At 43.4% G+C, this 70266-nt stretch overlaps 4 protein-coding genes across 6 annotated transcripts in view; 2 read left to right on the top strand and 2 right to left on the bottom strand.

Annotated features, from left to right (window-relative positions):
• Nucleotides 1-10710: 10710 nt before the first annotated feature.
• TATDN3 (TatD DNase domain containing 3) lies at nucleotides 10711-16179 on the bottom strand. Of its 2 annotated transcripts, none has more exons than XM_082756026.1 (10): nucleotides 16081-16179; nucleotides 15958-15990; nucleotides 15781-15854; nucleotides 15424-15508; nucleotides 14700-14762; nucleotides 14502-14611; nucleotides 14051-14106; nucleotides 13697-13809; nucleotides 12439-12519; nucleotides 10711-12121 (listed from the first exon to the last, which is right to left on the bottom strand). In XM_082756026.1, exons 1-10 carry the CDS (start codon nucleotides 16138-16140, stop codon nucleotides 11978-11980), a joined length of 819 nt encoding a protein of 272 aa, XP_082612152.1. In that variant the 5' UTR covers nucleotides 16141-16179; the 3' UTR covers nucleotides 10711-11977. The 2 variants fall into 2 exon arrangements, with proteins under 2 accessions (XP_082612152.1, XP_082612153.1); XM_082756027.1 differs by having other exon boundaries at nucleotides 12439-12516.
• On the top strand, nucleotides 16164-27612 carry NSL1 (NSL1 component of MIS12 kinetochore complex). Its single transcript, XM_082756028.1, has 6 exons — nucleotides 16164-16348; nucleotides 16561-16642; nucleotides 18676-18806; nucleotides 22540-22594; nucleotides 25439-25506; nucleotides 26083-27612. The coding sequence occupies exons 1-6, from the start codon at nucleotides 16199-16201 to the stop codon at nucleotides 26359-26361; spliced, it is 765 nt and encodes a 254-aa protein (XP_082612154.1). The 5' UTR covers nucleotides 16164-16198; the 3' UTR covers nucleotides 26362-27612.
• A 2726-nt stretch (nucleotides 27613-30338) lies between these two features.
• On the top strand, nucleotides 30339-33987 carry BATF3 (basic leucine zipper ATF-like transcription factor 3). 2 transcript variants are annotated; one of them, XM_082755945.1, is made up of 3 exons: nucleotides 30339-30553; nucleotides 31152-31256; nucleotides 33178-33987. In XM_082755945.1, the coding sequence occupies exons 1-3, from the start codon at nucleotides 30518-30520 to the stop codon at nucleotides 33361-33363; spliced, it is 327 nt and encodes a 108-aa protein (XP_082612071.1). In that variant the 5' UTR covers nucleotides 30339-30517; the 3' UTR covers nucleotides 33364-33987. The 2 variants fall into 2 exon arrangements, with proteins under 2 accessions (XP_082612071.1, XP_082612070.1); XM_082755944.1 differs by lacking the exon at nucleotides 30339-30553 and adding an exon at nucleotides 30809-30969 and having other exon boundaries at nucleotides 33178-33986.
• A 29305-nt stretch (nucleotides 33988-63292) lies between these two features.
• The window catches only part of ATF3 (activating transcription factor 3), a 7395-nt gene continuing 421 nt past the window's right edge, over nucleotides 63293-70266 (bottom strand). The window contains exons 2-4 of the mRNA XM_082757182.1: nucleotides 66006-66249; nucleotides 65352-65459; nucleotides 63293-64393 (exon numbers count right to left, since the gene is read on the bottom strand). Of these exons, the coding sequence (XP_082613308.1) occupies nucleotides 64196-64393; nucleotides 65352-65459; nucleotides 66006-66245 (546 nt within the window). The 5' untranslated portion in view covers nucleotides 66246-66249 and the 3' untranslated portion in view covers nucleotides 63293-64195. The remainder of the gene's footprint in view (nucleotides 64394-65351; nucleotides 65460-66005; nucleotides 66250-70266) is intronic.

Genomic DNA, 70266 nt, shown 5'->3' with positions numbered 1-70266 from the left:
AATTAATAGCTATTAGAGAATACATGGAAGATGTAAACATCCTCTTCCCCCTGTGCAGTCCTCATTCCAGCAATATTTGCCCACTCTCCCCGTGAGCTAAACCATAATATCTCCCAGTGAATGCTCATCTGCAATACAAAGCACTTAACTGAAGTTTGTCCATAACTCCAGGTGTTTGTCTCTCTTTTGGAACATGACTGCCCATAGTAGGGATGCTTATCAATGACCTCTATTCATATTTTTTTTTATGTACCAACAAGCGTATAAAGTATGCTTTTACTCAAGGATCAGGGAGTAGTTCTAAATAACAGATTAAAACATGGGTAATGCTAAGTGAGCAGGCTACTCTTCTGTAAATAATATTAGAAATTAGCACTTCTGGATGTCCCAATCCATATAAAAGATGCAGAAATGTACATCTGGCACTTCTGTAATGCTGCCATCTGGTTTTCCTTTTGTAGACAGCTGTCAATTTGATATACATAATGGAATCTTACTCCTGATTTTCCTAGCAAAGCAAGTGGAAAAAAAAAAAAAAAAAAAAAAAAAGTTACGTACACAAAATAACTTTTGTGTCCAAAAAAATAAGCATGTGAACAAACAGAGTAGGTAAAATTTATTGGAATTTTATTCACTGAGATTAATAGCATCTTCATATATTACAAAAAGTGTAACCTCCATCTGTATCCTTTATACACAGAGGAACAAACAAACAAAAAACCCTGCACATGTCCACATAAAAAATAATAAAATTCATGAAATGCAGAAGGGTTGTCTTTAATGAACATTCTGATTTTTGACAAAGATTCATTCCTTTGAACACTGGTAAACTTTTGGGAAAAGCTTCAAGGTATTCTTTGTTGTTACTTCACAGACTCTTCCCACTGATAGCCCATTCTCTGCAGCAGTGTACTGGCAGACAATCCTGATCCTCTCTGGTTCATTTCTTCCTATTTTGATTTTGATCAACAGAGCTCTTCTGTGAGAGAGATCAAGTGGCATCCACATGTCTTATCAAAGGACTGTGGGACAACAGTGATTAGAAAAGCCATGGTAACATTTGTTAAGAAAAAAAATACCAAGTGTCAGACCACTTGGGTGGGATGTTGAATCAACTGGCTGGTGAAACCACCACATAAAGCAATAAGGACAAAATGTCGTCTTCCCTTCTAGGATAACATGACCTAAATTTTCCTTTCACCAGCTGCTTCATTGCAACTTACCTGCCTGGCCCATGTGCACACATCCTTCATATACTGGATGGAACGGACATGTGGGTTTGGATCTAGTAAGAGCCTAGTACAGAAATGTGCTTGCATTTTAAAGACAGGTTGCCCACCCAAGCTTGAGAAACATTGCTACTTTTACCGTTGAGGAAACCCAAACGTTTAGTAACAGCTGGAAGTTCCCAATTTCTCTCTGAAAAAGTTATCAGCAGGAAGAAAGGTCCAAACCTATTTGATAGGGAAGACGCTGGCTGGCCTCCACTTAACTAAAGATCAGCGGGAATATTTTTTTGTTTAGACTGAATAACAATAAAAGGTGCCTGCCCAAGCCCCTGGCTGTGATAACACATTATGGAAAAATATATTAACATTCCAGCAGGGTTAATCACTTCAACAGGAACTCGGCCAGACAGACACCAAAAGGGGCTTTTTTCTGCTCCTTTGTTAGGAAAGCACTGCAAACATGCTCCAAAGACCCCTCCAGGCAGTTCTCTTTTGCAGCACACCTAGCACGGTTTAAACTAGTCCAGATTAGCTGCAAACCCAGCACCTCTCCGAGAGAATTCCCTCCCTTTTGGTGTTGGGGGAGACAAATCTAGTGCCCCTATCACCCATGCCAGCACTGCCACCGCCACCGGTCAGCAGGCAGCTCCTCCAGCAGGACCGTTCCAGAGCATCTAGCGCGTTTTGTGAGTTACAGCAGCCACTTCAGCCAGCTGCGATCCCCTCCACACGGTACCAGGAGGATGCTCAGCACCTCCAGCAGTCACTGAGCACACAGCAGTGTTCCCCGGGGTGTCGATGAATGCATTCATCGCTGTGTTTTAGTGGAGCAGCTGTCATATATGTACAATAGCAGCAGCCCAAGAGCTAACATGTTGACTTACATATTACTTCTTCATATTTGCAACTCCTCATGGCTCTTCTTTTATTAAATAATAAGACCAGGCCAGTAAGAAAAAAGAAAATACGTAAATGTTGCATGGCACTAAGGCTCTTAAAGTACATAAACTTTAGAACTTAGGAAAATCATTTCAAAGGGGCATTAATGTAGGGATTAATCTACATGTTTTTGACTACACTTCTTTGTTTGGACCAAGGCAAGGGGAATCAGTCTCCAAGCAAATGTTCTCCAGTGGAATCTGTTTAATTAACTTCTCCCTCTGGTGCAGCCAGGATAATAAAACAAGGCAGAATAGCATGTGACAGGGTCGCTTTCACCACAGCAATCAATACAGCAACATGCAAAATAAGAACCAGCTTTGCTAGAATGGCATTCAGACTGTTTAAGCCTCTGGAGATAATCCTATATTTCTGATGAACTGCAAATACAGGCTGAACGGAGTATTTATGTCCCTTAAGACCTCATACAGTACAAATGGCTTTTATAAACCCTAGGAGGGGAATGAAGAGGAAATAACTTAGGCCCCGAGAATAGCTGTTTTGGTTGCCTATTTCTCTCCACAGGCTGTACAACAAACTTGGGCTCTCATGTTAGCTTGGTTCTTCCCAAGATAAACATCTGGGTGCTGCAAGCAGCGATGTTTTGGTGGGTGAAGCAGCCAAGGTGAAGCTCCCACTGCTCCCTGACAAGGGGTTGGGCTGGGAGAGGCTGCATTTTTGAGGCAACACAGTTATTTACATGTTTGGGAAAATTTCTTTCATTTATAAATACCGAACCATTTCACCGTGAATTTGGTACTGATCTTCCACCAGTAAAGAAGTGTTGAACTGTTTGTTTCTGCCTGGGAAGGTTTTGAAAACATTTGGCCTCTTATTTCAAAACATTTAAAAACAGCTTGTGGGAGGCTCAGCTTCACGCTGCTACACGAGGTGTCTGTCACACGTTTGTTCCACCAACCACAAACATCCCAGCGTCTCATTTTCACTCTAAAGGAAAACAAGTTTGGGGGAGCACTGTTTTCCACAACATGGAAGTCACCCTTGGTCACCACAGCCAGTCCCCTCCCCACCAGCACTGCTTTTCCTTCTGCATTGGTTCAGATAGCTGGAAGAGAAGGTGAAAGGCCAAGCCTCATGCAATCCAATTATAGCTAAAACGGCTTCCAGGAACTCTGCAAGGACTAACCTGATCGTGCCTTGTAATGGCCGGAGGAAAAGAAAGATATCAGCCAGCTGGTACCTGTTGCAGGGTGACAGACACCCTCCCGGCACGGCTATGGAGCGGTACGTACTGAACACCCGCAGCACACGTGGGTCGAGCAACCCAAACACTGCCTATCAGGTTTCCTCGTAGCAGGACAAGATGCCAAGATCCCAGTCAGTAGTGCAACCGTCAAAAAATGCAAAACCTGAATTTGTTAACCCTGTCCTCCCTATGGCAAAACAGCTTCCAAGTCTGCCAAAAGCACTCCAGGGACTGCCTCCGTCCGCTGCTGCACCGAGTACCACGGAATTAACCTCTCCTCAGTCACCAGGGGACTGGGGATGGACACGTTTTTCAATTAGCACCTGCCTGGCCCATGCTGGGACTCGCAAATACAGGAAAAATCTTTGCTGTAATTGTTCAGCTTTCTTTCTTCCAGGTCCACAGCCCCCTTCTTCTGTCCTGCTGTCTTCTGCAGTGCTGATGTTATACAATATGCATAAATCTAATTGTTTTTAAATGAGTGGAAAGGATGAATACTTTTTTCCCCATTAGGTAAGTCAAATTTGGAATATACAGATCTGCTTAAAGTAGTCCACAAGGAGTTTAAAATATATATATATCATGAAATCAAGCTTTCTAACCCAATTCAAAAGAAAACATAGCGGATAATGCTGAGGCAGTAGCTATTTTGCTTCACTAGCTCCTGCCATTCCCCCAACAGTGACAGTGCTTTCCCTGGTCTCTGTTTCTCTAAGGTCTCCCTTTCTACAGACCCAAATCCCCATTTTTAATGCTGTCAGCAGCATAAGACACGTCAGAGGTAAGCTACCTTTACCTTACACGTGTAAAGGTAGTTTCAAGTCCCCGTTTACATCAGCTCACTCCTGGTGCTGTTCTGATTAGGCAGTTACAGCTGGATCACTTTTTTTTTTTTTTTTTTTTCCAGTCTCACCTTTGTATCTGTTATGCCAGGTACAAAGGGTATACATATAATTGCTGGCAGTCAGCTATCTGAGGACAACTGTGCCCTGAAGCACCCTCTCCCGATCACTCAGGCTGGCTTTATGGCCAGATTACATGGCCAGCACACAGTGAAGCAGCAGTGCTCCAGAAAATCTCATCTCTGATTTCCTCCAAATATTTGTTTTCTACTGATCACTGCTAGCCACGTTATTTCCTTCTTGCTCCTTTTTGCATCCATCTGAAGTTTAAGAGAATCTTTTGCAAGTGTTGGACTAGATTTAATTTGGTTTTATTCTGTCAGTGCCCTGGGTACCTACATACATACAGCTGTGACCCTTCCCATGTGTATAGACTGCACACATGCTTATTTAAAGAAATACAGTTTGTGCATAAAAAAGGGGAAGTTTGGTGCTCCTGAGGTCCATATTTATGTCATGAAACTAAAATTAATTTTTTGTTAACAATGTTTTTCTAAATACTGGGCAGAGAGGAAATGATATCTATAATGGAACAAGGGCTTTAAAACAGGCTCAGATCTTTCTTACAGCAATCTGACTCTGGTGTATTCTCAGGTCTACAGAAAAAGAAGGTAGCTAAGCTGTGGATGTTAATGCACCAAGAGGTCTGCATAAAAAGAAGATCAGTTCCTTTCTCGCATCATCTCTCCTCCATTGTAAGTCATGTCTATATCAAGGACTAATACCTAAACTTGAGACAAGATGTTTTTTTTTAAGAATAACTAGATGGGAGGCACATGTCTGTGGTGAACAGGCAAATCACTAACAAAGTTCTCTGGGGTGAAAGCAGCCCTCTATCTTTTCTCTCCCCTTGTTTCAATGGGAACCTTCTGATGTGCCATGTAGTTTAGGATAAAAAATGAAGCCTTACGACTATCACATGTCTAAATCCCGAGCAGTCCTATCAGGGAAGCATAGCCCAGTTATCACTGAAAGGACTAGCAGAAAAAGGTGAAGAAGAACTGTAAAATGAAATCTCCTCGGGGGAAAAGGCTGGGAATTGACCCATACTCTCAGCACCACACAGCTGGAGAGGAATACTTTTCAAGCTCTCATCTGGCGAAGACACCACCCTCCCAGATGTAAGTGCTCACAAATATTGTTTTCCGATCTCAAGCCATTGAACATTTGGATAAACTCAAACTTCAGAACAATCCCTGGAGTTCCTTAAGGGGTGCCTGTGGGGCTGTGGTGGAAGGAAACAGGTGGCCAGCTGAGTTAAAGCCTGGTGGATGAAGGAGACGTGGGTGAGAGGCTTTTGACTGATGCAGGCAAGCCTGCTTGTTCTGCTGCAGCCAGTTGCAGGACGAGGGCTCTGCCACTCCTTGCATTGTGGAGGTGTCTACATGAGGCATGGAGTGAAGTCCAGCCCAACCCACACACGGAACCGGTTAAGACTCTGCAAAATGTGATGACTTGCAAACTTTGCAGATTTAATGTCTACGTTAGCTTAATTTTTCCTAAGAGAGCAGCAGAAGCTTTTAGCAATGGAGAAACGGAGAAGAAAACAGCACCCTCCAAAAGGCAACTTGCCTGGAAACACAGCAACATACGAATAATAAAAGCAAAGAAAATATGGTGTCAGATACGAAAACTCTCCCAGTAAGGTTCTGAAGCATCTTCTCTAGCTTCCCTACAGAGGTTTCATTGCTGAAAGCCAGCATTTCAGGTATCTCCTATCAGCAGTCCCTCCCCCTGCCTTGCATGATTGTGCAGTTTTCATTTTACTCTTGCACAGACTTTAGCTAGGAAAATAAAGTTTTGGAATTTAAGTCCAACTCATTTCACGTCTATCAGATGAATGTACTTAGGAATGTCAGCAGCCAGAGGTTACAATGAGTTCCACGCACTTTAACACAGTTTGCATGCAGTCAGATCAAACTCTGATTACATGGAAATCAAAGCACGTTTTCTCTCCAGTAGCCACCAGCTTATCTCTGTGTTTCTGGGAGAGCGGGAGGACAGATTCCACATCCTGCAATAAACCAGCCACAGCTCTCATGCTTTGTAAAGACAAAGAGGGCAAGATGGGTTATGGCAAACAAAACCACACACATCCATGTTGTTGTGCACCTTGAAATGCTAGTCATGAAAAGAGTCCAGGGCAGGGGGGGATTGGTCTACTGCGTTCCTAGCAGTTTCTGAATGATCTAATCACTCATCACTCAGAAGAAAATGAAAAAAATAGATTCGAGTAGTGTTGGAGGGATGTTAACCCAGGTAACTCTGTTAATGAGCAGAGGAAGTCAGACCCCATTCTTCTACATGTCCCACTAATTTGGCTGAGCTGGGCCTCACCTTCCAAGAGGGCATCCTCAGGACTCTGAGAGGAAGCTCCAAGTGTCCTGGTACCTCAACAGCCTCCAAGTGTGGCTCAAGAAACAACCTTCAGCTTAGCTAACAAGGTGTTGGTGGTGACAGGGGTTATTGTACATCCAGGTTTCCCAAGACAAATCCTCTTTTCCCACCCCAAAATTCTGCTCTTGAAAAAAAAAAAAAAAAAAAAAAAAAAAAGAGAGAGAGAGATCTGTCATTTTTTTCTGTGAATTCCTGGTATTTAGGAGCTTCTTTGGATTGTCAGTGCACATGCTGCACTCTCTGGGAGTGCAGAGGGGATGATTTTGGGGGTGCTGACATCTGCACGTGTCCATTAGATGATGCTAGCCCACTGCACGTGCACTCGCCATGGCCTCAACTCAGCACTGAGCTCCCGTGTGGCGCAGAGCTGAGCTCCCACCCTGTTTCCCAGGCAGTGATAATGACCCCAAAATAGAAGGGAAGTCACCCAGTGATGCTTTGATTGGAGCTCCCCACATGGTGCTCCATTTAACTTCTTCCCACAGCGCTCCATTTGTTCGCTTCCTCCCCCTTTGTTGTGCGGCCAGAAATGCTCCAAGCACAAAAGTGCTCGCTCCATGTATTTATAGCAACAAGCCAGCGGCGGTCAGGACTTCAAAGCTGCCCTCTCCAGGCAGTGCACTTCACAAGGACAGACCTTCCTGCGAGATAATCCCGGGCCTTTCCATTTCATGGGGACGCCGGTGGCCATGTGCTGAGCAGACCAAGGAGGCCACAGCCAGCAGGCCCAATCCCACCCAAGAAACACAACATCTGCCACACACACACACAATTCCCGTGGAAATCGGTCAGCATCGTCCTGCTGTCTCCTGGTCCACATCCACAACTCACCAGTTTTGTCAACGCTCAACAAAATTTGGCAGATGGGCAGAGCTCTTGGAGAGAAAACTCCTTACAAGGTCTGTGAGAGCTGGTGGCCACCCAGATGGCACAGACCCTCTCCTCTCCAACTAGCACGGGGAGGTGACATGGAAGAGAGCTGGGGAACGACAGGGACGCCGCAGGAACATGGACCCCAGGGCTGAGATGGAAGCACCACAGGACATGCACTGGAGGCTGGGGTTGCTATAGGGAGGAGGCCCCAAATCCCTCCGAAAAATAAATAAATAAATAAATAAAGTCTTTATTGGTTGTGTTGCTTGCAAGGAATCTTCTGTTAACCCAGGGACAGCACTTGTCTGTGCTGAGGCTGGGCGTTGACAAGGAGCCAAGCATCTGCTTTCACTGCAGTGACAGAGCACACAGCCCTGACACAGGCAAAATAGTGGACCCAAGATCTGAATGTTCCTATTAAAGGAGTTGAAACTGGCCTCCATAGCCTGTAACAGAAATGCAGAATACACATGGGAAGGAGCTAGGTGCCTCACCTGAACGGCAGTGCTGTGCTGTCCATTTACTCTGCTCTGAACTGGATGAGGCCCCAAACTCCCCATGGCAGACTTGGGATGCCTTTGTGAGGCAGGAGGAGGCAGGGACATGCCAGCAGCCATTCCCTGGCAGCAGATATGACCCAGACACTCAAGTGCCAGCAGCTGGAGGGACCACACAGCAGGGAGACGACACCCATCATGGTGCCATGAGCTGCGGCTCTGTGAGAGACAGGGCTGCATGTCCCAGGGCCTCTTTGCTCTCTTTCAGGTGAGCTGAATCACCGTTTCCATCAAGCCTGGCCACCACTCTCCTGCGTTTTCAGGAAGCACACGTCTGGCAGCATCTCATGCACGCCATGGGTACAGGGAGAGCGGGCAGGCACTGGAGCACAGCGCCAAGCATCAGGGGAGATGGGTGTTGATTCCTACCCCAGCCACAGATTCATCAGGGCCATGAGCCCCATGATTCACGGCATCTCAAGGGCAGCACAAAGGATGGCCAGACCCTGACAGGAGTACTTTGTGCCCAATACACAAAGCCAAGCACCCAGGGCAGGGAGGGAGATTATCCCCACGCCCAAGCTCGTTCACACTGGAAATCAAACTGGCCCCAGCGCAGGACATGAAGGGATGGATAACCACCTGCTGGAGAGGAAAATGCTGAGACAACTAGGTGCTACGGCAGTTTGTATCCTTTCTTTGATCTCAGTTGTATCTTTGTACTCCATATAGAAAGCAAAGAGAAGAACAACAAACCTTCCTGCTAAGCCAATAACTTTCCCAATTCGTTTTCCTGCTCTGTAACGGAAACAAAGGGTCGAACCCCAGCCTGCATTAATGAAAAAACAAACAAAAGCAGAGGCCCATTAGTGATGAAAGTTGCATTTCCAGCCCATTATTTATTTGTTTCTGCTTCTAAAGAGCCTATCTATGCATTGCATAGGAGCCAGCTGGAAGTACCTCCAGCAAAAGCCTTTGGTCAATTTGTTTAAACTCTTTTCACAATAAGCAGCAGGATTAAACAGCGTGTCACCCACTTGGCCTCACCACCATCCCCTCACTTGTTCCCATGTTGAAATCTTGAAAAATTATTGATCTTGACATATTGCCCCTGCATTTGGCAGATGCAGACCCTGTTAGTCCATGACAAAAAGCAAGTTTCAGAAGGGCCCTGTGGGAATGCTGCCCCTGCAGCCCTCCAAAAATGATCTGAGTAATGACAGAGAGCCCTTATACAGAGCCTCAGCTGTGGTCCCTGAACTCAGAGCAGACTTCCAGGATCTCAGGATTTCAAGCGACTGATGCTGAACCTTTAGCTCTGTCCACTGGGGCTCTAACCTACCCCATCTTCACAAGTCACTTAGATCTCAAGCAGAACGACTTCAGTCTTGTTCCACATGAGTCCTACAAAGAGCTTGGCATGGGTGGTGAAAGCACAGTGACACCAGACAGCCAAAGAGTTGCAATTCCGACATCCTCCCAGCCTCTGCTGCTGACCCAAGGTGCTCGTTGAACAAGGAGAAGGTGCAGACTACCTCTGAGTGGTCTTGTAGCAATTGGCAGCACATGCTGATCCCTTGATTTGTCTCTCTGGACAAGACAAAGCCATCTGAAGGGTGTCTAGATCAGCAAGCTCAGCCTGTGGAAAGTACCTTCTCATTAGCACTGCCCTGCGCATGCCCCCATTAGGTGTTGAGCCATGCATTCACTTCAAGGCTTTGTGCATGTGGGAGTCCCTCCCTCATGCTCGCAGCACATCTGTGTGCTGTATTTTAAGCCTGGAAAGCACCTAGTGACGTGTGGGACTTTTCTTCTGGCAGCTGTACCCACCAGAGCTGCATCAATAACTGGGCATTGAGTAGCAAGTTAGGCACCCTGAAGGCACTAATTTTGTCAAAGAAATCACAAACTTTTATTATATCACATACAAACTGCAAGACAAACAGACCCTGACAGTCATGCAATCAGACCTGCTGCTGGGAGCATCCAAGAGGACGGTGAAATCTAGAGGTAGAACTCAGGCCTGGCCACTTTCGCTGTGGGCCTTCTGTGTCACTGGACAATTTATTTAACGTTTCTGTGCCCTATTTTTCCCAGAGACAAAACTGTGGACACCTAGACACCACCTTGCTCCTGGGGTGCTGCAAGACAGAAATCACAGGGGCTGTTACTAGCCCTGGAAGCTGATGGCATGACTGAGAATGAAAGCCCTAGCTTCACTACCTCTATGTTTTCCCCCTCATTTCCCCTCAGGTTTCCTGAAAGCTGAACTTGGCATCCAGCTGAACTTGAACTGGTTCTGTCCACCAGTCCATCCCTTACCACTCCAGTGCCCCATGCTACAAGTAGGGGACACGGCTCATCCAGACAGTGCTGGTGGCTGCAGCGGGGTTCAAAATACATGTGCACATCAGGGCTACCACATGTCCGAAGAGGGAGTTCAACTCTTTAAATGTGTTCACTTGGGAGCATAATAATTCCCTTTTTTCTTCACTGAGCTTTAAACCCTCCCCTCTTTCCCAACTCCATACATAGAGATAAAGCCTCCACTTCTCTGTCTGACTCTCAGAACAATTGTCATTTGTAACTCTGTCGGGTGCGGGAGCCCTCCGATTTACGGCGCAGGGAAGCAAGTGATCAACTCAATATGAGTGGTAATACAAGCTTCAACTTTATTGCGCAGATATCCATATATTTATACACACAGCTATAATTATGCCTACTGGTTACTATCCTATTGGCTAAGCCTAAAAGTGTTGCAAAAAACACTGTTTCTCCTACTTGCGGTTACAGCGCATAAGCTACTCCCTTATCTTCCCAGGCCTCAGATCCACCTGTTTATCTCTCTCTCAAGGACAGACTGCCCCTTGCATATTTTCACAAGAATGCTTCTCATCCGGCCTACTCCATGGCTATAAACTCTGCATTTTCTTTGCCTTGCTTGTACAACTCCTCTAGGGACCCGTGCCCTTGCTCTTTGAGCCATTCTTCAACATAACTCCCCTACTACGTCGCTGTTATATAGTCAACAAAATTTTGCTCAGTATTTCAGCAAGCCCACATCTATATGGGTGCTGTGAGGCAGCACAATATTCAGTTTTTAGGAAAAAAAAAAAAAAGCAGTGTGGCAGAATCCACAGTAGACAAGTCCCTCCAAGAAAATGAGACAAATTTGGAGAATTTAGAGAATACGGAGAACAGGTTTGTCTCCCTTTCACTCCTTCATCTCCTGACACTGAGCAGAAAGAAGTCCCTGAAATAAGTCCAAACCCAGCACGATTCAAGTAAATACATAAATAAACAAAAGCAAACCCTTCTCAAAATATCTGAGATCTGAGCAGCTGTTAAGTTACTGCATGCAAGTGAAAAGGAGGGAGTAGAAAGGCAGTAATTCTTTTTTCAACTTTATTTAGAAGGCAAGTGGAGCTGCTGTTTCTGCTTCACTCAGAGCCTGGTCCACATGACACACACAGAACATCCATCCAGCTGGAGCTTTCTCACAGCTCAGACTGGGATGTGCAGTCTGCGGGCCATAGCAGAGCTTATATCACATGTGTGGGCCCACAGCCAAGTCACTTCCAGCCATTGGAATTAAGAAATGAGAGGGACATCAAGCACGTTAGCCATCTCCTAGGCTAGGATCAAGGACTCAGAAATTAAACCCATAAATTCCGTGGTGCTCTTCTTAACGAAGCATTCACTCTGAAACATGAAAGATCCAAGATACTTTTATCTCAATTTAAGAGGTAACAAAGGTGTGTACAAAAGAAGGTCTTTCAGAAACTTGAGTTTGTTGTAACTTGTATCTGTGTAACACTGTGCTCACTCCTTGAGCTTTCCAACAAACTCCATTAAGGACAAGATGTATGTCAGTTTTATTTATCATGCCATAACTAATAGCTGCTGCAACATTATTTATTTCAGTTTCTAAGTTTATACACGAACAAAGTTCCGCAGTTTGGGGAATACTTTCAGTGCATTTTGTGTCGTCACTTCTATAACTTCTTCAACTGGAATTCCTTTAATTTTGGCAATGTATTCTGCAGCAATGTAAATGTTTTTTGGTTCATTTCTCACCTGAAAAACAGAAAGACAAAAAAAAAAAAAATCAAATTATAGATCTCTCCAGGTGACAAGTGTTTCAGGTTCAATACTTCCTGCCACCTTTAGTCCCACTTCAGTTCTGCATACATCTACCCTTGCATTATTTTCTTCTTTGACCGTTCCTGTAATTTCTTTTCCTTTCCCAGCCTTGGGAACACTACCTCTCTAGCTAATTCTCTGATTTCCATCCCTTGCCCATGTCTACTCTACTTACTAGCACAAGAGAATGAAGTAATCTCCATAAGGCATGGTTTTGGACATGCAAACACATAAGTCCACCCATCATTTACCTGTTTTTCAGGCCCCAGAGCTGGAGAGTCAGTTTCCAAGCATATACTTTCCAGAGGTAACAGTTTCACAAGTTTCTGCTTCTTGAAGAAAATAAAGACAGCTATTAAATGCTTTATGAACTTAGACCTGTGGAAAAAATGTAAGATGGAAGGATAGGCTTGGCATTTAAAAGATCCGTATGCTATCAACAATTTTAGAATGGCAGCAAGAATACCAGGAGCTGCTCAAGAAGTCCCCTCAAAACAGGATTATCCTATTTTCTGCGACTCTAAATACCTGAAGCACTATTATTATCTTAACACTGAATCCATTGTTATTTTATTACATTATTATATTGCACATTATTGAATGCCCTACAATTAGACTTGCCAATGCATTTTTAATTTGCCAATTTTCTGTATATATATTTGTGTATCCTTTTTCTCACCTCTTTCACCCCGCAGCCCCAGTTTCCTTTCCTTTCTGCAGATTCCTACCCTCATCCCCATCTATATCCATCCCTCACACCCCCTCCACTCGAATCATGCCTCTTCCTTTCTTACATTTCCAGATTGTGTTACAGAAGTTGATGATGGATGGAAAGAGATGGCTACCCGAGAAGTTAGCAAAGTTTGCAGCAGTCCAGAGGAAAAATTGAATGAGCAGTTTCACTAAGTCCAGGGCTGAAACTGGCCAACACTGTCTTTAAGCAATTTTTCTAATGCTTTGCAAGGCATGCCATTGACTAATAACTATTTCTCAAAGGCCTGTAACTTAGTCAATTTCAAGTAGATTTCCTTTTGAACAAAAGCCTCATAGCACCAAGATAGAATCTATTTTTTTTCCACACCATGTCCCTACTCTAAAACACTAGTGTCAGAAGTTTCCAAAGAAAAGTTAATCAGAACACATTAAAATGAGGGAAAACATCTATTTTCTTAACCCCTGTTTCTGAGGAATAGCTCAACTGTTTCAGCCAAAATTTCCCCAAAAACTAAGGCAAAAGGCCCAAAGAGAAATTTAGCCCAAGAAAAAAAAGCCATTTTATAAGTAACCGAAAGCAGGAATTTCTATCAAGGAAAAGTGACTGTAATCATAAATGAGTACTGCTAGTCCCACTTCAAACTGTACAGACTTAAAAAGAAAAAAGAAAACAAACCCAAGCATCCTTTAGAGCTGCATGGTAAAAATGCAGGCATGCTTACCACCATGGAAAGCTACCAGTTATAAACTGCAATCCCCAACCGCTGAGAAGGTGCAATCCCCTTAAAATGTTACCTGTTCACTCCTTATAATGGAAGGAGGAATGGAGAAGTAGTATCCGGCTTTCACCCCTTCCATTGCTACAGATGGCTTCCCATCAAATGCATGAAGCAACACCTTCGAAGCACCTCAGAGAAAAGAAACAAACCAACTCATTAGTAGTGTTTGCTGTAGGTCCATGATATCACCTACCAACTAGACCTCAGGCCCACCAAGAATGACTACAGAGTCTCTGCACTAGTCCTCCCACGTTTCTTGTACACAAACTGGTAATGAAGGCAGAACAAGACAGAAGAAATCCTGTTTTTTTTTTTTTTAAAAAAAAAAGCCATGAAGGAAAAAAAAAAAAAAGAAGCATTAGAAGCATACCTTGTTCCTTTAAGAGATTAATGGTTGGCCTTCCAGCTGAGCGAGAGTGAACATTTCTGCACACCAAGGAGAGGCCTGGCATTAGGAAATTCAGCAAAACACATGTATATATCTATGTAGTTTTTTTTCAACAAACACAAACCAACAGCAGGTTAGGAAGAAAGTAATCTGTATTACACTTTTAATCTGGAAAAAAAAATCTAGAGATATACATATAAATAATTTTAGCTATAGTGAAGATATATCAACAACATAGTAAGGACAAGATACAGTATTCAAGGGCAAACATAGGGAAAATTCTATAACTACATCTTCAGCTGGAGACTGACAGGACACTAGTAACAGCTTAAGCCACGCGAGTTCTATAGATTCTTAGTAATGATAAATCCTGGGAAATATTTCCATAGATTGAGATACAGCAAGTTCTTCTACTAGTATAAACAACACTTACAAAGGCAAATCCAGTCTTCTTGCTAACTCAACCTGCTTAATCAAAACCTGTCTCTGTTCTTCCTTCTGTTCATCCGTGCTGGCAAATCTGGGAGTGAAATCTAGTCCTACCTGTGGTACAAGAAGAGAAGTGACAAAGTTCAACTTTTTTTTTTAAATGCTGAATCCAGAGACATTTAAATTATAGAATTCTGCTTACTTCTCCAATTGCCACCAGTTTATCTTTGTAGAGTTCAATAAGGGGCAATGCAGCATCCAGATCCTGCAAGAACAAAGTAAAGAAGCGATCCTTATTGCCCTTATCAGATGGAAGCAGTATGAATTCAGTCATGTGATTAAAATGGATTTCCCTTTATTGCTTTTAAATTCTGTTTCCAGAACTTGCTATTACTAGGAGCTGAGTAGTTTTAGGGCCCTGAAGGATTTTTCTGCTTTACTCAATGAGCCCTCACTTCATGTTGCTCTTTCCACAGGAGCAGAAGAGGTAACAAAACCAAGGCCCATAAAAAGTCTGGTAGTATTATATGGCTGCAGACAGCTCTCCAAGTTTTTCACGTTAAAATTTTTCAGGCACAAATTGGTATCCTCCCGCTCCCCATGACAACAAAGGGCCATCTGCAAACATGCACACATTCTGTTCCTATAAACAAACCACCCATTTGGGATTTCTTTGAACTGTTTCACCGTGGCATCTGTAACACTGCCAGAAGACTTCAGCGAACACGCCTGCTGTACACCTCACACGGACAAATGGCAGTGTTGAGAGACCTGGGATTCGGTCTACTGCATCTTCCGTGTTACAGAAAAATAAAAATCACTGAGCAGATCTAATGTTAAATTAGGCAAGCTGGAACACTACGTTGCATTTTCAGGGCAGCCCTAGTGTCACCATAACTGGGCTGACCCAACCCACAGTGTTTTACCTGCAGAGTCACGCTGCGCTGCTCTTCTGGAGAAACTTCTTGGATGGGGTGAACCCCTAGGCACGGCGCCACAAATCCTGGGAACCTGGGCACAGAACAGCGTGAAGGAGCACAGGGAGACAAGCCAGAGAGCACGGGGTGGAAGGCGAGTTATGTGGGGACAGTGAGCAAGTTACACAGAGACATAAGGCCAGCCTGACCAAGGCAGAGGGCAAGTTGTCTTCACCAGCTGTCAAAGCAGCCCCTCACGACGACTCGGGGTCACGCGTGGGGGCTCTCACTGGGGCGGCGGTGTCTGCCTGTGGAAAATAAGATGGGGGGGGCGGAGGGGAGATGGGACACCCCCAAACCCCGCACCTCTCGGACAGCTCCATCACTCTGCAGAACTCCGCCGCCTGCTCCGCCACCACCACCAGCGCCGCCACGGCCGCCTGCCACAGCCGGGAAAAAGGTGCTGAAGAGCGGGGAGAGCGATGCAGGGGAAGGGGCTCGGGGTTTGGGGGTGCTGCCTCCCATCGCCTCGCCTCGCCTCACCTCCTCTGCTGCCCGCACCACAGCCGCCACATCCTGCGGGAGAGAGGCAGCGCCTCAGCACCAATCCCAGCACCCATCCATCCCTCCCTGCACCCGTGCATCCATCCCTCTCCCTCCCCTCACCGGCTGGAAGCAGGGCGCGGCGAGGTGGCAGTGGCAATCCACCGGCCGCCCCGCCGCCATCTCTGCCCGCCGCGTTCCGCTTCCGGGCCGGCATTTTGGGGCTGGGCGGAGGCGGGAAATGGCGGCCGGGGCGGCCGCCGGCCGAGACCTGAGGGTTCGCTGCTGCTCGCGGCGGGGCCTGGAGCGGCTGCTGGGGCTCTGCGCGCCCTTCCTGCGGGCGCTGGCGGCCGGGCAGCCGGGAGGCCCCGCTGAGGACGATGTGCTGTGGGTGAGGCGGCCGGGACGGGGCTGGGGAGCCGGGGAGGGAGGCAGGGAAGGGCCCGCGGGGGGGGCGTCCCCACCCCGGGGGTGCTTCAGGGACGGGGCGCTGAGGGACGGGGACTCGATCCCTGAGGCGATCCCTGGGCAGTGGGTCAGGAAAGCGTCTTAACTTGCTGCTGGTGTCGCCCAGGAGTTTTGCAGCCCTTGAATCTCTTGCAGAACTTCGAGGCGGCGGTGCGGGAGAACGTCACCATTAACGGGCAGCCCTGGGGGGACGCCTCGGCCAGCTCCGAGCCCTGCGGTACGTGGGGCTGCTCGTTCATTTATCGCGGGTTTCATTATCTGTTTGTTTGTGCTAGGTGCCTCTTGGTTGTCTGTTCGTGGTGTGGATGAGGCGGAGCTCAGGCTTGGCTTTGTATAAGGAGCCGCTGGCCACGCTGCTTTTTGTGCAGCCCGGGGTACAGCTGGCTTCGTGGGGTGCTCCCGTTGAGATTGTTACCCACCAGGACTCAGCTCCCAGTCCATCCTCTGCCCAGCCTGTGGTTGTGCTTGGGATTGCCCCAGCCCAGGTGCAGGACCTTAAACTTGGCCTTGTTGAGCTTCATGAGATTTGCGTGGGTGCATCTCTCAAGCCTGTCCAGGTCCCTCTGGATGGCATCCCTTCTGCCCAGTGTGTCAGCCGCACCACACAGCTTGGTGTTGTCGGCAAACTTGCAGATGGTACACTCGATCCCACTCTCCTTGTTGCCAGCAAAGCTGTTAAATAGCACTGGTCCCAGTACAGACCCCTGAGGAACGCCGCTTGTCACTGGTCTCCACCTGGACATCAGGCCAGCTCCTTGAGTGCGACCATCTGGCCAACTCCTTATCTACCAAGCGGTCCGTCTGTCAAATCCACATCTCTGCAGCTTAGGGACATGGGGCGGTGGATGATGTCAGTTGCTCTTCCCATATCTGCCAGTGCTGTAACCCCACCATAGAAGGACAACAGATTTGTCAGGCATGATTTGCCTCATTTTAGTAAAGGGTGAAGAACTGGAGTGAGTTCATCAGAGGCTGCCCAGATGGCATGGGGACTGGATACATCAGAGTGAAATGTTTATCCATTATTTTCAGTGGGTGCATTTATAAAATAATCCTAAATGCAGGTTTCACGAGATACCAAGACCAGGTTTGACTTGGTTGTCAAGGCTGCATGCACTGGTCTCATAATGCAAAATGCTAAACTGATTCAGGCTCACTCAGCTAATTCAGATTTACTTAACAATTCTTTACAGGGTTTTCTTAACAGGAAATCTTTGGATGGTTACGTTTTAATGTAGGTTATCCTCTGCATAAATCCAACCTCATGCTAGCTGAGGTACTGTTTACCTTCCTGCAGTTGGCATAAAGCAGGTGTAAGGACTGCGTTGTGCATTTTAATTTGACGTAAATATATGCATGTGCTCATCCCTGAGCCAGTTTGAACCACCAACTGATCTGGCATTTTGTGCCTTCAGGTATTCCTGTTGACCAGTGGCTCAAAAAACCTCACAAACTCTCAAACTTATTTTTTGCCTTTCTGAGTTTTACAACCACCTGATTCTGCACAGATTGACCAAGAGAGGGTGCTCAAAATCCATTTGTTACCAGTAGACTGAAAACATTGTGTGGCTTGCAAGCTATGCTCAACGTTTTAGTGATAACTGTGAATTTAAGTCCTAAGGAGTTTGCAAAATTAAATTTAAAAATTATACAGCAAGGCTACTGTCAAGGTTTTGAATCTCCACTGGTGGAGAATTATAAGTGTGCAAATGGAAGAATATAGAAATATGCATTACCTTTCAGTTAAAACAACAGAATTAACTTCGTCTGTGTTTTTTTTTTCCATAACTCTTGTGATTTTTTTGGGGTTTGTAATGATGACTTGTGACATCAAGCCAGTACAGGCATTTACTTGTCTAAATCTTGAAACCAGTTTTAAAACAGTGTCTTAAGCTTTAAAAAATTCTAAACAAATTACCTGAAGAGATCCTTGTCAGACTTTTGTCAGATTCAGAGCACACAGAGAAATGTGGTTTGGATTTTTTCCCCAGATTGTTCCCTGCCTCCCCTGTCCCATCCTCACCCCAGCTCCCTTACTTCAAAAGTAACTAGTCAGCAGGAAGTTGTGCTCTGATTTCTGTACTGCTTTACACTGGGATCCAAAACAGACATTCATCTTGTTTGATACTCACATTTCATTTCTTATTTCAGTTCTAAAGATGTCTTTGTCCTTACAATTTTGTCTCAAAGGAAAGAAACATTGTGGGTAGGAGCATTGTTACAATAACTTTGTGTGCTTGGCATTTTTAGGTTCCTACATCAAAATTCTTGAAGACCAGTTTGATGAACTTATAGTAGAGACATCAACAAAGCGTAAGCAGTGGCCTAAGAAGATACTGGTACATGTTATCCAAAGCATGAAAGCAGAGCAAGAAATGTTGGTGAGTAACCTCAGATTTTTCAGAAGCCCTTTGCTTACAGTAGCTGCTGTATGTAACTTGGAATAAATCATGGAATCCCAGACTGGTTTGGGTTGGAAGGAACCTTACAGATCATCTAATTCCACCTCCCCTGCCATGGGCTGGGACACCTCCCACTAGACCAGGTTGCTCAAACATTGAGCTTTGTTTCTTTGCATTAATTAGCAGTAATTTATCTTCCATAAGGTAAGGATTACTACAGACTTCTGTGACTATGAGGGAAGTGGGCCTGTGGCACATTTCAGCAAGTTACTTAGGCAGATTGCTTCAATGTGGTGAGTTACAGCTTACAAGCCATTATATGTCTATGAATCTTGTCAAAGCTGGGTTTCTGAAATTCTTGTCTGAAGGTCGTTTAACGTATTAAATTTATGATACGTGCGGATAGATATTATCACACACGGTATTTGACTTTCAAAAAGAAGTCTGTTTTCCCTGAGCACTTCTGTTGAGCTGGTAACTACATTGAGCAATTTCAGTTAAGAAGGAAAAGAAGTAATGTGGATAATTAATGGGTTCAGCAATTTCTGTTTTTTGACACTGAGTGTAAAGTAATTATAGGTATTAAACGACCCATTCCTGTTCTTGGTTAAGTTTCTTTTCTGTAATTACATTAGACCTGCCTCCTGCTTACTTGCTGGTTAATTAGGAGTCAATTTTCTTTCCATCCTTCACTTTGATATCCTAAAGAACTGTGACATTCCCATCTCTTGAAGTACATTTTTAGTGTCTAACTCTAGGATAAGGTCTTAAACCATGTTGTTTTTGTGGCAGGTTAGTGGCTTTATGATATGTGGTTTTGGAGGAGAAAAAAGTAATTTGAATCTAGGAGCAAAACAGAGGGACATCTGGACTGTGGCACACTGAGCCATTTCTGTGTGTGCATGTGTTTGTAAACAAATGAGATGATTTACTGCCTTCTGTTCAGAAACTTTAAGCAGGATAGAAGGTTAAAGTATTTGCTACAGAAATCCAGAAATATTTTCCTTCCCTCTTCCTAATTATGTGCGTGCTGTAATATGAACTTCCCGTGGCTGAAGTGTTACTGCTTTTCCATAGGATTTCTGACTCGGTAAAGACTTGAGAATTGCATTCTTCACGTTGGAAGCACAGGAAAGCACATAAATGAACTGCTGCCTTGCAGTTCAGCGAGTTAAACAGTTAGCAAGGAAAGCCTTGACATTTAGCAAGCTGTAGTTCACAGGGGTTCTGTAGCACATAGGGATAGGGAAAGCCAAAGGCCACCTGGAGATGAATTTAGCCATGGCAGCAAGGGCTTCTGCAGGTGTATCAAGAGGAGGACCAGGGGCTGCTTCTGACTGAGGCTGATGACAAAGGACATGGAAACGGATGAGAAACTTAATCCCTTCTTCGCCTTGGTCCTTCCTGGTAAGATTTGCCTTCAGGAACCACAGGCCCCTGGGAGCTGTGGGAGGCAGTGAAGCAAGGAGAACTTCAGGGGAAGGGCAGAGGAGCGTCAGCCCGGGAACATTTACATCACCAGGGCACGCACCGTGGGTCTTCAGGCAGTGACTCAGGACTGGCTCATGCACTCGGTCCCGTTCTCCGTGTCCTGCTGGGATGTGTCCACAATGAGGCTGTTAAAAGGGGACTTTTGGTTATCTCTGCAATACCATGGCAAATGGGGGAGGTCCCTGAGTGCTGGAAGAAAGGAAACGTCAGCCCTGTCACCAGGAAGGGGAAAAAAGGAGGATCCAGGGAACTGCAGACCTGCGAGCCAGGAGCTGCCCGTCCCTGGGAAGGTGATGGACGGGTGGAAGTGGCCCGCGTGGACTTACAGAGGGAGCAATCCCCGACCAACCCAAGGGACACGTACAGGGAGCTGGTGGATGTGGGGGCGCCCAGCTGGAAAGCAGCTCTGCAGGACGGACCTGGCTGCTGAGCTGACCGTGGGCCAGAAGCGCGCCCTTGTGGCAGAGGAGGCCCCCAGCTGAAGAGCTGCCGGCAGGCTGAGGCCAGCTGGTCTTCTTCCTGCCCTCTGCTCAGCCCTGGTGACACAGGCCGGGAGCATCGGGTCCTGCTGGGCTCCTCGGTCCGAGGAAGGCGTGGGGAAACTGCATCAGGTCCAGCAAGGAGTCGCTGGCGTGGTGCAGTCCTGAGCAACCTGCTGGAGTTAGCCCTGCTTTCAGCACGGGCTTGAACTGAACCGCCTCTAGAGGGCCTTCCCAGCCCCAACCGCTCTGTGATTCTCTGGTAAAGAAGAAAGGGATTATTATCATCATTTTAAAGTCTTTTAAGAGCCTGCGTTGCATTTCAGAGGACTAAAATTGACAAAGGTAAATAACTCTCCAGGTTAGCCAGGCGTAGAGGATTGGCAGTAAATAGAAGTGCATGCATATGTATTTGTCTTCAATCTGAAATATTTTCTAACACATCATGCCTTTGTGATCTCTGTTGTTAATAAGTCAAGTATATCAAACCCAAAAAATTAACTAAAATAAAGTGTGCTATTGTGTGGCACCAAGATTTTAATGAGACCTTTTGATCCTTTTGGAAGGAACTATGTTCTACCCGAGTACTAAAGTAGAAGGGTTACTTAGGATGCCTCTCAGACTACATTTCTTCTGCTGGTGATCATTTCAGATTTTACTACAGCACAACCAGATGATTATTTTCATTGTGTCTGCAAAACACAGAAAGTTTCTAGCGTGTCTCTGTAAATGAAGCGTTTTTTTCCTCCCAGCTATATCTGCGAAGGTACTCGTGTTTTCTCTGCTTTAGTTGGTGGACTTTTCCTGTTCCTTTTTAAGCCTGGTGTCTCTCCTGATGCATGTTTTCTGGGGCATAAAAAACAGCTATGAAGAAGCCGTACTTAACTAAAGTTCACGTGGAGGGAACCACTCGTTTAGTGTGGCAATCTCCCTGTAACTGCCAAAGCAGGAGATGATCTCACACGTTTTCATTCAGTATATTCCCGTTTGTTTGAGGATAGCTGCAAGCAGTGTTCTTCTGTTTGGGGCTGATGCTGTGGGCTTGCTAGTAACATGTATGATTCTGAAAGTGTTACTCTGATAACACTGCAGAGAGGAATAAGTAACTTTCCTCTTGCTGCTTTTTTTGGTTGGAGAAGGATGAGGGACAGCTCTTCAAGTGGAGAAAACAACTTGCAGATGATAGAAAAACCTTGCGTTCCTATGTCTCTTCGTTTCCTTATTTCCAAGTAGGTTCTTACTTCTAACTCTGCCCTCAAAATAAATATCAAATATATTAATTAGTATTAGAGAACTTCATGTCACAGTTCCCTGGTGTTAAGTGAGAGAGCCTGGTTTGTGCAGACGACTGTACCTGTTCTTGCGTAAGTAACTCCAGGGATATGATATAGTCATTTAAATGGTTTTCTTTTTCTTAGCTTTTTGTCTTCATGGACCCGTTGTTGAGGTTTGCTCCTCTGTGACAGCATCCTGCTTTTGTGAATGGTTCCCTAGAAGTCAGAGCTGTTCATTTTCCTCAGCACGCAGCGGATGGCAGTACTTCTTCCAAAACATCTGGGTTTTAGTTTAGAAATTCTCGTGCTTTAAGAATTGGAATTCCACAAACCAAAGCAGATTTTGGAGCCATGTTCACAGTGAATTTAACCGTGTTAGCTATTCTCCATTGTTCGAATTGCAGCGTATACATTAGTATCTATTAAAGTGAGAGATTATTTCAGACTTTTTCTCTTTTGATTTTGCAGAAGCTCTACCAGCCTGTGGTAACTCCTGAAGAGATCAGGTCACAGCCTTCTCAAGGTAATGATTTCTCAGGGGAGGGCAACTGTACTGAGGGAACAGTGCCTACCTTACTGGCCTGCAGCAAATGTTTCACAAGTTTCCCTTCTGTAAATTTATTTAAATATATTGGCTTGTTTAATTTATTAACCAAAGCAGCTAGAAGTTTGTCATAACTGAATGTATTGCTGCATCAGTTTATTCTGAATGCTGTCTGCTGTTACACAGTGTGCTTGAAGGCAAAAGCTGGTCTCTGGGGGGGCATTGGGTAGGAACTGTCAAATACTCGCCCTCAGGAGGTTTTCTTACCTCTTTCCTCCACCAGTGGCAGAGGCAAGATGCAGAACTAGGTGGACCGCTGACATTATGCTTTGACCGTCCTTGTGTTGCCTTTATATAAATACTAGAAATGCTCCACTCTCTCTTCCTAATCGGTCAGTTTCTTCAGGGAATTGAAAGCAGTTGTGTAGTACTCACTGATGAAGCATGGATTGAATTTTACCCTGCTTGTGTAAAACTGTAAACATCATAAGTTTGCTCCATGGTTTTGCAAGGTTATTCCTTGTTCCAGGGAGTTTGAATACGGCGGTGTGTTTTGCAATAGAAGAGTGGGATGTGCTTTGTTTGAGGCTGGCCTTTGGAGATGGAAAGTTTTGTCTTGCCTGTTACGAAGCACTAAAAAATGACACAATTTGCCAGTGCTGTTTGAAGTGGGCACGGTGACAGAACCCTCACTGTGGATTACTGCAGCTGCTGCAAAGCTGGCCTAACAAGCAGAGGTGATAACTGGAGTTCGAGAAGCAAACCTGAAGCTTCCAGTTCTCACCCTGCTGATCTGGCTTCACTCAAGGCATCGTTTCCTCTTTGTAAACAGGAGACATTGCTCCCAGAAATGCCAGGCTGTGCAGCAAAGCAGCTAACAGGAGCAGTAAAGAGCGTCACTTCACGTCTGCGTTCCTTTTGGTTTCTAGCATCCAGGTCTATGCTTCTCTGTTAGGAATTAACTGCTTCTATAAGCTAGTAATACCTTGCACCATGGTTTTCCTTTTTAGGTTAGGTAACAGCAAAGTCCTAGCCAAGACAGCAGAGAGTTTGTGCTGAATTTTAGTATTATGTAGTCTTTGGGAAGTTTATGTATCCCAGTTTAGCAAGTACAGCGGCCAGAAACCAAAAATGTTTAGATTACTCAATACCTTTCATTTCCTTTTTTCATTTCCCTATGTTTTGGAAAGCCTTGAACACTGAGGAATATAGTGCTGTCCATGTAAAGCTGAACTCCTGCAGGCAAACTTCATCTGCGTGTCAATCTTCTTGTGTAACTGAAATAACCCTAGTAATTATTTTTTTTTCACTTTTACTTAACTCCTTCCTTACAACTTCATAGAGTCTTCTAATGCCAATATTCTACTTCAAGGATGCTTCATTATGGACATGCCTTTCTTTTAGAGAATGTCCTGTGTTGTAATTAAAGAGGCTGCTCTTTGACTCTTTTTCCTTCCAAATTCTGAATGATAGTGCGTTTTAGCATCCGTGTCCGTGCAAGGATTGTTTCCTAAGCCCTGTGAGGTTAGCATAGCAGGCACGTGGAAAAGGCAGCCTAACAAAACAGCCAGCTGCTGCTTCCTACGTGTCAGCAGGAGGTCACCATCACTGCGCCAGAATTCAGTAGTTGACTTAAATTATCCTCAGTAGTACTGACTAGTTTGAAGTCAAAGCACGGTGATGTGTTTTGCTCTGAAATGGTTTAGGAGCATGTGCACAATCTAACAGGGTATTTACTGCAGGCGCTGGCGAAACCCTACAGGAAAATAATACTAGTGGGAGGTGAGACTGCTTAGTTCCCAGAAGCACGCTTACTTATCTGTTTTTGTTGATGGCATAGTGCCACAGATGGAATAACGGCAGAGGACATGCAAAACTCTTTTATAGTAACTTTAAGAGTTTAACTCTTGAGTAGAAGAATTATTATTGTCTGTAAAACAACCAGCAAAAATGTATAATGTGTTGATGATCTTAGCATATTGCTACAGCAATCAAATACATACCATTTTCCCCACTATTCTGCACCTGCTGTCTGCCTCAGTACTCCTGAAAGCTTCTCTTTCTTTCTTTTCTTGTTAACCCAGCAGAATTAGTGCTGTTCACGTTGTTTACGCTCTTTTTTTTTTTTTTTTCATAGAATCACAGAATGGTTTGGGCTGGAAGGGACCTTAAAGGCTGTCCAGTTCCTACCCCCTGCCATGGGCAGGGACACCTCCCACCAAGCTGGGTTGTCCAAAGCCACATCCAGCCTGGCCATATTCCTGTTGTTAACGCCCGGTAAATTAAGCCAGGATGAAAAAGTAGCCTTTTTTGTAAAAGCTCCTTCTTTTGTGCATTTTCTCCAAATGTAGTGTGAACATTGTAATTACATAATGTAATTTGAACCTGCTTTGGCAGGGGGGCTGGACCTGATGGTCTCTTGAGAACCCTTCCAACCCCTACAATTCTGTGATTCTGTGAACTTGAAAGGTTTAAGAACAGATAAATATATATACTGTAACCTCTTCCTTTAACTCAAATACTGCCTCTGTGGCTCATGTTTTGTATAAGCTGTAGGATTTCTGGTGAAGAACTGTGTGGCTTGCAAGGGGTGAGACTTCTAAGCACTACTGTATTTTCTGTGATTAAGAGTAATAACGCTATGATAAAGCCCTTCAGCTGTCATCCCTGGCACTCTGACAAAGGGGATGCGTTGTAGGTTTAAGTTTTACACAAGGACTCTGCTGCTTTTCTGTCTGATTCTAAAAAGCCAATAGCAAGTTTTGGGGGAGGAAAGGGGAGTTATGTTTCAGAAGTGTATTTGAGCTTTATGTTTTTCTGCAGATGCTTACATCACAGATCTGAAGCAGGTGACAGAAACGGTGTCTGAACAGATTGGTGAGGCAATGAAGGTGAGATCTGTGTGCTCCAAGGGGATATTTGTTTCTTTTCTTGTTCTGATAATGTTATCAAACAGGAGTTCCAGCTCTTGTTGGTTATAGCTTTGTACAGAAGAGCCTGCTTGTATACTTTTGAAGCAAGCACATCTTTAGGTTTGGATTCCTGATGTTATAGCTGTAAAGAACTCACCCTCAGCTGGGAGTAAGGAAGAATAACCTCTGGCGATAGGAGGCATTTTTTCTTTAATGGAGATTTTAGGACCTGCAACATCTGAAAAATACCTCCTGAAGAGGTATGCACATGACATTTATTACATTAGCACCAGCTCAGATACGAACTGTGTTCCTGTGATACTGATTCAGCTCAGAGCTGGAATTAGGCAGCCCTGAAACTTGGCATCCTGTTGGTACGAGCTGTGAGTGCAGCCCCTTGTGCTGTTAGGCTGGTAGAGCTGGGTTCCCAGCCTTCACCTGGACCATCCCTGCAGACACTGCATCTTTTGTGCCTGTCAGAATCTAATTAACATCTCGCTCATTGTAGCCGTTACTTTTCCCATGTAACTCGAGATGCTCAATTTGTTCTTGCAGTCTCTCCCCGCGCTAATAGAAAGAGCAGAAGGTTTTTCCCAAGCGCTAACTTGGCAACCAACCCTGGAACTCTGCAAGCTGCGGCAAGAAGTTCTTGCTGGTTGTCATGCAAAGGAGGAAGATAACGCCCAAAGCTTCGTATCACCGGGAGAGGTCACGCCAACAGACACTGGCACCAGTAAAAATCCCTACACTTTGTTCAAGAGGAAAAGAGCTGCAGATTCACCACAGAGAAGATACTACCCGCTTCGACGGAGGAAGATCACCCTCAGCGCCTGAATTCCTCATTTTGTATTTTCAGATTGGATACTCGGTTGCACTCTGGCTTGATGTATTCAGTCTTTTATTTTTAAACCCTATTCTACCCTTTACTTCAGTGCTATACGTGGGAGCTTCCTTAATTATTTAGCTTTTGATCCATATACATATTTTTCTTCTTACTGTTACAATGGTGGTATATGACAACCTATGCATGCCAGTAACATCTGGTATCCTACAAATGTATTTACTGATTAACTCTGATTTTTTTACCCTTTTATTACAGAAGTTAGCTTGAAGTCCTTGTTCTTTTCAGAGCTCTGCGAATGCTTTGTGTCTGTGGGCAGTGTTTTTGTAAACCACTAAGTGCTCATACACAGCAGGCACATCTCTGAAGAGGCTGGAGAGTGTCTGGTTCTCCTAATGAACCTTCATTTATACTGCGTTTGGTGGCTAATAAATAAATTAAGAAGAGTTTCAAACTAGAACATACTAAACCCACCAATTTTGGTATGATGCTTTAGTTATCTGAAAATCCACAGCAAACCTAAAATCAGTCCCCCCTATTTCACCTTTCCTGAATTTAGGTCAGCAAGGCTTATGTATCATCGCATTGGTTTAAATGTGGGACTTCAATAATTGTATGTATTTGCTTGCCGTGTGATCTTCAGAGCAAGGATTTGACCATCTGCATCTTTCCCTCTGATATTTCTGTTCATGCAATCCATATAAGCAGTCTGGGGGTTTCCTTGACAATACTTCTACACATTACAGGATCTTGACTTGGGTCACATATGCAATTGTGGCATTTGACTAAACTTTACAAATCAGTATAGGCTAACAGTAAATGGTATTAGGTTGAGCTAGCTTACTTTTTTTAAACACATTAGTACCTAGGTAGTATTAAATTGAGCATTATGCCTTAACCATCGATAACTTTTTCTGGCTTATGAGTGCATGTGCTTACAGTAAATACGTGTGTCTAGCATGTAATGTATTTCCTCTCACGGTAAATAGAGGGTTTTTAAGAAGGTTTATTAGTGTAGTGTAGTGGGAAGACAGATCCATCTTGATGTCTAAGAGACTGAAAATTTTCAAGAAAACGTGTAACAGATTTTAGTACCGTTTATTTTGTAAAGGTGAGCCTCTGTGCTAAAACTTTGTATATTTAATCACATGTAAATATATTTCCCATGGCTTTTGTATATACAAACTTGTTTTTATACGAAGTAAAAGAAATCAATTAAGAAAGATCAAAGTTTTGGCTAATGTTGTTCTAATCCTGGAATACATGGTGACTGAACAGTTAGTGTATTAGTACTTCAGAAGACATCTGTGTTAAATTTTGGCTCGAGTAACTGAAGTAGCTCCATTTACTGCCTTTGAACTTGCAACTGCTATTAATCTCGGGGCTACAAAGCTTCTAATATAAGAGAGGACAGGATGTGAGAGGACTGGAACTGCAAAGCTGCAGAACGTGTGACCGGGACGGTTTTTCACACAGTGAATTGTAGCTTCTTCGGGTATGTGTGCTCTGGCCTGGGCTGAAAATCCCCACGTTGCACAAATGCATACATCTTCGCTGAGCTCCACAGGTGCTCTTGAATCTGAGTGTTCCTATACAAAGCTAAGCACCACAAGAATTTGCAAGTCTCTAATTATAGTATTTTATTTTTTTTTAATAGAAAGATTCCCTGCTATCCTCCCTTGAGTAATGTTAGGCAATTAAAACAAAAGAAAATAAAAGCTAGGATTAGGCACCTCTCTGAAGACATCCCATCTAAAATGACCAGTGTAAGATAAATGCCTTAAGAAACAAGGAAGGACAGCACTGCGGATTAAGACCTAGGAAGTGAATGAAAGAAGTCGTCCTACAGCACGTGGCAGCATAAAGAGATGGCAGGACAGTCAGTCTGCACGGGGTTTGAACAAAGTGGGAAGGGATGCCTGGTACCCTGAGCCAGGGTAATTGGGCCTGGTTCCGTGGCCCTTGTAACCACGAGTGTGTGTAAAAAAAAAACAAAAAACACAAAAGCATCTGGAATTGCTGCCCAAATAAATGGTGTAAAGAAGGATAAAGAAAGTAAGTAAAGATTCCCAGTGCAGCATCTCAGCTGTGAATTTACAAATCTGGTGGCTGCTTTTGGCCAAGCGGCAGCAGAAGGTGCTGGAGGACGTCTCTTGAAATGAAAGTCCTGTGATGAGCTAAACTCGACACTTGAGTGCTCAGCTCTTTCCCTAATTATTAAAAATTTCTGCAGCAAGGGATGTTTGCAGCTATCAGTGTCTGGGATCTATTTTCCACTGGCAGAAAGACGTATATATATTTTTTTTCCCATTCCCGTAGCCTTTCGTCCTTCAGTTAACTTTTCATAGAAATCAGCAGTGTTGTGCAAGACAAGTGCTTAATCAGGTTTTCAGTGAAATGTCACAACATCCAAACTTATTTTTAACTTGGGCTGAATTGGTATTGCATCAAGAAATGTCTGGTAGGTTTTCTTTATATAGCCCTTGAATCCTGTAAGGCGGCTCAACAGTGAGGGATGCTCGGGAATATCTGCAGGCTGGATTTCGTGGCTTTTTTGGGTGAGCTGGACCATCTTGCTGCTCGGTGGCGTGTGCTGCCAGCGGTGTGTTCATCACCGGTGAGGGCGAGCCATTTCTACCCCGTGAAACCTGAGGGGCTGGAGGAGCATCCCTGCCCTGTGCATGTTGTTTTCTAACCCAGGTGACGGCAAACACCACAGGGAGAGCCTCCCCTTCTAGAAATCTCAGCGCAGACACCACGGTGTGTCTGCAAGCCAGGGCACTCGGTGCCCTGACACCCGGCTGCGCTCTGTACCGTGCCTTGGAAGCGCCACGCTGTGTTCAGCCACGGCTTCAGCCCGCGTGTGTGTGTGTAGGCTGCTTCGACGCAGACAGAAGTCGCTGATAAGCTGTGAGGGTAAAACGTAAACTCAGCCGCCTGGGCTGCTTTCTGGGCTTGTTTTCCCTCCTGCATTGAAATGTTCTGCCCTTGCTGCTGTGTTACCTGGAATTACTGTGTAGGCATTTCTGCAGATGTACCAGAGATAGAGCTTTAATACTAAGCAGAAACTTGTTCCCACGAGCAAATTTTGACTTTTCATTTCCTATGCCACTTTGAAGCCCCAGCAGACCATGCTCAGGCCCAAGGGAACCTTCCTGTGACTTGTCCCCTGCTTGTGGGGTCCTGGAAACCTCCTCAGGCTGCAGCTGCCAGGAGTTACCCAGCACCCAGCCGCTGGGTGCGGGTGTGATGGAGGAAGGGAGAAGCCAGGCAGGGAGAAACCAGGGGGCCGGGAACGTCCTGCAGGGCGCTCACAGCCCCAGCACAGCCTGTGGGTGCCCCTGGTTGAGGCATTTTGGCGAGGGAGCTGAAGGGCCCGTCAGGGATGTGGGTCCCAGGGGACACTGGAGTAAGGAAGGCTCGCTGATGCTTGGTCCTCCAAAAGCACCAGGTGGAGGTGGCCCAGAGGGCAGAGACAAAAAGTGCTCAGAGGTGGTGCAGCTGGGCTGGGGAGAAGCCCTTGGCCAGGTTTTTCAGCAGCACTGCCTTCGGGCCAGCTCCTGGCCTCCAGCTGCGTGCTTCTCTCACCTCCAGCACGAACTCTTGGCCGGATCTTCCCAAAACGTCGGGCTTTATTTACTCCATTTGCGGCCTCCGCAACCTCAGCTTCATCTAAGTTGCGTGACTCAAACTTCTGGGGAAACCAGGAGGATGGGGAAGTGCCCCTTTCATTGAGATACCTGGGGCTTCGTGCGTGGCGCCGCGGGACACCTTCCCTCGTGGGGACGCGTGTGCCCCGTGCGCTGGCACACGGGGTGCTGTGCACACACCTACAGCAGAGCGAGGGCGTTGGCAAGCGTCTGCCAGGGCAAAAAGGAATCCTTCCGAGCAGAGGGAGAAGCAGAGGCTCGGTCAGGAGCCGCGCTGCTCGCTGTGGCACAAGGCAGGGAGCCGCGTCCCGGAGAGCCGCGCTGTCCCCAGGCGCTGCCTTGCTTCGCCTTTACCAGAAGCGCGCGGCATTTCCTTATTATTTAAAGGAACAGGGCGAGGAGCGAAAGCGAAAATCGCTGTATTCCAGCCCCGATGCCTCGTCCTCACGCCGATGAGCCTCGCTCCCTTCTCTGAAGCCCACGGCGCTCGGAGGAGCCGATGGCGCACAAGTGCTGCGGGCAGGAGTGCGCGGGGGTGAGGCTGCGCGGCTGCTGCGCGGCTTTTGCGCGGCTTTGGGGGGGGGGGGGAGGGCGATTTTTTTGGAGGGAGGGAGGGGGGTTCTCCGGGGGAATTTCGGGCAGCTCCGTGCCCTGGGACCGGGAACTGGGGGGGTTCCCCCGGCGGTGGGGCGCAGCCCCCGGGCCCTCCACGTGTGCTCCATGCGGGCGGCGGCTCCGCCCCGGGGCCCGCAGGTGCCGGTGCCGGTGCCGGGCCGGGGCGGGCCGGGGGGGGCCGTGCCTGCAGCCCTCCCTGCCTCCTTCCAGCCCTCCCCGGGGCCGGGGCTGGGGCTGCCCAGCGGCGCCCCGGGGCGGGCGGCAGCCGGCGGCATGTCGGGCGGCGTCCCGGCGGCGGGCAGCGCGCTGCCGCGGAGCTCCGAGGGTGGCCAGCAGGTAGGGGTAGGGGCAGGGGTATGGGGGGGGGCCGGGGATGCGGTGGGTGCCTGCCGGGGACCCCTGGGTGCCTGCCGGGACGCTGGTGGGTGCCTGCCGGAGCTCGTCGCGCCCGCCCGCGGGAGCCCCCCCGCCGGTTCCCGGACTTGTTTCGAGGCGCTGCTGGCTCGGTGTCTTTCCAGAGTCACGAAGAAGACGACAGGAAGGTGAGGAGGAGAGAAAAGAACCGGGTGGCGGCGCAGAGAAGCCGGAAGAAGCAGACGCAGAAGGCAGACAAGCTGCACGAGGTGCCCGGGGGGCTCGGGGTGCCCGCGGGGCTGGGGATGCACGGAGCTCGCTCCCGGCTCTGCCCGGTGGGGATGGGGGGGACACGGCCGTGCCCGCACCTGGTGGCCCCTGGCCGCCTGCGAGCAGCTCCCCGGGGCTCCTGGTGTCCCTCGGCAAAGCTGCTCGCTTCTGGAGCCGGGGTAAGGCCAGCAGGAGCGCTGCGATGGAGCAGGGATGCCCCGGGGAGGAGGTGGTGGAGGAGGGGACCGCTGCGGGGTGGCAGCGCTGGCTTCACTCAACTTAAAACTGTGGTGTGGGGCAGAAATACCCGCTCGAAAAGGCTTCTTAGGAACTCCAAAACTGGCGCGGGAGCTCGGTTCAGTTAGCTGCTATGCATGTGTGCTCTGATAAATAGCAGTGGGTGTTTCCAAAAAGCATGAAAGTGGCTCATTCTTCCAGAAACTCTCAGCACTTCTCGATATCACACGTGCGGTTCCAGTCCCCAGCACAAACGCTGGAGGAGAGGAGTTGCTGCTCTCCGGGTCGGGATGTTGCCTGACACAGCAGCGCTTTTGTTGTAGCGGGGCTCCCGGTACCCCGGGAGCTGGTCCTGCTGCTGGTGGCTGTGCTGGTCATGTAGGGTGGAAGGAGCTGCATACGGGAGGCACAGGGTGGGGAGTTTGGGGTTTGGTTTTTCCCAGATCTCCTCAGTCAGTGCCTGACACTGCCAGGTGCTGGGTGCTTCTGGACAGGGCAAGCCCTGGCTTTTCTGGAGTCACTGCACCGTCCCACAGCCGCTCTGGTGTTCCTGCTGGGCTCGGGGCTCTCCCTCACGCTGGGAATCTTCATTCCCAGGTTTTTCCAGGCAGATCTGGCTGAAGAGGTATTCCTTCTTAGCAGGAGCAATTTGGTGTTCTCTGCCCTGCAAAAGGGATGGAGCGACTGGAGGGTAACGCTTGCTCCGTGGGGCTTGGGGCACAAGAGGAGAGCAGAGCCAGGGATGCTGGCCTCTGCTACAGGGATGTGTCAGGAGGATCCTGCCTGTTGTACTCTGTGTGAGTGGGTGCTGGAAAGGTGCCAGGGAGGGCAGGGGGGGGTCCAAGCTGCAGCAAAGAAGAGAAACAGAGGCAGCCTCTGGCTGCCCAGAGGAGCACTGTGCAGGACTCTCCCCTCTGCCTGGTAAGCAGCCCCTTGAAGGCACGTGTGGGCTTTGAAGCCTGCTCTGAAGCTTTCCCAGGGAGGTGAGATTGAGTGGGCGAGTGTTGAGCCCCAGGCCAGCAGCGAGGTGCAGACACCTGCAGGTTTTCTGTGGGCTGGCTCTGAACCTTGAGCTCTCTTCTTTTTGGGATGTGAAGTCTTGGCAGCAGGGACACTTGAGACCTGCAGCTAGCAAAAAAAAAAAAAAAAAAGAAAAAGTGACACGCGAGTCTCACATCCGTCACAGGTGCGTGCTGCAGAGCATCTCAAAACTCCCCTGCAGTTAACAGCAGCGTATTCATTGCCAGAGGAGCCTTGGCTCAAAGTCAGCCTGCTCAGGGACAAGCAAGGCAGTGGCCAGGAGTGCTGCTGACCAATTGGGGGCTCGGGACTTTCATTTTCATAGCTCTGATGGTGTGGAGCTGGCAGGCACAGCCTGGGGCTGGGAGGGGCACCACAGGGGCACCACCACCTGCCTCTGTAGCCCTGGGCTGCTGGGGAGCCCCCCGTCCAGGGGCACCTCCTGCAAAAGGAGTCGCATCGTGCTCAGGACGCAGGTCGTGAAGTACCTGCCCTGTTTAAGCACCCAGGTTTGCTCAAGGCTGTGCATGTCCTTCCTTAGCGTTTTGCACATTATAATAAGAAACCACGCTTCTTGCCTACAGTTACTTGAATATACTCAAGGTGGGAGCACTGAAAAGAGCGTTTTGACTATGAGTAGGCTTTTTTTTTTCCTCCTTCCAGGAATATGAGTCCCTTGAGCAAGAAAATACCTCCCTGAAGAGAGAAATCGGAAAGCTAACAGATGAAATGAAACACTTGAGTGAAGTGTTGAAGGATCACGAGAAGATCTGTCCACTATTGCACTGCACCATGAACTTTGTGACCGTACCAAGGCCCGATGCACTCAGCAGCTGCCTGCCCAGATGAGACGTTGCCTCCACCACCTCTAGACGCGATGTGTGAAAGTGCCAGTACGAGGGGAGATTTGAAGAACTGCATACTTAGGGCACAGGCCTTCCCTTGAAGGGGGCTGGACTTGACCACACAGCTCTTCTCCGTGTTGAAGTGTTTTAGTCTCCTGAATCTCAGGAAAACATCAATATGGAAAAAATGACAACTCGAACCACGACTTTTTATATTTTTGTAGAATCTCCGAGCCATGGTTTTGCATTCAGAAATGTCACAGTGCGATGCAGCCCACCATCGTGCAACGGAATGTAGACAGGGAAAAGTACCGGCCTTGGGCTGAGATGCCTTTCTCCCACGCATCCACTGCTAGCAACCCTTTGTCAGTTGTCATCCTTGTATATCAGATTCTGGCTGCTGGTTTGTGGTTTTGTTCCTTTTTTTCTCTAAACAGGTTTGGTTAATAAAAGCAATGTCCTATCTTTATGGTTTTCTCCACCTTCTTCGATATCCAATGTCCTTAAAACATCTCTCCTCTTTGTTTGCTGGTCAAATCCAAAGTCTAATGGTAATCTTCCTGTCAGTTGCTTTATTATTTTCTTATCGCCATTTCATTAGTCCCTCTTTTGAAATGCGTGTAAACCAGTGAGTTTTCCCAGTCTTTATTTCTTTACTATCCCCAATCATCAGCCTCTGCCAGCATTAATTCTCATAATGTTTTATATCCTAAAATACAGCTCAGCCAGTATCTAATAATGATAGTCTGCTCTGTGTGAAGGAAAAGCAAAGCAGTCTGCTGGTCTTACACATTTTTTTTAAAGAGCAGATCTTACATTTTACTCCTTTAGTGTGCACACTGAAAATTAACTAGGGGATTATTTGGGGTTAGGGGAATTGTTTGGATTTTTTTTTTTTTGGTAGTGCATTATCTTTATTCTTCATCTCGCATGTTGCTTCTGATAAGTGATGCCCATGGATAAAATGAGTTAGTTTGGCTAGGCATTTAATTCCATGTCCACATGGGATAACTGCATGCAATATGTCTTATTACTACTTTAACTATTTTTTCCCTTTCTTACCAAAAAGGAAGAATTATGACCATGTTTATGAGAAACAAACAGAAAAATGTTCTCCCCTTCTCTGAAGCTTCTTAGTTGTGTCAAGCCCTAGAAATGTGAATGCCCTAGACTGGGATCCAACAAAGAGTTGCTCACAGTGTTTACCAGTCAAAGAGCATCTCTGGATAATAAAAAGCTCTATCCCTTTGCAAGCTCTCCCACTTCAGCATTTGGTGATTTTTTTTTTTTTTTTAATTTTTTTTTTTCAGCTCAACTAATGAGATTAATTTCTCCCCTCAGCTGGATTTATGTATTTATCAGCAGGATGTGATCTGAAAAGTGTAAAAGATTTTATATATTTAGTTTCACTAGTTTAATTATGAATTACAGTTTAATTATGAAGACAGTTGACTGCACAGTTTCACTAATTCTATCTGCCTTCTAAAGGGCCTCCTCATGCCACTGTCTTAGGCTAGAAACTCAAGGTCAACAGGAGGAGGGAGTTTTTGGTTTCTTGAGAAGTTTGCACTAGGTTGTCCCCAAGAGAATTTTTAGCACTTGCAGAAGCGATCCACAGCCCAAACGTGTTGTTCAAAGTTTCTTATGGTCCTGTAAAAATTGATTCATCATACAAAGAAAAGCAGGTGCAGTCCCTGCCAAGGAAAATGAAAACTTCAGGACACGTTGCAGTATGCTTTTTGGGTAATGTCCTTGACAGGATTCTTCGTGTCACCCTTAATAAAGGAAGCTATCTTGAGTATCTTCACCCACCCACCTACATCCCTTCCCCTCTGGATGCCACAGTGTAATTTGGGCTGAGTAGAGGTGTAATGGAGAAGGTGGAGCATAGTGGAAATGAACAACGTTTGCTCCAGTAAAGTTCATTATAGCTTAGGATGGTCAGAGTGCGAGAGGGTATCTTCTGTCTCTTAGATGTGTATGTGTGGCTGAGCTGAGGCTGGGGATGAAAAGGAGCTAGCTGAGGTCAGAGTAGATGCAAAAGCGTGGTATCTCCTATGAAGCCCTGCAGACCCTCAAAAATGGGAGGAAAGATCAACTACCTTGTCTAAGACAGTCCATCCCAGCAGAATCCTCCTAAGGATTTTGTCCAACAGGTGCTTTCCTCTAGAAGGGGAAGAGTAGTCACCTGTGTGAAATCATCATCCTTACACATGTATTCTTATAAATATCTGCCTAGAAACTGGCTGCATGTTATTATGTAGTAGCCCAAGTCCTTTTGTATGTTCCTCACCAGTAAGCAACGATCTTGTTTTGCTCTGCAAACTTCAGTCCACTGTTTGTGCATTTAAGTTTATCGGCTCATTAACTGCGCAATGTCTGTGCAGAATGTAAAGGGGAAAACAGCTGAACTCACAACAATGTCGTGTGCTTGCAACAGCAGCCTAAGTCCAAGGCTGTGCTGCTGTTCCTTGGAAGAGCTGGGAGCCCCACAGGGGCCCTCACGACCACAAGTTCCTTCCCACAGCCACAGGGTGTAGCTCCAGCCTGTGCCTTGGGTCCCTTACTAACAGTGTGCTTTGAACCCTTGGGGCAGGGACTGCTTCTTCCTCCTGCATCTATTGCATCACTTTTTTTTTTTTTTTTTTTCCCAGCACTGTTACCAAAGGGCCTTATGCATCATTCTTCTGTTTAATAGTTCAACGAAGGCATCTATCACAAACTGTGCTTTGTATGAAAGAAGTTCAAAGGCATTTGAGAACCCTAAGCAAAAGAAGTGAGCAAAATGAGTGTCCCAAACTAGATAAACCCAACATACTGATACATTTGTAGAATTATTGTCATAGCTGAATCATGTTGTGAATGACACAGTGACCTGTTAAAGCACTGGCTTATGTATCACTAATACAATAATATGCACTTGGGCTGATGACCCTGTTTGCGGGAGCTCTTCAAAAGGATTTATTGATTTACAGAGAGTTTCAAAACTGAAAGTATGTTCTGGAGCCTGGGATAATTGTAACATGAATAGGGAAGCAGAAAGGAGAACAGAAAGGAAAAGGCCCGTTTGTTAAGGAAGCAACAGAAAGTTCTTTTTCAGATTCAGACCTCTCCTTTTGCAGCAGGGTATTACACCATCACAAAAAATGTTTCATACCTATATATGGCTAAAAAACTGCTTGACTTATTCTAGCTTTAGAAAGCTTCCAGATAGTTTGACTTGATCCTTACAAATGTGGTTTGCATTATACTTGCATAATTTTCTGATGCGTCTACCTAGGGAAGATCTTTTCTATGTTCAGGTGCTGGTTCACGTGAGAAATACTATGAATTGCAATCCTGTTTGTGGTCATGTAATATGGATGAGGGTTGCCAAGAAAACTGGATTTTCCCTCTTATATTCTCAATGAAGATTACAGTTAGTCTAGATTTGCTTAGTGTGCATTTCCTTTTTGTATTTTCTTTGAGTCTAATGAAAAATCAAAATGCTCAGTTCAAACTTACCCAAAGATAAAAATATTAATTCTGGTAAGCAGACTGGGTCCAATTCAGCTGTTGTCTATTCATTTCTTTGAGTTGATGGTGGGTCAGATTTAAATTCATCTTATTTTTAAAAGATAATTCTGGCCTCCAAAGAGAGACAGAAAGACAAAGTCAAGCTTCCCAAAACTGTTAGAATATAACAGAGATCAATTATTATACCTCAAGAGAGTTGATTAGAAAGTCCCGCTCCTGCCCACTGATGTTTTATATTTATGCATGTGAATATTTATGTGTCTTCATGTAGTCATCCAGTCCTGCTAAAAGCACACCTTAAAAAAAATAAAATTCAAAAAGCCTACAGACTTTGTGTCTTTCTGTTCTTTACCTGGTACCTTTTTTACTGTCATCTGCTGATCCTCCTGTACTACTCTGCTGCTGGTCTCACCTGCACTTGTTGCTATTTCCCTTGTATTCTCCTGCTGTTCTATTTCAGATGCTACATATTCCCCCCCATTCTTCCTTTGTTTTACAACTGTTCCTGTGTGGCTAGGTGACACCACTGCTTAATGTTATCAGTGATATAGGAACAAGTTTAATTTGTAGGAGAATATAGAAATTCAACTTTGCTGATACACCCTGTACATGATTAAAGCATATTCTGTGTGTCTAGCTTTGTCAGTTGAATACTAAGGAAGGTGTCTGAGCAGTCTTTTAAAGCGTACTTAGAAGTGACATAACCTTTACTCTAGCCTATAAAACCCATACTGTTTCCTGTCCATAGATGAATGCTTTGCTGCATGGCTTTTGGGGTTTCCGTCCGTGAATCAGTCTTGAATTTCTGCCTCAGTGAAAGTGATAGATAAAACAACCATTAAAAAAAAAAATCCCTTTTCTCTTCTTCCCATCAGTGTGGTGATATAATTCCTGTCACAGGAAGGAAGCACGTATGATAAGCAGGAGAAGCAGTGGGTTTATTTACTGTTAGAGACTAACGTTATTCTCTTGACAGGAGGGTAGGAGTTTTCTTTTTGTAAGCCCTGGTTTGCTCTCAAATGGTCACTGGAGAAACATTTCACACCTACGCACAGAATGTAGTGTGGGCACCTATCTACAAGGGAGTGAAAGAATTTGTATTAATTCTTTGCAGAAACGCGCGTTCTACACTGGTTTCACTGGAAGCAGGAACAGTCCTACAGCTGTCTCAGAGGACATGTGGCACTATGCTTACTAACCTGGGTAATATTTAACTTGGAGTGGTTACAGACTAACTTGAAGTGGGTAATTCTTAATAAGGAAACTATAGTAACAATCATCCCTGAGACTGCATGCTGCTTTTCTGGTACTCATTCAACTGTTTTTTTGTTTTTTGTTTTTTGTTTTCCTAGATAGTTCCTATGGAAAAAATCTGTAAAAATTGAGTAGGATTTTTTTCACCCACTGTAGAATTTTAAACCATGACATCAAAAGGGCTTGCCTAGTCTGGAAATAGCTGGCATAACTTTTGTAAATACTCTTGTTCTCTACTAGTTATGTATTTTGTCTGCTCTAAGGGAATCATTATAGTTCTCTTTAGAAGTGGATAAAGCTAAACCACAAAGGGCTCTGTTGGTATAGAATGAAAACGTTCATTTGGGGAGTTAGTACAGAATGACTACTGTGCTTCAGTTTCAAAGCTTTTCTTATCCTGAATCAGCTTCTCCATGTAGCCATATAGAAAATGATACCCCTAATAGGTGTTTTTGTTTCAAATCTGCATTAGAAGATTATTTTTTTTAATGGTATATGTTCAGTAAGTTCTACAGCCTGCCAGTATAGCTTTTTGCACTCATCCAGGCACCATCCAATGAAGTCTATCACAGTCCATTCCCCCCAAAACTCAGTTCTGGCTAGACATCTCCAGTTCTTTGTCCTCTGGAAGAACTTTCTCCTTCAAGTGTCTCATTGTGGACATACTGTCACGTTTTCATCACTCTGAATTAATAAAATGTTTAATTTCTTGAGATTCTTATAAGGAAACTGTCTTGGCATAAGAAAACTACTAATGTTTGTCTTCCATTGTAAATAGTAAGAAAACTAATTCTGTCTTAGGTAAAACAATTGAGAATAAGGAATAAACAGTAAGACTGCTTAAACACTTGATGCAACACAAGGTGCAATTACTCCAGCTGGAGATGATGTGAATTAGTACAAGAACTGAAAAATAACCAGAGGATGAGCTGAAGGAAGATTTGAAAAGGCTCCCTTTTTTGAAAAGGGACCTATCCAGCTAACAAATGATTATAAGGGGAGATTCTCAAGGACTGAACTCAGACCACTTGTTTAGAATCTTCTGTACAGAGCTTGGATATGGAGGAGCCATTAGTACAGAGGAAAATGGAAATACCATGCAAGAGGAACAGTGTGACCTTGGAGATGAGAATAGAAATACAATTATCATTAATGATGCAAAGTTTACAGTCACAAACTTGAGCTAATAACAAGAATTTTTGTCACAAGGTGGAGACTGATTGAAAATGACGATGAAATGAAAAAGCACAGGCATATTAGTCAGTCACTGACGCTTGGGCACCAACACACTGAGGCAAAAAGGAAGTTAAATTGGAACTTAGATGTGTAGTAATGGGATTATTTCTTTATGTGCATTTTTGTGTTCTTTAAGAGAGAAATGTCCATATAACCGTGCAAGAGCCTGATGAAACAAAATTCCTCATCTGGAATTCTGCATACATTTCTGCTCACCCATGATAAAGAAAGGTGAACCAAAGCTAACGTATGTTCATAGAAGGGCTGCTATGAAGAATAATGGAATGAGAAAAAAAAATTTGAGATCTTGTTTTATGTTGTTAGGCAAATAGTCTGAGAAGCATTAGGAACACAGTCTATGTAGTTACAGTGGAGTAAGGATCATGGCGGGGAAAGTATTTTAGAAAAGAAAGAGTGTTGGTAGAAGAATAAACAGGAGTAATTTGTATGTCTTTTTGAGCTGTATATGTGAAGAAAGAGGTTCAGGAATAACCTTCCAACAGAAATGGTGTGTATGAGCAGTTTTGTGGATAGGTATGTATACAGACAACCTGTTATTTTTTAGGCTGAAGTTTTTTTATTTGATGTGAGACCAATTGAGTATACTGGTGATCTGAAAAATTTCCTCCTGTCCCATCTGCTTTAGAAAAGGTCTGCAACTGTTCTTAAAAAGCAAGAGGATCTTAAATAAAATAAAATAAAATAAAATAAAATAAAATAAAATAAAATAAAATAAAATAAAATAAAATAAAATAAAATAAAATAAAAAAATAATAATCCCCGAGATCCCTGCATCTGACATCTTTACCTAGCAGCTCATTTTGACAGGAGAACTAATTCATGTGTAAGATTTTGTAAAACAAGTGTCTCTTGTCAAATTAAAGTATTGATTAAAGTAGGAAAAGAGCAGAAAAGAGAGGGAATTTTCTTCTTCTTGATGCCTACCATTGAACCATGTCACCTTCCCAGAAAAAAAAAAAAAAAAAAAAAAAAAAAAAAAAAAAAAAGCCGTTCACAGAGAAACAGAAACAAAATATAACTGGAATTTTGGTAAATTTCCCAAACTGTTTAGTTGTTTATTTTAAAAGCTGAGTTATTCCAGCTTTGGGAATATGCATTTGACAGAGGAATGCAGGCAATTTTTGTTTCTCTTACATCCAGTTCATTCATTAAATATATAAACAGGATGTCTTTAAGATCAGAAAGTTTTAAAACAGGATTTGATACTAAGCAAGAAAGCTGCTAGTTCCCTTTTAGCTCTTTGAGTTTCATCTTTGCTTATCAGAGCTGTTTTAGGGTACAGTAATTTCCAAGTGCACTATTGGGTTGCGAGGTAAATAATCTCTAGAGATGAATATTTTTGCTTTCTTTTTTACTGTAAATGACAATAGTACACAGGGCTAGAAATTTCCCTTGTAAATTCTGGTCATCCCATTTGTTTGCTAAGTTCCAGTATGGACTCGGGACCTATTCTGTCAGAGCACTGAGATGTTACGCATCCTTGCTCATGCCTTTCTAGGGGGAGGTGATCCATCAGCTGTGCTTAAGGGTTTGACTTATGGCCCAGGGCCATGGAATTTGAAAGAGCCTTTTTGTTCATACAGGTGAGGTGACAAATTAAGTATTGTTTCTATAAGAACAGAAGTCCAGCTTTCCAGGTCAATAAAATGCTGAGAGAGCTTGCCTTGGTATGAGCCTTGCCGTGCTGGTAGTTCCACACTTCTCCAGTCTGGAGTTTCAGATAACTCAGGGAGTCTCAAAGAGTCAGTGAGGTCAGCCCACGCAGAGCAGCTTGCAGCAGGAACAGGATCTAATTGCGGATACAATTCAAGCAGAAGAGTATAAACAAGGATATGGGTGGCTGAGAGTTGTAACGTGAGGTTGAATGATAACTCAGGCCTTTTATTGGCTGTTCTATATGACACTCACATTATAAGCACATCTGTATTTTTACCAGCCTGCTAAGAAACTGTGATCAAAACATTTTCCTCATGAGTTATTAGATTAACAAGTGTTATATCAGTCTCATATTTTGTAATATTCTACTTAATTCATATGAAAACCAATTTCTGCAGTTTTCACTAATTGGTTTTGCATCACTACTTCTTTCCATATAGTTTCTTTACATTTCCACCTATAGAGGGTCACTATTTTTAAAATTCAGGAAACAATACATGGCTGTAGATAATTGTTTTTCTTTCAAGTTTTAACTTTTATAATGATTGAGAAAAATGAAATTATTTTACTTTTAAACTATCATTTATATACATTCAAAGGAAAGTAGGTATGATGAATTTACAATTTCACTTTTATCACAATATTTGACATCAGATGCATATGGAGAGACTTAGCTGTCTTACTTTCTTGGCTTGCTCTCACAAACTGGAAGAATATATTATTATAAATGATACTAAAAACTTGCATGATTTCTTGATAAAAATCCCATTGCACATTATTATCTGCATACTTGTTCTATACCTGAACAGCAGCGTTTCAAGAACTGAAATTAAATTCAGTAGCATTTAATATGCTACTGAATGCATATTAAAAATAAGAGTGAGAAAGCAGTAATCTATCCCAAGTCATTATGCAGAATCTCTACTTCTGTGCTTCATAGAACCATAGAATCACAGAATCACAGAATCACAGAATGGTTTGGGTTGGAAGGGACCTTAAAGCCCATCCGGTTCCAACCCCTTGCCATGGGCAGGGACACCTCCCAACACACCAGGCTGCCCAAAGCCCCATCCAGCCTGGCCTTGAGCACCTCCAGGGATGGGGCATCCGCAGCTTCTCTGGGCAGCCTGTGCCAGTGCCTCACCACCCTCTGAGTGAAGAATTTCATCCTAATATCTAATCTAAATCTACCTTCTTGTAGTTTAAAGCTATTACCTCTTGTCTTATCACTGTCAAAGATTCCCTCCCCATCTTTCCTTTAGGTACTGAAAAGCCACTACAAGGTCTTCCTGGAGCCTTCTTGTCTCTAGGCTGAACAACCGCAACTCCAACCCCAATTAGCATTTCAATTGCCCTAATAATAATATTAATAACATCTTCTGCATTACTTCTTACATTTAAAAAATGCTTTTTAATGAACAAATGCCCTTCATGCAGGTCTCCCATGCTTTGCGAGCTACATTGCTGCTGGTAAGGGGGTGTCGAGAGGCAGGAGACCTTTTCTCCATTAACACCAGTGACAGGACCCGCGGGAACGGGGTTAAGCTGAGGCAGGGGAAATTTAGGCTTGACATCAGGAGGGGGTTCTTCACAGAGAGGGTGGTTGCGCACTGGAACAGGCTCCCCAGGGAAGTGGTCACTGCACCGAGCCTGTCTGAATTTAAGAAGAGATTGGACTGTGCACTTAGTCACATGGTCTGAACTTTTGGGTAGACCTGTGCGGTGTCAAGAGTTGGACTTGATGATCCTTAAGGGTCCCTTCCAACTCAGGATATTCTATGATTCTATGATTCTATGGTCATTCAATTATCATGTAACATATCTGTAACACATCTCTTTCCAGCACCATCTGCCCATTTTATCTACTAACAATTTAAGTCCTTCAGGGCAGAGGCATTTGTTGCAATGAGCTGCTAATTCAGGGAAATGTTCCAGTACTTTCCTGGTCTTTCCATGCACTGATACACTTGAAAACTTCTCTACTATTACTCATGCTTTGTCATGCAATATGATGGCTGTGGGAACATCAGCCTGTATCATGTGGCCTGAAATGGTTGGTTCTGTGTTTCGTGGGTTGAGGCTTCCTAGTAAATCAGTGATGCTTTTCAGAGCTATTTATCTTTTTATCAGCCATATGCCCTACCCTCCGACAGCTAATCTCCTGCACAATGCTTTTAGTTTTTGTTACCGTCCCTTCCCCATTCATAGCATCTGCTCATGCCTGGCTCAGGTTGGGATATTTGAATTGCAGTAATTTGCTGTGATTTTCTTTTCTCTTTACTAACATTTTCTTAACTGTAACAGAATCATGTCAGCGTCATGCACATGTAAAGTGTGTATTTCCTCACTTCAGCTCCGTTCTTGCTTGGAGCCCATTCAGCACTGAGTTCAGCAAGAGGGTCACCAGCCACACAGCACCCGAAGGACAGACCATGGTCGATGGCATCTTATGCACAGCGATTACTACATGTTTTAAAAATGTGTCCAGTCCCACAGCACATTCAAGAAACTTGGCACATTCACATGGTGCTCTCTATAACCAGAATCTACCGCACTGTTAAAGGAACGTAGCCTGAAAGGTTATGCCTTAATGTAAGAAATGAAAAACATAATTTTCTGCTTCAGGGTTCATTTTTTGTTGTAAAGCAGCTAGATTCCTGCATTATATCTGTTCTCTCTAAAATGTTTTTATAGCACGTCATGTTTGCCAGCACAATATTAAATGGTCCCCAGACACTGTTTTAGCTCACTTGTCATGTTTTCTCCACCATACCTCACTTTGTAATTACTGCCTCCCATTGCCAATAATTCATGCCCTCCAGAAGGCCCTGTTTAAGAGTGAGTAATAAAATACTGAGAGATTAATATTAGGTTGATGACAGATCATTTAATGCAACTCTTACCAAAACTCTCCAGTGTCTAGGAAATCAGCAGAACACCATTGATGGCTTCTTTCTGATGTCATTCAATTAGCAACCAAGTGTTAGGCCTCTTAGGTTATTCTCCTGAGTTTAATGGAACATATTTCTTTTTAACCTTCAGTCCTCTTGGGGAACTGTATGAGGTGAGTTTAATTCATGTATATTTGGCATGGAAGTGGATCTTCCTAGATTACAAACCAAGATTTGCAATAGTGTCTCAGCACTGTATTTAGAAAATTCAAATATTTTCATTTAATTGTGTGCTGATGCTCCCAGTGAGAGTGTAAGAGCTTTGTGCACATGGATCCATATTCAGGTTCTGAAATTGCATGGTATAGACTAGATTTTCTAAAAGTATTATGGGAAATTGTAAACAGTTGTGTATGTTGCCAAGCACTTGGATAAACTGCCTTACTGATTTCAAAACTGTAGTCCCAACAACTCAACTAAAACAATAAAATATCACACCCATTTTTTCCTATATACCAAGCCCCTTTATGCCATCCTGACAATACAAAGGGGTTTTAAAATAGGTATGGATGATGCTTATCTAATTTACAAGCTGATTTTAGCAGGGATGTTCATGTGGGTACATTCCAGCTGAGTAAGAGCATTGATTAATTGGCTGTGGTAAATTCATCAGCCACAGTTTAAGACGTTACTGCACAGATGTCACTCTGCTCCCCTGCCACTGATTGCTAGAAGTGACAGAAGGGGACACATACCCCAGCTCAACCTACTTCAGTTTTCACGCAAATGCCTTGGTTCCTCTGAAATGGTTTAAGGTAAGACATTGAATGATGTTTACTTGTTTTATTGCTAATGGAGTAAAAGAGTAAGAAGTTTTGGTTTTAAACTCAGGAGAAATGTTGGTGTGAAACCTGCTCCCTTCCCTCTAAGTCAGTGGGATTTGCCACCACTGACTGCCTTTCTGCCAGGATTTCAACCCAGGTGTTCAGCTCCTACTACTCAGTGTAGGGAAGGGGAAGAGAAATGGCAGAGAATACAGCCATACAGAGGAAAAAATGAACTTTGGTTGTCCCTGAAATCAGATTATGCTAGAAATTTCATGCCATATTAGCATTGTGTATTTTCATGATGTGTGGATGTAACACGTAAAAGCACTAATAGCAAATGTGCTTGTGAGAGTAGGTGTACATACAGTTTTCTGTGTGGCAGAACCAACCAAAGTGAGCATCACCTGCCCAGCAGCTCCTTCTCCCTAATTGCTGTCCTCCAAATCATGCCAGCATGATGTTTCTGGGCTGTAAAATAAGCCCGTTCAATAAAACTGGTTGAAAAGTAATCTTGCATGAAGAAAAAGCCTTTCTTGAGTACCAGTTGACTGATACTGCTCACAGAATGGCTTGGCGAACAGTGGGAAAGGCACGACTGATGAGGGGGAGCTTGCCTAGACAGAGAGACAGGAATGAGTGGCTGGTGGCAAGGGAATGCATTGAATCATTGTGCTTGCCACTGAACACTTTGTGTCACGAACCCCCTTCAGCCTCATTTGGTGTCCAACATTTGTATACATTAACAGGACAGACAACTTGTCACTTGATACCTGCCCACATACCTCAGCTGGCTTGTTAACATGCTTTAGTAATAGCTGAACTCGGACATTAATATGTAGTTGCGATGCTACCCCTTGCTTCCTGGATTGACCAGTTTCATGTAGATGAAGAAGACAAGCCAGTTACTCAGAACTACGATCTTAATGGTCATCAATTCTCTGGAACTTTGTTGAATCAGATGTAGTAATCTGAGAAGATTCCTCTCTTTTCTCCACTTTCCTTTGGAATAAACAAAATAGAGAGAATGTCGGAAGAATTTGTGACTGATATTGAAGTTTATTTGTAATTATTATGATGAATTTTTTATCTTTTTATATGGAAATATTCTTTTTGGCAGTATCTTAGGGATTCTGTGAACTGTTGGGGTGACACACCTGCCTATTTTTTAAATAAATTCATGCCTTCAAGGGAAGGCATTATGTAAACCATAAATCATTTTCACCTCTATCTTGATACTTGCTAAAGCAGTATCAATTTATACCCAGTGAGAGATTGCTCTTTGCAATTGCTGTTTTTAGCTTTTAATAACCCTAGACTAGCTTTTGCAGTAGTGTGAACATGGTACTGCCCAGTGCTTTTGAATCCCATGAATCATGTAGGATTGGCAGTCCACCTGTGCATCAATTCAGTCTGAAGTAGGGCTTGCCATCACCAGTGAAATGGAATAAAGTCCTTTTGAACTGACTGCTTCTTGTAGCTTCCTCATATTGTTTTTAATTACAGAAGGAGTTGAATAACGTATAGTAGTGTGAAAATAATGTCTTACATGGCATCTGATGTGCAGAACAGTGTTTTCCAACCAATGAAGCAGGACTCACAGGTGAGGCATGAGTCTGTGACATTCAGAAATACACTCCACAGGACTCCTCTGAGAGCTGGAAAGGATTAATAATTTTCTCAGGTGAGGTTCAGCTCCCCAGAAAGTACAATACTAAAACCATTAAGATAAAGATGTTTAAAAGAGAAATTGCACTTGATATAAAATGTGTTCCGCTTCCAGTTGAGAAAGAATGAATTGGGGTAACATTTTTTGCAGGAGTGCTTACCAATGGTGTTAACGAGTTTATGTCCATGCTTTTAAAAATATTTTACACATTCCTTTGCTCAGAATTGCAAAGATAATGTGGCTTAAGCCATGGAAGCCATTACTGTCAAAGCAACTTTGGAGATGTTTGTTACCACTTTCTTGCCAGAGGTTATCAGTTTACAGCAGAATCAGCAGAGCATATTATTCAAGCTTACAATCAATGATCAAACTATTCCTTAAGCTGCCTCCCAGTCTTTCTGCTGAACTGGCTGTAGACTGCTTATGTGATTTGTTATACATACTCTCTCCTGCATTGCTTACTTTTTAAATTACGTTAACTGTTTGCTGTGTGATTGCACATATAAACCTGAGAGCACAGATGCGCGGCACAACGCAGTGCACAATAAATGCAGCCACGTGGTATTGGAAGCAAGGCAGATGTACTGGCAGGCCATGGGATAGCCATCCCTTCTGAGAAGCAGAGCTGATTGTTTTCCAGGACCATCCATCAGAAACCATGGTGATACGGAAGCCACATGATGGTGCAGCATTTTCTCCCTTACAGACTTAGGCAAAGCTACTGTGCTGCAATCCTCTTGTGCCACACAAGTCAGCACTTTCTAGAACAGCCATCCCATGAAGGGGATTTGACTCAGTGCTTCTGCCCAGGCTCTGTGGACGTGCATTAAAGGTGTTGGCTCAGGGTTCTCCGATAGCTGTCTGCAACTCAGTGGTCCCATTCCTTTCAGTCAGTGTTCATGTATGCCAGCAGATGCCTGGCTATGATTTGAAATGCTTGGTGTCACACAAATAGCCACAGTATCTAACCGTGCAGCAGCAGATCTTCAATGCACATACAAATAATTTTCTTTTTCTGCCTGTAGCTGCTGTCATCTGTCCATCCTGCTCTCATGCAGGCAGTTTGCTGGGCTATACCTGTCAGCCATCTGAAAATCCCAGTGACCGTATTTTGTTAGTCATGAAATACTGTCTATAAATTGCCTTCAGGGACTCTCCATCCAGACAACCAACGGTTCAGAATTTTCATTTACAGGATCTCAGCTCACTGAAATAAGGGGAAGTCCCTGCCGTGTACCATAGCACTGCATGAGCCCGGAGTGCCTGGAAGTTACACGGCAAGCCACGCTGAGTCGCATGTATGCGCTCTGCGTCCACACCACAACCGGTCAAGTCACACCTGCTCTGCCCAGCCCCGGGCACACGCCTCAATGGCGCTGCAACGGCCGCTTCCAATGGCCAACTGTCACTTCCAATGGCCAACCGTCACTTCCAATGGCCAACCGTCACTTCCAACGGCCAACAGCCACTTCCAACGGCCAACGGCCACTTCCAATGGCCAACGGTCACTTCCAGTGGCCACTTCCAATGGTCAACGGCCACTTCCAACGGGCAATGCCCACTTCCAACGGCCAACGGCCGCTTCCAACGGCCACTTCCAACGGCCAAGTGCCTCCCGCACCCCCGGGCAGGCGGTGAGGGCTGTCGCGGCGGCAGTGGCCGTGTGGCTTTGTCGCTCGTGTGTCGCCGTGTCGTGTCGCTTGCCGCGGCCCCGGGGCCCGGAGCCACAGCGTCCCCTGGCGGGCAGCCGCCGGCTCTGTCCCGGCGGCCGCCAGAAAGTGAAAGGCTTTCAATGAAAGCCGGCAGTTTCGGGACCGGGGTGAAGAAGCCGCCGCCGAGACCGGCGCCTTTCTTTGGCCGGAGGCCTCAGCAGGGGGCTGCAAGTTTCTTTTGGCCAAATAAAGCGATATTTGTTTATTTATTCATGTATTGGGAGATAAAAATTGAAAATGCCTAAACCTCTTTCCAGTCTACTTCAGTGAGGTTGATGACTATTGGGAATGTGCTGAGCTTTAATGATCTGAGCCTGACAGCGCTGTCCCGCCTGTGAAAGGCAGCCAAACCTGCCACTGCCATTACAAGAGAAAAAATCTTAATTCCAGTAAAAATTCCTGCAGCCTTGGTGTGACTAGGCTGGGTGTCTGTTTTGATGCTGGCTTATCATTAAAGAGCCAAGCTCGATGCAGTTTGCTTACATGCGGTCCTGTTTCGAATTAACTAAAGAGCAAGAATCACATCAAGATGAAGTAAGAAAGATTCATTCTTAGCTTAATGCAATAAATATGTAAAGATCTTGCACAAGCCGTGCATAATAATTGAATCTTTTTGGAACCAGTAACACTGCTCGTCATGTGTTGACATAGTACTAAGTTAACGTAAGAAGCAAAGTATGCAACACTTCAAAGAATTGTCCTTGCTGTTGGATGGCAGAGGAAACGGAAAGGCTAGCTGCGCCTGGACATCAGGTTTTAATGCATGGTCTTATCGCTAGTCCGTGGGGGAGAAGGAATGAAGCTGCCATGAGTAAAGTGCATCAGAAAGCTTGTTTCACTTCTGCTTGGTATTGCCACTATCCAGCCAGCAAATATCTGCTTACCAGCTTCGAGCTGCTCACAAGAGCTGGTCTGGGGACAGTTTGACTGAGAAACACGTACTGGAAATACCACATTTCATCGAAGGAGGTGGTGAATAGAAACCCTGCATTTAGGCTCTTATTTCTTACTGTCTGTACTAGAAGAAGTGAAATACCCCACAACTTTACATGATTCAGTGTTGTGCTACTCACAGCAGGCTCACAGTTCATGTTGAAGCACTGGAAGTGCTATGTACATATGTGACTTAAGAGGTCTCAGTATGAGCTGGACATTTCTACTTTTGAGCAATAAAATTACATATAAGAACCAAACCACTCATTAGAGGAGTAGTAAAAGACTAGATTGCATGAATCAAATTTTGCCTTTTGTTGTACCTGCTGGAATCAGCCTTAGGTTTCATTCATGCTGAAGTCTCTGTTATTAGGGGCAGGAAACTTCATTGTTCTTGTTGCCTATAAAAAGAACTGATTCCAGATTATGCACTTCCCCTCTAATTGTCCAAGATCCTAATATTTCCTTTCATTATCTTCATCCACATAGATGGTGACTATTTTGTTCAGAGAAGTCAAGAGAAATGCAAGAAACCATCTTCTACCACAGTCTGAACATGCTGATCTGTGACTTATCAGAAGTGAGAGTAATTCAGGGAAATGCTCTCTCTGAATCATCTGCTGGGAATGTTAATTTCCGTGGGGTCCCCAAAATTATTATTCTCACTTTTTTCTTTCTGTTTTTCTATTATATTTTGTCTGCAGACAATGTTGCTGTTTATCTCTGTTCCTACTTAAGAATCAGAAGAATATGTTTTCTTCTGCCTTAAATAGTCATATAGCTTTTTGGCACAATTTCCCATCTTCACCAACTCAGGACTGTAGGACATAAATCCCAGAGCCAAACTACAGTTTCTTGTACCATTCCATCCAATAAGTATTGCTGGCATGTCCCTGTGATGCATGTTTACAATCATTTGTTTTATTTTTACTTTAGTAAAATAGTACTCTATATTGTGGATTTTTTTTCTCCATTAAATAAATGCAGACTTTTGACAGTGCAGCCAAGAAGAATTCTCTTACCTCTTTATGAATGAATGTCTACCTCTGAGCTTTCTATACAAGATTAATTCAGATTTCCTGAGCTGATTGTTCACTTTCAATCTATAATTTTGGCTTGCTAGATGTCTGTGTAACCATCTAAAACCTTGAATGCAGAAGAAAGTTGCTTATATATTTTATTAAGAAAATTACACTCACCTGTGGGAGATGAACTAAAATGCTGACTATCCAGATTAAAGTCTGGATTCGTCCAAATCTGACCGAAGGGCTGAATGGCATAATTTTGCCTTGCTTTATTTCTTAGCAAAGTGATGAAAGATGAGGTAATAGGAAGTGTTCTGTTTGTCCCAAAGCTCAGGAAAATGACCTCAAGCTCAGACTGCTGCTTGCTCATCACGAAGCCTTACATTATGAGAACTTTTTTGCCTGTGTGTTGCCAAAGATAAGTCCACTCTGGAGCAAAGTACATCTTAAAGCATCCGTGGCCATGGAGAAGTCCGTGCTGCAGCAGGTACACCTTGCAGTGTCCATGTCCATAGATAAGGCCATGCCAGAATACCTTGAAGCAGCTGTGGCTGTGTGTAAGTAACTCTATGCAACACACCACCTTTCCTGTCCTGAGTGACCACCAAAGCAGACAGAAGCTTAGTCACAGAGTAAAAGAGCTCACTGAACATTATATTAACATTTTATGGACTTTTTGTAGGGGTGGCCCTTAGACTAAGGGAATGATATCTATTAATTGAAGGGTGATGATTAATGAGGGACCTGAGCATGACATGAATGGTATGGAAGAAAGTATGGATATTGTCATGGTTTGGGCTGGGACAGAGTTAATTTTCTTTATAGAGGCTCACACAATGCTGCATTTTGGAATTTTGATGAAAATAGTGGTGACAACACACCAATATTTTTAGTTGTTGCACAGCAGCTCTCACACAGAGCCAAGGACCTTTCTGGCCTGGAGGTGCACCAGGAACTGCAAAGGCACACAGCCAGGACAGCTGGCTCAGAGTGACCAAAGGGATGTCCTGTACCACAAGGTTTCATGATGAGCAACAACAGCTAGGGTGAAGAAGGAAGAGGGGGTGGACGTTTGGCATGATGGCATTTGTCTTCCCAAGAAACCATTACATGTGCTGCTGGGCCCTGCTTTCCTGGAAGTGGGTAAACATCTGCCTGCCAATGGGAAGTAGTGAATGAATTCCTTGTTCTGCTTTGCTTGTGCACGCAGCTTTTGTTTTACATAGTCAACTGTCTTTGTCTCAACCCATGAGTTCTCACACTTTTACCTTCCTGGTTCTTTCCCCATCACACCTGGGGAGAATGAGCAAGCAGCTGCACTGCCTGCCAGGGCTAAACCTTAACACAAGTGGAAGCACAGTTAGTTACTCAATGGTCAGAGTTTACAGAACATTAAAAGTGAAATTGAAAAAAAAAAATAGCAACTTATGTAGTGCAAAGAGTTTAAAACAGACTCATGTTTTTTTATTATTATTTTTTATTTTATTTTATTAAGAGATTTTATGTTTTCTATCTCAAAGTAAAAGAGTTTTCACTCTTAGTGATGAAATGGTCCATGTAATGAGAGCTCATGGAATACAGTAGATCTTCCAATAAGCATCATGTGTTGGATTTGCCATCCATTTACAGTGTGATCAACCCCCAAAAAGCAGTACAAAAACCTCCCTTGTCCCTACTTAAATTGGGAAGTAATTCACATCCTGCTTGGCTTTTCAATATGGAATTCTAGCACTTCAAAGAACTGTCCATTATTTTGTATTTGTATGATAGTTGGTGACACAAGAAAGCCACAAATTCATTTGCAGTTTCTAAGCACTCCTTATTACAATGCATAATAGACAAGTTTAACACATATTTAAATTATGGTGTAAGCTTCTCACTGTATGTAAATTACTCCTAAAAGAGGCGTATGTGATAAAATGCAATAACTTGAGCTAATTCAGCACTCAGAAAGCATACAACACAAGTGTAATGGAGATGCCTAAGAGGAAGAAGTGTGGGAAGATAACCTGTATATTTAGGGAGAACTGTTAATCTTAAACTCTCCTGTTAGTTATTCATGTCATCGCAGGCTGGGCATTAGGCGCTGTTGGAGCGATTGCCGTTAATGATGAAACTCAGCCTCTCTGCAGGAGCCATGGAGCGCACACAGGTGCAGCAGGAAGCGTGGTTGAGTTTGAAGGACCTGGTGATGTGCTGGGTTGAGCAGGGAGACTTGGGAGCTACAGCAAAGGGAATCTGTGGAGATCTGTGCTGGTAGCTTCTGCTTTGAGCAGGGAGGTGGCAGGGGAAGGACCCAGAGTGGGGGGGGGGGGGAGGCTAGGATGAGGCTAGAACTGAAAAAAGTCACAGAGGTGAAACTGTAATTTTCTAACTTCTCTTATCCTTTACTGTAATACTTCTGAGCTCTGTTTACGCAGAAAGACAGGATGAAAGGGAAACGCTTTCTTTCTCTCTTGGCCTTCATCTTTTTCTGTCAGAAAAGTTTCTGTGACACCCTTGGCATGGGAGAATACATATTTTTTCAGATTAAAACTGTTTTTTTTACCTGCTGAGGTGGGTAGATGCATAGAATTGAGAGGTCAGAGGGAAAACTTATAATCCTACTGTCACAACCCTACTGTCACAATGCTTGTAACTGCTAATGCCTTCTGTGTCATTGCCTTCTGCCATGAGGCAGATAACGCTATATTCATTTTACAAGCCAGCACGTATTAAAATTGTGCAGGTCACTTTGCCCAGCACCCACCAGTGAACAGTTTATATTACCTGTAAATTGATTCTCATTCTACACATCTTGAAGAATAACTGCTGAAGTCAATGATTCTCTTGGACACTGGGATTATAGCTTGTGCCACTATATAGTTGCTGTTAAATTTGACCCATAGTGTTTTTGGAGATGGATATGACTACTCTGCTTCTGAATTTAGCTTGCTGTTCCCTTACTAAATAAAAGTCCTGAAGGGACAAAAAGAGATCTCCTTCTGAAATTTAATCCAGATCACATGCATGGTATGGCACAGAACAAGAACCACAGAGTCCTCTGCCAGACCTAAATCTTATAAAATCTAAACATACCAATAATCACAGAGGTTATTTTTAAATGTTTACCATGACTCTCAAAGGCACATACACATTTAACATCTGTATCTTTTTAAAGCGTTATTTATTCTAATATATCACATCTCTGGCAGTAATTTTGTGCTAATTGCTCAGAACATGCTGTCCCTTGGGGGATTATAAACTTAAGTATGACATTTACTGTGTTTTTTTTCAAATTTACACATACTGAATACTCAACTAACCTGACATCATTGGGAGCTCAAGATGGTTGGTGACTGTCCTTTTCAATCCACAGGCATGGATTTATTACCATGAGTCAGAGAAGTAGAATTACCTTTTCATGAGGTTGGAGTGATCTGTCTTTCCATATAAGATGCTACTATGGTAATGTTGGTTGAGTTACTAGGGTGACCTAAAAACATTAACAGAGTGTTTTACACTGAATTCATTTTTAAGGAAACTGGGCATTACCTTCTGTTCCCTTACTAATGCATATACTTACCCATATTTAGAAATACCCTTTAGTTCTTTTAATTTTAAATTTTAGTTACTTGAAATTAGACCCCCAAAAGGATTTAAGCGCCATTAAAGTCACTATAATTCCAGCTCTGTTCTGCCTAACCCTACATTTCTGTTCAGCTGGGCATGCACAAACCCGATGAATCAGGATTCATCGTCTGTGGCTCTGCAGACCCATAGCTCCAGCAATATGCTCTGAGAGGGACTTCACCAGCCTGCCCAACTGTCAGGACCTGATGTGGTATTCATTCTGAGAGCACACTCGCTGGGAGCTGTGTGTGTGTGTTTAGGCAGATCACTTAAGGAATTCACTCTCAAAGATTTCTTCCATGATCACCATGCAGATTGCATAGGGCAGAGGCTGGGCTGAAGACACTGAGAATTCTCTTTAAAATCACAGGGTTTTTTATCAGTGCTAGCAGGGCTTTTTTTTTTTTTTTTTTTTTTTTTTTAAGGATTCATAACCATCTTTCATTCACACACACAGGAGTAGTATACTAATGCTTTCCTACTTAAGGAGCAGTCTGAAATGCCAGACATAACTGGATATCCTCTCTGCAGCCAGGACACTGATTATAGATATGTCTGTGAACAGCAGAACTTGAGGCTTGGCAAGGAGAATAGGGTCCTATAGCGTGTTCAGTGTCTGTGAAAATGCAGAATAAAGGGGTCAACTATGAAGGAATCTAATTTTTTCTATCTTTGCTCATGACAAGTCAGATTTTAGAGGGAATCCTGTCTCCAGTATATCATACATTACTGTTTCTGAAATAGCAGCATTTTTTCTGTACTTTAGAAAATTATATTTAAACAGCTGTTCCAATAATCATGAATGCTGATAAGGCACTGTTCAAGCAATTTGGATTGCAAGGCAATTAAAAGCATCTTGAAGTACCTGAGGATAAAAAATTAAAAAAAAATAATAATAAAAAGAAGAAAAAGAAATGCACCAAATGTCTTTAAATGATGGCATTGTATCTTTGGGAAGAGACAGAAAATGGCGCTCTGATGGGTTCCATGTCCTCCTTCTCTGGTACATGTATTGCCATGCAAGTATCATTACTCTGAAATTTAAATATGTCTCATATGTGCCATAGTCATTCAGTTGGAGTTTCTAGTTTCTTGTTTCAAGGGGAGAGAAAGATGAGAAACCAAAGAAGGGGTTGAATCAAATCTCTCCCCCTGCCTTGCCCCTTATCTTTTCTTTTACAGTCACTCAAATCTTATATACAATTTTTTTCACTGCACATGTCCTTATGCTACTCAAAGACAGCCGAGGTGTACTGGTGACTTAGTCAAATGTGGGATTGTACCTACTATCTCCTGGGTCCCTTTGTCTCAGAAAACACTTGTCCCTTGAGCCAGTTCTTCTCCAAGAGGACTTTCTGAGGCCTGATGCCCACCTTTGGTTCCCAGGCACCTTGGGAATGGTGCCTGAGCTCTGAGTGCTCAGGATTCAGTGACACAGGAGAAAGATACGCTGTTTATACCTCAGGATGGGAGGGTGATGGGCTGCACACGGAGTGCTCCTACACAAAGGTGCCTGAGGTTAAGAGCCAACACCACTTAGTAGTATTATTTCTCTTTTTACAGATGCTGCTAATAGTCCTCTTCTTAACTTCTGCTAAGATTGCTTTTGCTGCTGTGGTCACAGGGTCCAGGAGGACCTCAGTAGCTAGAAATGTTTGTTCAGAAAGAAGATATAGTCCTTCGTATAGTTTGTTATTACCTTTTGCTTTATTCTCATCCATAGCTTCTGCCACAGTGATTCTGGCCTAAGCAAGTTTAGGCCTATTCTGGCCTAAGCAAGTTTATTTTATCTCCTTTCGAATGTTTTTACAGAACTTTTGTCTGTGGTAAAGAGGATTCAAACATGTATTGCAAAAAAAGACTTCAGCTCTCACATTGACTAAAAACATTACCAAAACACTCACTTTCCCAAATGCATCTATAACAATTTATTTATTTATTTATTGTTATTTATTTATTTATTTACAGTGTAGTTATAAATTACATGATACCTTTGTGCTGCACAGAATTTCAGATTTGGTGTAGTCCTTTGCAAACCTTTTGGAACACTAAATGTGTGAACACCTGTTCAGTTGGGTTTGTACCTGCAGTTTTCTTCTACAAATAGTTCCTGGGTGAGATTATCTGTGAACCTATGTACTTGGCAGTAGGAATCTTACGTCTATTTGGTGAGCATTTTTTTGTGAACACTTCCTTGAAAGCTTCTGTTCTTGTTTCATACAGAACTGTGCAAACTATCACACACACGGAGAAGAAAAAATGTGATAGGTTATCTTATTTGGAAATACTTGGTCACATAATTAGAAGATATTTCATCATTCATGTGTAAGATAGCAGAGTTGAACTTCTGCTTGCACTCTCAACAATGGCATTTCCTGCTTTTGAATACGTATTTGTGCAACTTAATATTTGCTTTAGCTTCCTGCAGGATAGTTTCTCTTCTCTTTAAGGAAACTATTGAGTTGTTGCTATAAACCAGCTTTGGAACATTCTGTACATTTGAGTAACAACTTCTAGAAAGATGGGAGGGGGAGGGTAAGTGCACAGAGGGGCAGGAGAGTCTAAAATGTTTCGAAGAAATTCATATAAAAGTAACAGGAGATAAATGTAAAACACTTTTTTGCTGTTTTTACCTTGATGCAGAGGGACATGGTATTATTTGAAAGACAAGTAGTTCTTAAAATTAATCTCTCCTTTCTCTTGCTATTAATTCTAAGGATTTTTTTCTTTGAACTTAGTATTGGTAACCCTTCAGAATTAGCACTCATTACTGGTTTCTCTAGTCACCCTTTCCTTGGTTCAAGGATGGTTCTGCTGTCAGCAAAGGAATGTGGTATGACCAAATCCAGACATTCAAAAACCCTGTTTAAAAGAGTCCCCCCTTCACCAGCAAACAAACAAGCCCCAAATTCCCAGAATATTTGTTCCTAAACACGAAATGCTAACAATCTAATGCACTGAATACAATTTATTTTCTCTTGGTTTCTGAACAACTTAGTATATACAAGCAATATTTCTAAGGCTTTTCCTAAAGTCACGAGGAATGAGGTTCTCATCCAATAAAATGCTTCCCAGATCTGGGGCTTCAAGAATGCATGATAAAACCACAGGAATCTGCTACAAATGTGGGAGTTATGAGCCCTTTGTGATTCAGTGTTGACGGCTGTAGTAGATTAAAACAAGTGAAGAAGTTCTCACCATGCTGGCTTCAGAGAGTGATGCTTACCCAAGCCAGGGGAGAAAGGATCCCTATTTCAGCCAGCAAAAGTTAGCTGCACTCCATTCAGCAGGGGGACTATTGCATACTCAGTTTTTCCCCAATTATTTTCTCTTACTCTAATCTCAACTCTTAACCAAGCAATTGTCAATGGATTGAGAATTTTGACTGCGATATCTGTTTGGATAAAATCACCGAGTGAATTGCACACGTGCTATTCTTTTCTGAGGTATCTTTGCCTTAGTTGGCCAGGATGGATGTCATAAAGTCATAGAATCACAGAATGGTTTGAGTTGGAAGGGACCTTAAAGCCCATCCAGTTCCAACCCCTTGCCATGGGCAGGGACACCTCCCACCACACCAGGTTGCCCAAAGTCCTATCCAGCCTGGCCTTGAGCGCCTCCAGGGATGGGACATCCGCAGCTTCTCTGGGCAACCTGTGCCAGTGCCTCACCACCCTTTGAGTGAAGTATTTCTTCCTAATATCTAATTTAAACCTACCCTCTTTTAGTTTAAAGCCATTTCCCCTTGTCCTATCACTGCACTCCCTGACAAAGAGTCCCTCCCCATCTTTCCTTTAGGCCCCTTCAGGTACTGGAAGGCTGCTATAAGGTCTCCTGGAACTGCCTTTCTCCAGGCCCAACAACCCCAACTCCCTCAGCCTGTCTTCACAGGAGAGGAGCTCCAACCCTCTGATCATCTTTGTGGCCCTCCTCAGGACTCATTCTAATACTTTCATGTCTTTATTGTGCTGGGGGCCCCAGAGCTGAACAGAGTGCTTCAGGTGACATCTCATGACAGCAGAGCAGGGAGGCAGAATCACCTTCCTCGCTCTGCTGGCCACATTGCTTTTGATGTAGCCCAGAATACAGTTGGCTTTCTGGGCTGCAAGCACACATTGCTGGCTCATGTCAAGCTTCTCATCAACAACCCACCCCCCCAGGTCATTCTCCTCAGAGCTGCTCTCAATCCATTCTCTGCCCAGCCTGTATTTGTGCTTGGGATTGCCCCAGCCCGTATGCAGGACCTTGAACTTGGCCTTGTTGAGCTTCATGAGATTTGCATGGGTGCATCTCTCAAGTCTGTCCAGGTCCCTCTGGATGGCATCCCTTCTTCTGTCACAAAACAAACAAACAAACAAACAAACCAACAAAAAAGTGTGTATTTTGGGTATCCAGGAAAAACAACTGATCTATTCTAGTTCTGTATGTAGGTAATTCACGAGTTAACACCTATAGGGAAAATTGATCCTGGCATCATTTATAAAATGTTGGGCTTGAGTTTATCCTTATTACTCAGGAGGGAGATTTTGTGAGTTGTGATAGATCATTCCATTGCTCAAGCCTCAATGCCTGGCAGTCATCAAAAAAGCAAATCAAATTTCTGGAATTATTAGGAAAGGAACAGTGAACATCAAGATCCCACTGTATTAACACATGACATGACTACAGCTTGAATACTGTGTGTAGTTATGGTCTCCTTATCTTAAACCCTTGGAAAAGACACAGGCCTTTCCTAGAAAAAAAAAAAAAAAAAGAAAAAAAAAAAAAAAGGTAATAGGAAGGACCAAGGGAATGAAATAGCTACTAAAAGAAAAGGTGACTAAATAGGCTGGAATTCTTCATTCTGAAAGAGAAATGATCACAAATCACATGGAGAACATGGGTAAGCATTGACCCTTCCAGTTCAAGGATGAGCAGCTGTCAGGTGGAGCTGCAAGGAGTCGGGTCAAAACAAACAAAAAGAATAGTTTTCTCATCAGTGGTGACATCCCTATGGAACTTGCCATCAAACGTACTGCAGATGTTGGTGTTGTAGATGACAAACTGGGCAAATACTTGAGAGAAAGACCTGACAAGGGTTACTATCTGAAGGAATCATGTCAAGCTTGTGTGACTGCTAAGCTGAAAACAGACTGTGTGAAAGCACCCAGGGGAAGTATACTTGCCCTGTTCTTGTTCTTCCCTGTTCTTGGTCACTGCTGTAGAAATAAAATGGGTCAGGAAGGACCTTTGGGCTGAACCTGTGGCGCTGCTTGTAGAGAAGCCAGGCAGCTACCCAGCAGGCAGTTCCGGGACATATGCTGACCTGAGGAGCTGAAGGATACCCGAGCTGGTGTAAATGAGCTACCTCAGATGCCAGGAGCAGCCGGTCCTCTGGCTGCATGGAGGGCTCATCCTCCCGGTGCCATCAATTAGCCTGTGCTGAGTTTCTTGCTGTCATCGCTGGGCTGTGCCCAGTACTAAGCCAGCTTGTATAGAAGTCTTGCTATACCACACTATTTGCTGTGCAGACATACCCACAATCTAAGTGGATACAGTGGTGCACCAATTATTTTGGTGTGGTCTGCAAATATAAAGCTGCTAAATTCTCAAAAGTGGGGAAAAGGATTCCAGCTTCAACTCTCACTTTATTTCCATTTCCTATTTACTCATTTCACAGGTTTAATAATTTTTCTGTGTGTCAGCTCTAGTATGCTTAGCTTGGAATCTGAAAATCATTAGCTTTTTTTTTTTTGGTTCACACATCATTGTCAGCACTACTAAAGCCATGCAGCCTGAAATGATGCTGTATCAATAATAGAATCTGGCCTATTCTTTTTACACTGTGATGGCTCTGAAGATCTAATAGAAGTGAAAATTAGTAAATAACTATTTTTATCACTAAAGTCAGCAGTTGTGACTCACAGTGTCCACTAGGGAAATGAACTTTGAGCAATAAGATTTTTTTTAAATATTGTCACTCTTCATCTTAACTACACTTTAAAAAGGAATGATGTCTGATTCATAAAAAAAATCTGATATTGATGCCTTTATGAGCCAGTGAAGAATGTTACTAAGTATTTCTATGTAAATTAATATTCTTGAACATTTTCATCGTGTGATTCTCAGGGTCTCCAGCTGGGGGCACTGGGCAAACATAGAAACATGGCAATGGCAAGACTGAATGAGACTAATACTTAGTCCTATGTACTGCTCACCAGTTGAAGAAAAAAATGGATGAGATACAATTGCCATTCTGGATTTGGAGATGTATATATATATTTATATATATATAAGATGACGTAGATTTAGTGTTTAAAACTCTTTTCTAACAACTGTACAGTTTTATGTTCATTACCCATACATCATCCAGTTTCTTTGGCAAAACTAATAACAGCTGTGACTTTAATGCCACCCCTTTAAGCAATAACTTCAGATTCTTGATGGGACCAGGCAGAAAAGTTATTTTACATTTGAATTTGTTACCATTCCATTTCATTAAATGAATGTCTAGAGTGAGTACCTGGTTTTGCCTACCTCCAATGTTACACTCATTTACATCAAGTGAAGAGAGAGGAAAAAGTATATGTACCTTATTAGTGCACAGAGTAAAACTAAGCATGCTTTAAGGTTTGCATGGGCCTGTACACACACAGATTTAGTGCCTAAAACAAGACCTAAGAAGAAGATACAAATTATTATTTAGTTCACGGAATATTAATTATTCTATTAGCAATATGTCATAGAGACCAGTCGCTTGTGTAACTGGATGATTTCAAATGATATCATCTAAGGAAAATATTGTAAAATACCAGTTCACGAATTCATTACCCTAATTTTGTTGATAAGATTTTCTAAAACAAGACAGGCACATGATCTACAAATTTGCAAAATTGGAAGTGAATAAAGTATTCAAAACTAAAATTTGATAACAAGTATAGGAGAATGCATGAAATGGGGAATAAACATGTTGGCACTGCAGGTCTGTAAATGGATATACCGATAAGAATAAGTATTCAACATTGCCAGGTTTATAGTAGCCTAGATCTTCCTTCCAGCTGATATTTTTAACAAGATTTTGCAATAGTGCAGTGGATTTCCTGGTCCCTGGAGCTCCTGGCCTTCTATCTGACCTCTGTATTACAAGTTATGACTGCTTGCAAAGGACTGAAGCCAAAAGTTTTCGTCCACATCACCGGCTGTCAAAACACAGGGACTTCTGTCTGGGTGTAGATACTTAGTTTTGGAAAGGCAGGATAGAACATTTTGTTCATCTTTCCTCATGCTTCTCCACACACACACCCGTACGCACAAACACACACACACAGAAACAAGCCAAATCCCTATCTGTGCAGTACTGCTTTAGTATTTGCCATATAACCATAGAAAGCAATCAATAAAGCAGAAGTATTAAACCCCTTAGGTAATCAAAAAGCTGAAATAACTATCACCTGGTGGGTTGCAAGGTTTAGAAGGATTCTGGAGTTCTAATTTCCAGTGCTTTAATCTAAACCCTAGGACACAAATGAGAAATTAGCTGGAATTCATGATCAACCTTGTAATGACAAAGCTTTGTTTACACCTTGACAATCAGTGAACAGTACCAGTTTCATCTGATGTTTATTGTTGAAAACCTACAAGATGTGTCTGCTTTTTTTTTAATATATATATATATATAAATGTTCTTTAAGCAGATGAAGTTGCTCCTGCAACTGGAGGCTTAGAATGAATTAAATGACACATGAGTAAATATATATTAATTATTTTTTATTAAAGTATCAAAACAAACTTGAGAATAGAAAACAAACCACTTTTAATGCATTTTAAAGGTTCTCCTGAATAAAGTATACTTTTAGAAAACTCATGCAGCATACTGCTCCTGTCTAGCTGTTTAAACACGCTGTTGTGGACATAGTCAAATTACCTTGAGTACCATCATTTCTACAGTAGCGTGCAGGAGCACGCATGCACACACACATACACACAGTAGAAAGCAGCTGTGTCTGCACATATAAAGAAATAAAAATACATTATCTTCTGACAGTAGTAGTGGTACCATATTAACATCTGGCATGCTAAGTACATAACATCAAGCAACATAAGCATGACGCCTGCGTCAACAGTGATACAGTTAAAAGCAACCATACAAATTCCCTAAAGGAGAGACACGAATTCTGTCATCATATTCTAGTCTCTGTGGTAACACTTTATAACAGTACAGGAGGCAAACTCTTGTCTGCTGGTATTTGACACACTGAAGGCAAAGCCGAGGTGTACGATACCACAATGACGCCTCAGTTTTGTACTCCCATAGAGAAGTCAAACACCAATGAAAATCGTTTGGCGAGTTTACTGTTAACACACTTCATGTAAATCTGTTGTCTGACAAACAACTGGCCCAACTCCCCGTGAAACTTTCCCTCTGAGCCAGTGAAATTGCAGCAGAGGCTCCAAACTCTGCCTACAGGACATTAAAAAAACTCTCATTGAAGTCAATGGCAGCTCCTTCCAACATACAGAAAGAAAATGGATTCTCAGGACAGAATCAGACCTGGTGTGTTGTCTTTTTAATACATTCACTTTTCAGATACATGAAGTACATATCTTTTAAACACGATATAGGACATTACAATATATCCAGATCTTAGGAAAATCTACTAAGAAGTTCTGTTGCAGAATATAAAGATCATATAAGGATCAGGTGTGATATCTGATACACTCAGCCTGGACTTGTAGAGTAAGAAGCTTGTGGCTGAGGTATCTTTAAGTTTAGCCTTTAGAATAAAACCACAATTTCAACACTGCATAACTGGTGTAAAATATTATGTACTGTAAGCTCCATTATTATTGTCTGCTTCATTTAAATTGTGACATTGAGCAGCTAGACACCACTGAACAAGATACAGAATTTTGGGAGGTATAATCTCTGTACCCAATCATTCAAGATACTCAGGAACTCATCTGTGGAGATGATGAAGGATAAGTGTTTTAAGTAGTGGTGTCTTAAATACAACTAGTGAAGTTTAGGAATATATAATATTAAACACCAAGAGATAAAAGTAAAAAGACAGCACAACACTTGTGTTTTCAGTTTTATCTTGCTTGCAGTATTTATTTACTTTACTCATTATGATATTAGTGATAAATAAGGATAATATTTTCTTTTACAAAAAAAAAAAAAAAAGAAAAAAGATATATTTCGTAGGATTAAACAATCTGAGAATTTCACAGAAACATCAGACTTTAAACACTCATAGCTCCAACTGTTTTGTCCAACAGCTCTTCTACCAGTTCAAAAACATCTAAGGTTAGTATTTAATAAAAAATAAGAACAGTTATTCACTACATCAAAACCCTTGTCTGCTTTAGATTCTAAGTAATACTTTTGATTGACTGTAGTTGCCACCCAAATGTAAAATAAAAGTAGCTGCAATCATAAGTTTTCCCTCTGAGTCATCTGGCAAAAGGAAGTAATCCTGACAAGGATGCAAAAAGCTTTGTCAAGGCCTTATGCCTGTAAGAACTATCTGTATAACCAGACCTACTAAAAGCCACGGAACCTCGTCTGTGAGTGAGGGTTAAGGCTTGTAGGATTAGATCCCAGACAAATATATATATATATATATATATATATATATATATTAACTTTTCATGATTCATGAGCCTGCGATTCAGTCCTGCAGTTCTTTGCTTGGGCAAAACCCATATCAAAATCCCTTCATAATTAGTTCCCTTTCCAGTGGGTCCAATTCACCCAGTCACAAAACACTCTCCTGAAATGCAAGGAAAAATTACAGTCCCCAAAGGATGGTAGGTGGGGTTCCAACTCATAAAATATGAACTTAGCTACAAGGAATTTTGCAAGAAACATTTCTTTGTCACACCTACTAGACTTGTCAAATTCAGTCTCTGAGATGAGTCATAGAAAAAAGCCACACAAGTGTTGTGAAAAAAAATGACAAAGCTTAATTGGAACTAAAGGTTTTTTGTGTGTTTGTGTGTGTGTGTGTGTGTTAGGTTAGAATGCAATATTATATATCAGTGCACTCTGCCAGAAACCATCCTCCTGGAAACTGCAAAACTTTAAAAATACTCTCAGTCTGCTTTCCCTACCAGCCACAAGGAAGGTAGTGTCCATCCAGCACAGCTGTCTGTACCATGTGCATCACCGGCAGTCATAGTGTCCTAGCACAAACGTCGTGAGTGTAGATACTGTATACTAGCAGAGAGCTAAATCTTCTGAAGCTGTTGTCTGTAGCTCCTAGGAACAGCAAGTATGACAGGTGCAAAACCTATATTTGAGGCAGAAGGCTCTTCGATTTCACTGAGACCATACTTCCAAGGGGAAGAATTACTGTCAAGCCAAAATGATTCTTTCCACTCAAGAAAGCAATCTGCCCTTCCTAAAGGCTCTTGACTAATAGAATCCTACACATTTAAGTCAGATCCTCCGTGGATTCTGGTAGCTGTTAAAAACATACTACATATTTCCATCTTTGCCATATCATTTAACCTTGCAATGTTCCTTCTTTGATCTGTTGAATAAAAAGATTCCTTTCATCTTCAGGTGTCCTTCCATTTTGCGCCCGAACTATACAAGTGGGTCTGTGAAGATTTAGCATGTATATCAAATGCTGCTTCTCATTCTTTAGCTCTTCAATCTGGGCTTTTAATTCCGCATTGATAGTTTCCAGCTTTTCTGATTCCTAGTCACAAAGTACAGACACAACTATTAGACTGAGCATTTCACATAGTTAATTATCTAATAGTTGCAGGGGTTTTTTATTGCTGGGAAAGCATATGACCAGCTGAGAAAGAAATTACATGTTCTTAGTGTCCTGTAGTGGTGAAACTATACGTCCCCCAGTTGATAGTAGTTTAAAAAACAAATTGACAGTTGCCATCTGTGGCCTTTAGAGAAGTGTAATGAACATCGAAAAGCCAAATTCAGATTTACATTCACTTACAATGGCAGGCATCCAAAGCAATGTTTCCATCTTCTGTAAAATTATTCTGAACTTTTTGGGTCAACAATTGACCCCAAATTATCCATGCCACTTACTAACTCCGTGGTACATCATGTCACATAGCTGTAAACCTTTGTTAAGCTAGCAAAGTAGGAACATAGATTTTTTTTCTAAACCCCTGGATACAGAAGAGAAGACAGGCCCAATGCTTCTGTGTTTTATATCATAGCAGATCAGGTGAAGGCTTGGGATAGAGAATTCAGGGCTAAGCTACTGTGTCACTCTTTTCCCAAGGAAGTCAGAGATTACTTGGGGTGTTTCTAGTCTGTTGGTCTCCACAAGGGATATTATACAAAATGAGATTTTAATTCTCTTGGTGTTCAGTTTGTGTGTTCAAATTATTATTATCCCCATACACAAGAAAATGGTCACTGAAACAGTACTCTCTTTTCACTTTTGCCGTGCTTTCACTTTGTCCCAGTTTTAACCAGGTTTGATTTCAATATACGGTATATTCAGTTTTTATAACTAGTACTGTGAAGGTTTTACAGAATTTTTGGTGACATCTTTCTGTATTTCCTACTAGGAGAGTACTCCTGTAATATGTTTCTATTCAGGATGACAGATTAAAAAAAATAATCATCCTGTTATTGGCATGATGACAGATTATAAAAATAAAATAAAGCCAGGCACTTACTTTCTGCAAACATTCTGTTTTTTCCTTCTTTTTGTTTCGGCACTTTGCAGCAGCAATTTTGTTCCTTTCCCTTCTTCGCTTTTTCCTTTCATCCTCTTCAGGAGAAAACTATCCCATAAAGGAAGATACACACAAAATGTGAGCTTCAGGAGGCTCAGACCAAGGTGTAACTACTTCCCTAACTTCATCTGTTTCTTCACTTTGCAGTATGAATGTTTTTCTTTGAGACTGTTGTCTTAAATTAAAAATCTGGTGGCTAGGACACGGCACAGCCACGTCCTCCTCGGTGTAGCCCACACAGGGCCCACCCGGCTGTCCTTGCCAAAAGGGAACTGCAGTCACCTTACTCCAAGTGCAGCCACACACACAGGCAGGGAAACCAGATTTAGCGCTTGCTAATCTGTAACATTGTCCTTAGCTCATAATTAAAAATAAAATATTAAGCTATAGGTTTCAAGAGAAATGAGAAATACCGTAGGAATTTCCCAGAAGCACAAAACAGAAAACCAAGCAACAGGCTTAAAAGGATCAAATAAACTAACATGTTTAGATGGTGGAGAGGGTTGTTTGTATTTGACATAATTACTGCTCTTCTGGTGAAATTTGCTTAGAGACCTAACCGTTCACACTGAAATGCTGTATAAAGAGCCGTACCTCTGTTTTCATGACTGATGTTTCAATTGGCCTTTCAGAAACAGTCACCGTATCCAATGTGGAAGACATTCTGTGGGACTGACGTTTATTTTGGATGGCGAATCTCAGTTCCTCTTTCACCAGTGGGGTTAAATTTGTGAAATCATCAAACCCCAGTGACCCTGCAGGGGACAAAGTGGGAACAATTGCGGAGGCGCTGACTTCTAATGCAGATACCTGGCCTGAGTGTTGGACCATCATTTTGCTGAAAGGTAAAAAGAGATAACAAGAACAGTTTTTCAACAACTTTAGAGAGGCAAACAATATCTCCTAGAGGTATATTTCATACTGCGATGAAATAGTACTGTATTTCTTGCATTGCTTCAGCCCACATTCCACATGAACCCCAGTCACTCACTAGAGTCAAGTTCGGTCATTACTACAACCTTCTGCTTGAGAGTAACTTCAAGAGGTATTTTTAAATGATAATTATAGTAATAATATTAACACACCACAAAATTTCTAGATCTTTCTGAAAATTAATGTGGAGAAAAATTGTGTACGTGTATAATGTCAAGTTCTAAACTGGGAATGTGTGGCAAATGAGAATAAAGTGAATAGAAACATAAAGAGAATAAGGAACAAATATCAGAAAGCAAATATTATTACTATTTAAAGCACAGAAGGAGTATTTCCATCCTCACAGCTATACCACCACAAAATTACTGCTTGAAAAGGGCAGAGCATAAGTTTCTCTCAGCTACATTTAGGTAAGGCTTACACTTCTACCAGAAGCTAAAGTTTGTTAACCAAGACAGAATGAGCACAAAATGCTCATCATGCTTGGTTTTGGACAAATATATTAATACCTGGTTATAAACTCCTGGAGAACAGTTCACAATAAGAGCTGTCAGAAAGGTGGAAATCTATACGTGCTCTGGTGCTTCCAAGCACAAACTGAATTGGAGGGAAGCAGTCACAAAAAACGTGATGCCATTTGTTTCATTCCTTCACCCTTGTAAAATCTGAAACTGTCCTCATCTGCCCTCAACAAGAGGCTTTAAATTCTTCAATATTTATGGTCAGACCTCCTGCTGTTACAAAAGAGTGTAACTGCAGAGACTTCAGTGGAATTACACTAATGGACACCCATGGAGGAACTTCATTTCTTGTAGTTTTCCCAAGGAAATGAATGTATTTGACAGTGCTCTCAACTTTCCCCTTTTTAGTCATTCTCATTAATTTTTAGCCAATTTTGGAAGCGGGAGAGAGGCCCCCTATATGCTTCATGAAAATCAGTGACCCCACTGAGGGAGAAATAGGCAAATCTCAGCAGTCAGCCATCCAAACACCACGGGCAACCTAGCTAGCAGATGCACACAGCTTTGCACAACATGAACCATCTCTCAGTCAGAAGAGGTGAAATAAGAGGTCTAGAAGAAAGCTGAGCTTTTTTTTTTTTTTTTTTTTTTGTGGGTGGCCCAAGGGCCAAAAGCTGCAAATCCGTAGGAAAACAGATTGTATTACCTCCCTTATCCATAAAGCAACTCTTGTTAATTGGATTTTACTATATTGCTTTTTCTGCTTTCCTTGGTGTGTGGGTTTTAGGTTGTTTGTTTGTTTTTATGTCTATAGGGGTAATTACAGTATGTGTTATCTCTTCGTGATTAGAACTGTAAGAATTATAGCAAAGTCAATTGCAATTAACTTAATGCAGGTAAGCAAATAGTTGCCTCAGGGTAGGGCAATGTGGGTAAGTTAAATTTCCATGTGGGCAACCCAAAATTGTACAGTTCCCCGTAAGCTACCTCAGTGACCCAGCAAGAAACATTTGGGGTCAGGTGCTTTGACAAGAAGATAGATTTCGCTCAGAGATGTCTAAAAATACACTGTAAATCCACCCTGGTACAAATTAGAGTAGAATCTGCCTCATCACTAAACGAGGTAAACATAAAAATTTGAGGGCAGAAAAGTGCCAGTTTGCAGAAAACTACATGTCCAGCTGCAGAGGTTTCCTCGCCTTCATTCTCAGTGACCACAGAATGGCCAAAGATTTCCCAGGTCCTGGGGGTGAAATCCTGGCCCCACTAAAATCCAGAGAAGTTTTTCTGTTGACCTCAGTGGGGCCAGGATTTCACCCGTAGCTATTAAAGATGAGGAAATTATTTGGAACAATTTGTAATTCAGAAAGACCTTGGGAAATTTATGTAATTCTCTTCAGAAAGCCCCTGCTCATGAGTCACGTTTGAAGTACTGATACTGTTTAATCCTATAATCTCAGAAAGATAGCAGTTACTCTTTCCCAAGTCAGAAACAGCACTATAGTTTCCAACTAAACTCCTCCCAGCATTAATTATCATTTATCAACATTCATCCGTTTGACTCATTTAAACGGGCCAATTCTGGATGACACCAAACCCCTCATTGCAAGCACGAGCTTCAGCCCTGCTCACCGACTGCCAATCTCCTTGGCTCCTGCTGATGGCTTCATTCGACAAAGTTAATTTTGTGTAATTCAATCAAACCAGGAGTCTTAAATTAGCAATGAACCCATTTCTCCAGCGTACAAAATAATTAATTGGGCTAAGCATTTCCCAGCGCTGGTGGTTTGTTCATTTACTTTTCGGCTTAGGTCAACTTTTAATTAAAGTCAGCGGTAGCACTAGAGGAACCCAAGAATGTCCATGCTTTAGTTACATCTCTGAGCAGTTGTGTTAACCCTGTATTTCTGTTAGTGCTGAGTGTCCCACGAGCACCAGCAAGACCTTGATACAGTGTACTCAGGTACACTGCTCGGTCTGCCACTAGTTTAGTGAAAGGGAAGTGGATGGTGGCCACCGGGAGGGGAAGCCCAGGGAGGGAAGTGTCCTTGACTGTAGAAACTTGCTGCTGTCCTGCCTGACCAGCTCACTGACCTTCCAGACACCCTGAAAGGCATCTCCACGTACTCGGACATCAGGGGAGGGAGGGCCTACCAGGGGGCTGAGGCTGGCCTGAGGGTTTCAGCCATGAGCCAAGTTTGGCAGAGCTGTGGCAGTGAGTTTGTGCCCTGGGGCTCTTTAGGGTAGGGCTCCAGCACTGGAAGGTCCCAGGCCATGGGACCTGAGATTGTCAGGAGCCACCACGGTATGGATCTCAAAAATACTCAGCCTCGTGTCAAAGCTATGTGGTGAGTTAGGCAGGTTCCCTTTTCCTAACAACAAGGCAGACATTGTCCAGTTTTGGTGGAACAGGTCTCCTTTTCGAAATGTTTTACAAGAACAAAAATTAGGGTTTGCTATTAGAACAGGCAGCAGCTTGCCCTTCCTTTTCCCCCATTTTTGCCCCAATCCTACCTGTATCAGCTCATGAGTGTGCCATTTTTTTTCTGGGTTTGTAAAGCAGTAAGAGTATCTAGCCCCAAACTGCAATTACATCTGGGCTTCCTGATACTACCTGTTTACTTCGCTAGCCCATGCACATGGACAGCGGCTGCAGGCTATTTTGAGTACTTCTGAAGTTACTGAAATTGAAGGTGCCGAACATTTCACGGACCTGACCCATAAAGGCACAGCTTGTTCCCGGTGTGAATTAACACTTCATTGCTTTCCCCTCACTTTCGGAGCTCTCCGGGACAGAACAGCTTCTGTTACCAGTGCCTTCCAAACCCAGGTGGGCTCAAAACACTGTGTTCCCCCCTTGCTTTTTGCCTGTTCTTTTGTGGGTGACTCTTCCCACCCACGTCAAACTTTTACATCTCGCCTACCAGTACTTTCATTTTGGGACCCGGCTCCTAGCTGTGCACTTCCACCGGTTAAGTGCAATCTTGCTTCACCCCAGTATTTAAACCGACTGCTTCGAGCCTTTCCTTCCCTGCTCAGCTGCAGCTGGCTGACTGCGCCTCTCGGTTCTGTTTCTTTGCATGAATTCCTTCTCCTCTGGTGCTGATGCAACAAACCCCGCTAACCATTGAGGTTAATCTTAAACAGCATTAAGAGCAATTACAGTTCACAACCTCCGTGCACGCCGCTTGACCTTAAGCTCCCTGACATCCCCCATCACTCCCGGCTCATTTTCGGCCGCCTTCCGGCAGCCCGAGCGCCGGTAACCGGGAGGAAAATCCATTTCCGACAGGAAAACTCCTTCTCTCTGCCCCCTTGGCCGCTGTGCCGTGCCCGGCCGGCTTGGCCAACAGCTCCCCGGCCGAGCTCCCGCACGTCGGGGTGGCGGGACGCGGCGGAAAGCGAGCCCCTATCCGTCTGTCTGTCCTCTCCGTCTGTCCGTCCGTCCGTCCGTTCCCCGG

This window comes from Aythya marila (genome assembly GCF_965140915.1).
Source record: "Aythya marila genome assembly, chromosome: 3".
NCBI lineage: Eukaryota > Metazoa > Chordata > Aves > Anseriformes > Anatidae > Aythya > Aythya marila.
This window is presented reverse-complemented; position numbering and strand designations above follow the sequence as displayed.

Bases quoted from the DNA above. Each gene is read 5' to 3' on its own strand.
- TATDN3 (XM_082756026.1), bottom strand. From the start codon at position 16,140: ATGGCGGCGGGGCGGCCGGTGGATTGCCACTGCCACCTCGCCGCGCCC. The intron at 14,763-15,423 runs GTAAAACACTGT...TTGTTCTTGCAG, and splicing joins AGCGCAGCGTGACTCTGCAG to GATCTGGATGCTGCATTGCC. The intron at 14,107-14,501 runs GTAAGTGTTGTT...CTTGGTGTGCAG, and splicing joins AGAAGACTGGATTTGCCTTT to AAATGTTCACTCTCGCTCAG.
- NSL1 (XM_082756028.1), top strand. From the start codon at position 16,199: ATGGCGGCCGGGGCGGCCGCCGGCCGAGACCTGAGGGTTCGCTGCTGC. The intron at 16,349-16,560 runs GTGAGGCGGCCG...AATCTCTTGCAG, and splicing joins CTGAGGACGATGTGCTGTGG to AACTTCGAGGCGGCGGTGCG. The intron at 18,807-22,539 runs GTGAGTAACCTC...TTGATTTTGCAG, and splicing joins AAGCAGAGCAAGAAATGTTG to AAGCTCTACCAGCCTGTGGT.
- BATF3 (XM_082755944.1), top strand. From the start codon at position 30,907: ATGTCGGGCGGCGTCCCGGCGGCGGGCAGCGCGCTGCCGCGGAGCTCC. The intron at 30,970-31,151 runs GTAGGGGTAGGG...GTGTCTTTCCAG, and splicing joins GCTCCGAGGGTGGCCAGCAG to AGTCACGAAGAAGACGACAG. The intron at 31,257-33,177 runs GTGCCCGGGGGG...TCCTCCTTCCAG, and splicing joins AGGCAGACAAGCTGCACGAG to GAATATGAGTCCCTTGAGCA.